The following is a 70797-nucleotide window of genomic DNA, read 5'->3' as shown; positions in this document are numbered from 1 at the left end:
CCTCCCCAACTCATGCTCTTTCTCTCTCTCAAATAATAAATAAAATCTCTAAAAAAAGTAAGATTGGAGCCTAAAGGGATCAAAAATGGAAGACCGATTAAGACACTGCTATAGACTAAAAAAAAAAAAAAAAAAAAAAAAAAAAGACACTGCTATAGACTGAAGGTTTGGAGCCTCCCCCAAAATTCATATGTTAGAGTCCCAATCCCCACTGTGATGGTATTTAGATGTGGGGCCTTTGAGAAGTAATTGGGTTTGAATGAGGTCATAGAGCTGGAGCCTCCATGATGGGGTTGGTGCTCTCATAAGAGGATGAAGGGACCAGAGCTTTCTCTCTCCACCATGTGAGGACATAGAAAGAAAGCAACTGTCTAAAAACCAGGAAGAGGACCTTCCTCAAGAACCCAACCATGATGGTAGCCTGATCTCAAACTTCTGGCCTCCAGAGCTGTGATAAATAAACATCTCCCAGTCTGAGTCACCCAGTCTATGGTAATAGCAGCCCAAGCTAAGACAGAGACTGCTGTAACGGGCAGTAGAGATTTCTTGCAATGAGCTCTGAGCTCAGAACCAAATTTCTAGCTCTAAACCTAGAATCATAGAATGCCAAAGCTGGGAGGGAGCTCAGAGGTCTAACCACATCTACCCCCACCCCAACCCCCATTGACAGGTGGGAAAGAAGCTATGATCTGAGAGGAGCTGTCACCTGCCTATGGTCATACATCAAGCTAGGGCAGAGAGGTTGGCCTGCACCTGGGTTCTCAGGGCCTTTGAGCACATATGCCAATGTGTTTTGAAAGCCTATATCTCAGGAAGGGAAAAGAGGTTTGACTCTATATGTCCTGTAAATTATAAAAACCCAACATAAAATGTAAAGACAGCAGGAATTAAATTCAACGATAAATTCAACAGACAAATTCTTGTTAGTTTTAATATATAGCCAGCTCTTCCTGTAGCAAAACCTGACTATGCCAACAGAAAGAGAGATAAAGGACAGTTTGCAGAAAAAATGCAAATGACAGATAATCACGTTTTTAAATTCCTGTCTCACTGGAGAGCAAAGAAATATGAACTAAAACAATGTATTCAATTTGATAATCAATTTGGGGGAAAATCTAATACACTTTCCTTGTTTTGTGTGGTTAGGGGTTCTGGTGAGCGGTCAGGGAAGCAGTCACTGTCTAGCACTGTAGTGACGGGAATCTGTTTTGGTAGCATCTTCCTGGGGGTTGATTCGGAGTCTATTTCAGAAGCCGGTAAACTGTTCATACCCTTTGTCCCAGTAATTGCACTTCTAGGAGTAGACCCTCAAGACATAATTGGAGAAGCACAAAGAAAGCATGTTTCTAGGATTTTTAACTCAGTTTGTTTATAACACACAGAGAAAACCCAGAAACAATGTAAGAGTTACCAATAGCTCTTAGCCATATTTTAAAATATCCAGCAATCAAAGACTGGTTCAATAAATAATGATTTATCCATATGATAGCATAATATACAGCCATTACAAATATTTTTGAAAGATATTTTTTAAGGTATCTCACGAAAAATGCTCCTAAGACAGTTTGGGGCTTAGAAAGGCCAGGACACAAAACCATGTATACATGTGACTACAAGTTCATGACAACGTGGTCATTTGGGCTCACACCTATTCAGTGCCCCGTACACACCAGGCATTATACCACCGGAGCTTCATATAACTCCGTAAAGGAGGTGCCATTATGATCCCCCTTTTGCCAAAGAGGAACCTGGGGTGAAGTAACTGGCTGAGAGCAGCAATTAGAAAGAAGCCAGGCCGAGCCTGAAGTCTGAGGCAGTGTCCCTGAGAACCCGGCCTTACCCACGGAGCTGTCAGGAGGCAGAGAGGCCGGGTGGGGGAAGGGCAGTACTGAAGAAACGTCCCTGGTGATAGGATTAAGGTCCTTGTATGAGCAGATGAACACTGCAGTCCTCAGGTGCTCAGAACGAAAATCTCGGAGGTCTTCCTGATTCCCCTCTTTCACACCCCACATCTGGTCCCTCAGCAGGGCCTCCTATTAGCCTTCACTTCGAAATACCCTCAGAATCTGGCCCCTTCTCACCTCCTCCACCACGGCCACCTGGAGCCTCCGACCTGGTTTTCCTTGCCCCCCACCGTCTATGTGCACCCTCCTCCCCATACCAAAAACACGGTTGCCTGGGGCTGGTAGGAGGGTGGGGTGTTTAGGAGCTTAATAATATTTTAATCATGCCTAGGAGGAGAGTGGTACTTGGGTCATCAAAAAAATTGTTAACTAGAAGATTGCCCAGCCTCCCTTCCCACCCCCCAGCCTCAGGCTCCCCAGATGAGTGGCTGCTACCCTACTTCTTGGCCCTTCACCCTCAGGTCTCTGCCCACCCGGAAGCTTTGGAAGCACCTCACAGAAGGTGACCTCCTAGCGCCCTGCTGCTGGCAGTCAGGACCTTCCCATCTTGAAGGCCCCCCCTGCAGGCCCCAACAAGCTTGTCTGGTTGCTTTTTACTGTCCCGGTCTCAGTTTCCTTCCTGCTCATTGTCTGTCAGAGGAGGGGGGTCTGGCAGTCTCAGGGGCTTTGAAGTTAATGGCTGCTTTATTTCCTCCTCCCGGAGTCTGGGTTGTTCTTAGGGTCTTGCTCCATCGTTCCCCCGCAGACTCCTAGTCAGTCTGGGAGGCTCCTTACCACACATCTATTCCAGAGTTCACAAACGAGGGCTGATGCGGGGTGTGGCCACACGGCTTTTTTTTTTAAAGCCAGTGTTTTAAAAAATTAAGCAATATCTGAATTTCTTCTTTCTTTTGGAAAATCTTACAGTGTGGCAGTAGGAGGCCCAAGTCCCGCAGCTGGAACGATCAGAGGGTGTTGAAAGGGCCTCTCGCTCTGGATGTGGCACAGCTCTGGCTTCACAGCCGGCCCCCGCTCTGCACTGCTTCCCCGCACCTCCCTGGCACCTCTGCCCCTGACCCACGGAGAGAAACGCTTCTCCATCCCCAGCTCTCTTTCCGAGTGTGTCGGAGGGTGAGAGGCCGGGAAAGGTAGACCAGGACAGCTGTGAGACTTTTCCTCTCCTCAGCAAGCTTCTATCACTTAAACTTCGTCTTCCTGATCTCATTACGCCCCTAGGTCTATGCCAACCCGCACCCCGCGACGATCCCACTCCATCCCTTCCTTCGATAGGAGAAACTGAGGTCCATGGGAAGAAGGCCGCTTACCAAGTCCCCACAGTGCGTTTACACAGTGCTTGCTTCAGGTGCCAAAGAGCAGCATTCTAGGAAGGTTCTAGCATGTTTGTTGCTATTCTGAATGACAAATATTAGTGAGCAGTCTGTACTTTTCCTCATGTTTCTTCTTTTCACAGCCATGACAGTTTAAAGGAAAGAGTAGTTCCTCCCTTTTACTAATAGGAACAATGAGGTTCCAAGAGCATAAATGTCCCCAGTCACACAGCTTTCTGGGTCTCATGTGGAAAATGGGGACAGTAACCCCTCATCAGTCTGAAGTCTCAGCCACGTGATTCCTTCAGGCCCCGTTAGCTCTGCAATCTCTAGGTCCCTCATGTATAGACTCATTCAGTAAATCTGTACTGACCACCTCCTTTAGTTATTTTTATTTAAGAATATACTTATTTATTTGAGAGGGAGGGCACAAGGTGGGGACAGAGAGAGAAGCAGACTTCCCGTTGAGCAGGGAGCCCAACACCAGTGGTGGTGTCCTACGCCGGGGGCTGGATCCCAGGACCCGAGATCATGATCTGAGCCAAAGGCAGATGCTTAACCAACTGAGCCACCCAGGAACCCAACCACTTCCTTTTAAATCAGGCAGTGTGCTTGTTGTCTACAAGAAGCCTACACTGTGTGAGGGTAAATAATATTGGGGAGAAAGAGGGAAAATTTTCCCCCAAGTGTTGCTCATGGAGGGGGAGGGGTGAGTTCTGATTAAGTGATAAGGCATAGAATATCTTTGGGAGGAAACATACATGGGTGTCTTAGTCCACTTGGGGACTATAACACAATACCACAGACTGGTCACTTATAAATGACAGGAATTTATTTCTCACAAGTTCTGGAGGCTGGAAACACAGATCAAGATGGTACCAGTATGGTCATGTTCTGTCCCGGGCCCTCTTCCTGATTCAGAGCTAGTGCCTTCTTGCTGTGTCTTCGCGTGGTGGAAGGGGCTAGGGACCTCCCTGGGGTCTCTAATCCCATTCATGAGCGCTCCACCCCTCATGACCTAATCACCAAAGGCCCCACCTCCTAATACCATCACTGTTGGGTGTTAGGGTTTCAACATACCAGTTCGGGGCGGACACAAACATTCAGACCATAGCAGTGGATTTCCTCTGGGGTAGACTTCAGAGGGGATAGAGGTGGGAGCTGGGCCAGCTACACAATTTGCAGGACCCCGTGCAAAATGAAGATAGGGGGCCCCAGTTCGTAATGCAGGGAAATGTGTGGTTAAGGTAGTAAACTATGAAGGGTTCTCCTTTCTCCTGCCATCTCTCAACTTGTCATGGGTTTTCTTAGTTGCTATTTAATGTTTTAAATAAAAAAATTTAAAATACTAGCATGAGTTTTACTATTCATCTTTATATTGTGTAATGTCACTTTTCAATGCAAAAATAAGAGTATTTAACTCATATGTAGGATCCCTGAAATTACACAATTCATGTTTCATAGCTCGTATGCGCACGTAGATTTAGTTCCTGCAATAATGGTAGAAATGCTGCAGAAAGCGAACGTTTCTTAACTTCACTTCTTTTTGTTTTGTTTCTTCTTTGTTCTGTTTTGTTTTTTAATAAAATTGTATCTATTTAAGGTGTACAACATGATGTTTTTATATATATATATACACACACACATACATAGTGAAATGATGACTGCAGTCGAGCTAATTAACATATTTATCTCCTCACATAGTTACCGTTTTTTTTCTTTTGGTGGTGAGAACACCTGAGATCTATTCTCTTACCAAATTTCCAATATACACTACGGTGAGTATTGACAATCATTGTACTATACTTTAGATCTCTAGAATTTATCCAACCTAGAGAACTGCAACTTTGTACACTTTGACCATCGTCTTCCCATTTTCCCCACCTCCCCGCCCGTAGTAACCGCCGTTCTATTCTCTGCGTCTATGAATTGGACGTTTTTAGATTGCACACATAAATGATACCACGTAGTTGTTTGTCCCTCTGTACCTGGCTCACCTCACTTTGCATAATGCCCTCCAGGTTTATCCGTGTTGCTGTATATGGAAGCCGCTCCTTTTTTAAGGCTGAATAATATTCCATTGTGTGTGTGCACACGTGTATGCATGCCCACTACAATTTCTTTATCGATTCATCCATCCACAGACATTTCGGTTGTTCCCATGTCTTGGCTATTGTGACTAATGCTGCAATGAACTTCTTGAGATGTGCACATCTTATCAGTACTCTACCTTTGGCTAATCGATGACTAAGGAAGGGGCAAAAAAGAAAAGGAACGATGGGTTGTCCTGTCTTTTCCTTTCCAATGGTGTCATAACATGTGCTTGCATAATACAAGGAAGCAACACCAGTAAGAAAGGATATGAGAGGGATCCTTGGTCATTCATGTTTCTTAGAATGCTGTTGCCTTCTGCTATAGGTTGAATTGTATCCCTCCAACAAGAGATGTTGAAATCCTAACACCCTGTATGTCAGAATGTGGCCTTAGCTAGAAAAAGGGTCATTCCAGATGGAGTTAAGATGAGACCATCCTGGAGTAGGGTCTCAATCCTGTACCACTAACGGTGTCCTTTAAGAAAACTGTGAAGGGGGAGGCAGAGATCAGGTTTACCGAGCTGCAGGACAAGGGACACAAAGGACTGATGGCCACCACTAGAAGCTAGGAAGAGGCAAGGAAAGATTCTTCCCAGCGCCTCAGAGGGAGCACGGCCTTGCTGACACCTTGATTTCAGACTTCTAGTCTCCAGAACTGGAGAAAATACATTTTTGTTGTTTGAAGCCATCCAGTTTTTGTACCCTGTCACAGCAGCCCTAGGAAATTGACCTACCTTCTTTCTGTGTTCAGAGCAAGTTCTAGTTCAAATGGAAAGCATGGCCTCTCAGGGCTGCCTCCAGGAGCTCCTATGCCTAGCAGGTCGACTGGAGTTTTGTGCTCATGGGACATGGAGAATATCATATGCGAGGAACAACGGACAGTGTCCTTGGCTCGTGTGCATGCTCCACTGTCCCCTCAGACTTCATTTACAGACACCACTTCAAAGATAAGACTCAAGAATTTCCAGTGGTGACGGTAGAGCATCAAACCAAACACAAAGCCCTTCTGAGCACAGCCCGTGCAACTGCGTAAGGTCACATACACGTGAACTGGCCCCAGTGGGAGGGAGATTCAGTTTTCACTTTTTCATCTTCTACCTTTCTTTTTTAATTAAAAAAAGTAATATAGGCCAGCTTTCCAAACGGCCTAGGTTCTGAGCTCTGTTTGCAAAATGCGGCCTTTTTATTCTTCCTGCCTGGTTCTCAGACCTAATCTGCAGAGTAGTATCTCAAGAATTTCTAGTCAAGGATCATAAAGGATTTGGCCAACGTTCTATGTACAACACACAGCTAGAAACAGTTTGAAAGTGTTGGCTTGGTTTCTGGTTAAAGACCGAAGTGGTAAGTAAACAAGGCTTATGTCCCTAGGTTTATGGTCCAGATGTCCTCCTTCTGTCCCTATAAACAGAGCCAGCCTTCATGAGTTGGGTCCTAAACGAAGCGATGCAAACCATTAAGACCCAAAGGAAACACTACTCAGAGTGTATGCTTATCTTCCCCTGAAAAGCTGAGTGCTTCAAGAATTTGTATCACTGACTCCCCTGCCCCTGCAGGGTGGTCATGGCAGCCAAAGGCTGGAAACAACCTAAATGTCCAGCAGAAGAAGACTGGTTACACGTCTCATGATGGACCCATTTTTGGGGACACAGGTTGATGTGCGACTCTGCAACCACAGCCATTGGAACCCAAAGGAAATAACAAGGTGCAGAAGGATGTGGACCATATGCTGTCATTCACGTATGAAGAAAAAGGCAGAAATGTCTATGTTATTAAATGCACAGATCACTTCTGGAAGGAAACATAAGGTCCTGATTTTCCTTGGGGGAGGAGAATGAGCCCTGGGACCAGGGTGAGAAGACACACATTTCAACATATATTTTTATAATGCGAGAGCGTGTATCATATGAAAAAAGAAAAAGAAAAGTTAAAGTGAGCATTTGATAAGATTAGAGTGGCTTGTCCTCTGAGGAAAATGGGAAAGATCAGAGAAATTGTCTCTTTCCTTATTTTATCCGTGGGCAAGTTGTAGGTAAGTAGGATGGTCTTGCCCTTAAACTTTGGCTCCCGGCCTGTGAGCTTCAGAGATTGGGGGCGGGAGGGTGTTAATTGGCTCATAGTGAGCAATTGATAAAGCTTTGGTTTTGAATGAATGGATGGATGAATGAATGAACAAGCGAATACTTCTTGGCTTGGTGGGGTGTAGCGGCGAGGAGAATGACTCCGGTTGCCCACTTCCCCTGCCGGCCACCAGCGGAGGCTTCTGCTGCTAAGGGCACTGACGTCACTTCTACCTGCGGACAGTGACTCACCACCCCAACCATCAGTGCAGCGTATTTTTATTCTTCAGAGATACTGGGAAAACGAGGGTCTCCTGAGAATGATACACAAAGGACAGCAGAGAAGGCATGATTTTTAGAATCCTCTTAACATGGCTCCTGGAGAAAAGCCAGCCTCGCTCTGTCATCTCCCAGAACTCCCGATAATGGAGAGTTGAAGTTTAGGAACTGAGGAGTCCAATCAGTGAATTATAAAGGCCTTGCTTCTTTTGGTGGACCCTGCATAGAGAGATGATAATATGGCTGCGAGGAGTGAAGGACAGCAGCAAAAAGCAAGACAATACTGTGAGTTATTCAGTGGAAGGCGCTTCTGGTAAGTGTATCACGTGATCGGAGGAAAAATATCATTGCCATGGTGCCTGGGTGGCTCAGTCGGTTAAGCGTCTGCCTCTGGCTCAGGTCATGATCTCAGGGTCCTGGGATTGAGTCCCACCTGGGGCTCCTTGCTCAGCCGAGCGCCTGCTTCTCTCTCTTCCTCTGCCTGCCCCTCCCTTACTCATTCTCTCTCTCAAATAAACATCTTTAAAAAAAATTGACTTTTTTCTGATTATAAAACTAATGCATGTTTCTTGTAGAAAACTTAGAAAATACAGATCTCCTAGAATAAAAAGTAAAAGAAAATTCCCCATAATCCTAACACTCTGATTACAGTTAATATTTTTATGGATATTCTTCGGTTTCTTTTGCGTGTGTGTTTAACCAGTCCCTGTTCTAATACTTCGTTCTAATAAAAAAAAAAAATCGTGATGAAAGCCCCTGCAAAGAAACCTTTGTACTCATCTGCTTATTTTTTTAAAATAAATTTCCAGGGACACCTGGATGGCTCAGTCGGTGAAGCTTGTGTGCTCTTTCTCTCTCTCTCTGACAAATAAATAAAAATCTTTAAATTAATTAATTAATTAAAATAAAATAAATTTCCAGAAGTGGAATAATTAGATCAAAGGATGCATTTAAATTTTTTTGACTTATATCTTTTAGTAAGATGGTATTAATTTATATTCCCAACAACACTTATATTTGTCAATCTTACATGCTATGTTTTTAAAAATCCTCAACAAGGATGTACTGCACTGTTACTAAAAAAAAATTTTTTTTTGAGATTTTACTTGTTTGAGAGAGAGAGAGCTCGCGCGAGAGCACACGCACAAGCTGGGAAAGAGGCAGAGGGAGGGAGATGCAGACTCCCCGCTGAGCAGGGAGCCTGACACAGGGCTTGATCCCAGGACCCAGAGATCATGACGTGAGCGAAGGCAGATGCTTAACTGACTGAGCCACCCAGGAGATCCTAAAAAAATTTTTTTGTAATGTCTTTGCTAGTGAGTATGAACATTTTCAAAATGATACTAATCCATTTGAATTTCTTCTCTCAGGGCCTGTTTGTCCGTCCCTTTCTGGTGTTAGTGTTCTGTGTAGTATTGATTTACAAGAGGTCCGCATAGTAAAACAAACTTATGTCACATTTGTTAAACACACTCTCTCCAATTCGTCATTTGCCTTTTCGGTGATACTAGGTATGTCTAAGTCTCGCATATTCATTCAAATATATATACTCATCCTTTGGTTTCTTCCCGTGCCTTGTATCTGGGCTTTCTTCTCTGAAATAATTCACCTATGTTTTCTCTTAATTGTCTCGTGATTTTGTTGTTGCTGTTTGTTTGTAGTTCTTTGGGCTGGATAAAGCTAATTTATAGATAGGGACCCACTAAATGGAGGCCACCCTAGTGACCTCTCCCATAACACAAATCTAAACCTAAGTCAGGCTGCACTTTTCTGAAAACACCTGGCAAGAAAACCTAACATACTCCAATCACGAATCTCCCAATTAGCTTTAGCTAGTTCACCTTACCTTAGAAAATAGGACCTGCTAGCCTTAGAAGGAAATCCCCAACCTCCTACCTGGCCTGTCATGCCCTGCTTCTGTACTGCCTTTTCTAACATTCCGTAAAACTTGATCTGGCCCCAGATCCCTCAGGAAGATGACTCCACTGTTGGTGAGTCACTCTATTCCCCCAATCCAAGGACTGTCTTCCTGTGAATAAAGGACATCAAACTTGTTATTAACTTGTCTTAGTTTTGTCATTTGATGGGTTCTTTTATTTATTTTGGTGATGGTTTAAGTGAATTTCTAGTTTTACTTTTTCCTTCAATTCACTAATCTCCCCAGCCTAATTTATTGAAGAATTTATCCTTTTTCCCACGAAAGTGAAATGCCACATTTATCCTAAAGTCGATATTTAAGTACCTTGGATACGTATCTAGATGTCGATGGTTCGACTGATACTTATCCACCGACGGTTGCATCAATACCACACTGTTACAATTACAGCTCGGCAGTATGTTCTAAGATTTGGTAATGCAGGTCTATCCTCCTATCATGTTTAAAACAGAAAAATCTTAGGTTTTCTCACAGATACTCTTCCATTTGAATGTTAGAAAAAGTGTTATGTGTCACCCCTGCCTATCTATCTGCAATCACTAGAATTTTTATTAAAAGAGCTAATTTGAAGGGCGCCCGAATGGCTTGGTTGGTTGAGTGTCAGACTCTTGATTTCAGCTCAGGCCTTCATCTCAGGGTTCTAAGTTCAAGCCCCACATTGGACTCCATGCTGTCCATGGAGCCCACTTAAAAAAGTTAATTTGAGTAAAGTTGGTTTTTCACCTCCTTCCAGTTCTTCAAACCTTTCTTATTACGTTTCGACTTCTGTAATTTCTTCATGAACACTTAACAGTTTATTCCTAGTATCTTACACTTTTTCAAGAGAGAGTGTGTGTGTGTATGTGTGTACATATATATATATATATATATATATATATATATATATGGTGCCCGCAGCCCATGCCCGAATATATATATACACACATACAATTAAATATATATAATATATATTATTACATATATATTATATATTACAATAAATATATATATTACATTAAAACTGCTCTTTAAGCTGCAATTGAAGCTTATTATCAAAGTTGACTTAAACATTTTTTTCTAGGTGAAAATCATTCAGAAACTAAAGGAAATCAGTGCTTGCAGGAAATTAGTCAGAAACCAAAGGCTCATTAGTAGTGGCTATTTATTGAGTGTTCTTTTTATACCTGACATGGCGGTCATCCCTTTACACGAATTATCTTGTTTAGTAATACAGTATCTCCAGCAGGTTGGTTCAATTTTTATTCTTTTTACACAAGAAAGTTCCCAGTCTTGGAGCGTGTGAGGAACTTGGCAAAAATCATCCAGTTTGTAGGTGGATTTGCAACAGATCTGTGACTCTCCAAAAGTATCACCAGAAAACAAAACAAAACAAAACAAAAAAAACCAACCCAACCCAAACCAAACCAAACAAAAACAATCAGCCAAGAGGACAGCCCACTTATATGCCAATAGATAAGCTGATTCAAGCGAGTGCCTTTCCGAAAACAATCAGCTGAATAAAAATGACAACGCTTTCCATCCACCGGACACCCTCAAGAGACTGGTTTTTCTCCAACCTGAGATGACATCTACACTCTGCAGGAACACAATAAATACCAGTTGATTTACGGATCCTCCTTTAGAATTAAGGACTCGTGGGTAACCAAGGTGGCTTTTCTCGAGCCTTCGTGGGAACTGTCCGTTTGGAAATCTACCTTCCCCATAGCAGGACAAGAGAAAGAAAAAAGAAAAGAAAAGAAAAGAAAAGAGAAAAGAAAAGAAAAGAAAAAGAAAGAAAGAAAGAAAAGAAAGAAAGAAAGAGAAAGAAAGAAAAAACAGGTGGAACCTACGTAAGATTGGCTACAGCAGCGCACGCGGGAGACAGAACTTTCTGGGGGCATCCTGCCCGCGCGTTTCACGCGTGGTGCGCGCAGGTGGCGCTGCGGTCCTTGCGCTCCCCGCGCAAGCCCGCGAGGCGCCCAGGAGGCCACCCAGAGTCTCCGCGAAGGTGAGAGGAAGCTTTCCACCCAGGCGGGGGAGGAGGGCGGGCAGGAAGCGGAGCCAACCCTGGCAAAGAAAAGACTCCAATTCCCAGCCCCCCGCCCCGCGGGGTGCGGGCCGGCGGCGCATGCGCGACGCCCGGCCCCCAATTCCCCCAGCGAAGGAGGGAGGCCCCCGGCGGACGAGAGACTGCGAGCCGCGGCGGGACCCGAGCGCACACAGGGGCGCGGCGGCGGCGGCGGCGGGGCGAGCGGGGCTGCGGAAGCGGCCGTCGAGAGCGTGGAGCGCCCGGCTCGTTCGCCCAGACGCGTGCAGGCACCCGAGGGCACGGTCGGCTCGGCCCTGATAGGGGCCTGGCGCCCGCAGCCCCCCACGCCCGAAGAGGGATGCGTGAGTTTCGCCCCGGCTCTAGGGCAGGATGTGGGAGCAGGACAAAGGCTGGGCGGCGGGGGAGGAGTTGGGGACCGCGAGCCGGTGGCCGCTGCCGGAGTCCCAGCCTCGGGCGACAAAGCGGAGTCGACAACTTTCTCTGCAACTTTTGCAAAAAAGGAAGATAAAAATTCTGCAAGTTGTTGCACAGCTCCAGGTCGCCCCGGCTCCCGCGAGGAGAGGGCAAAGGGGCACCGCACCCTGGCCGAGACCGGAGGCGACCACCAGCTCCGCCGAGCGGGGCAGGAAGGGGCGCCCGTTCGGGCCCCAGCCGGGCACGAGCGTCGGTAGGGATGGCGGCGCGGGGGGTGGTTCGGAGCCGGGGGGCGTGCTGCGGCTGCTCAAGTTGCCGTGTCCACGCAGGGTGCGCCCTGAGAGTCCGGTAGCGTCGGATCGCTGCGCTGCGTACCCGATGATGGATGAGCCGTGGTGGGAAGGGCGCGTCGCCTCGGACGTTCACTGCACCCTGCGCGAGAAGGTCAGTTCCTCTCCGCCGCGGTCGTGGGGCTGGGCATTTAATTCGGTCTCAGATTCAATGTCCTCAGGTCGTCCCGCGTAGGTACTCGAAACTCCCGGTGCCTTGCCTTCTTCCTGCCCTTACCCTTCTCCCGGAGTGTCGTGGGGAAGACACTGGAGATGGGGAGAGGTTTAACGGGTTTTACTTATTGGGAACCCAGACAGCTAAACGGAGATAATCACTGTACTCCTTAAGGCTGTGTTTCCCATAGTATTGACACCTGAGATGATTTTAAATAGTGCATTAAAAAAATGTGTATTTATTTTAATGTGAAATTTAAAAATGTATATTTAGCAAGTTCGTCATAGGATAAATGATGCTGATTCCCACTGATTGTAACGATGTAGCAGTTTAAGATAGTAAAAGTTGTGATTCGACATAAAGAAATGTTAGTTAAAGGAACGTATACGGTGTATATAGTTATGACCCCCTCAAAAAAAAAAAAATCTCTGGTATGGGACTGAATAAAACTTAGGAAACACTAGTCTAAATGAGAGGCTACAAAACTGAGAGGATGTGGGGAGAAAGCAAACACGCCCCTGCCCCCTGCCACTTTGCCTCTGGGGGGGCAGCTGAAACGTGATCCCTACACTCATTCCCCTCATCTTAAAAGGAGAAGTGCTGATGGACACTGAGAAGGTAGGATCTCCAAGCAGGTTGATGGCATGGCCTGTGTGTCTTGCCTCCTGCTTCTGGGCTCAGACTGGGAAGGGTGGTTTGGGAAACAGGTGTGAAATAGAGGAGTGTATTGGTTTCCTTTTATTTTTTTAAGCTTTTATTTATTTATATATTAGACGGAGAAAGAGAGAGCACGAGCAGGGGGAGGGGGGAGGGAGAGGCAGGTTCCCCAGTTGAACAGTTGAGCCCGATGTGGGGCTGGATCCCAGGACCCTGGGATCGTGACCTGAGCGGAAGGCAGACGCTTAACCAACTGAGCCACCCAGGCGCCCCTTGTGTATTGGTTTTATAGGGCTGCTGTGACAAGGGGACTCAAAACCCCAGAAATGTGTTCTCTCACAATTCTGGGGGCTAGAAGTCCAAAACCAAGGTGTTGGCAGGGCCATCCTAATCCTTGGTGTTCCTAGGCTTGTAGATGCATCGTTCCAAACCCTGAGTTGGTTGTCGCAGGGCATTCTGTGTGTCTGTCTTGTTTTCTCTCCTTGTAAGAACACTAGTCATTGGAATAGGGTCTACTTTAATCCACTATGACCTCATCTTAACTAATTACATCTGAAAAGACCCTATTTCCAAGTAGGGTCACCTTCAGAGAGTCTAGGTGGACATGAATTTGGGGCCGTGGGTGGATACTATTCAGCCCAACATAGGGAGGGAGAGGTGTTCCTCGTGGGATGCTTGGGTCCCTACACAGACAGGCCCCACATCCAGCGCATTTGTATCTAGTGTCCGTGGAATTCTGTTAAAAAGTCACCAGCTATTCAGGGTTTTTTCCCTCATCAGGGAGTAGCTGTCTTCAGCTGTATTAATTTTTTTTTCCCGTACCTACTAGTCTATCTCTGTCTTGCATTGGTTACCTAGGCTGTAGCTTTTTTCTGCTTCCTTTGGTCCTCTCCTGGGGGAGCAGAATGGCCAAGGTACAGCCCATTCTGCTCATCTGGGGGAGGAATCGAGGTCTTGGTGTTCAGTTAGAAAGCAGGGATAGCGGGTGGTAGACCAGGTTGGTTCTTTTCTGGAGGTGGTGGCTAACTGAAGTAGTGACAGCTGCCATGGAAACTGGGCTTCCTCGTTTCTCACAGGCTTGAGTGTTGTCAGTTCTGCTCAGAGCTTGGGAGCAACGACTGTGACCTAATTTGTCCCCTTCTAGCAGGAAGGTTTTCTGAGAGCAGTATAAACTGAACCAGCTCAGTTACCTGAGAATCCCGCATCTTTTATATGAGCGTTCCAGGCACTCAGAGGGGCAGGGGCAGGCAGTCCCCCGTCAGTTGTGCCTCAGCCCTGCCCCAGTGCTGTGGTGGTTTCTTGTGGGCTGCCCACCTCAGGGGGAGGACAGGTCTGTCCAGGTTTTACAGGTTAGAAATAGAAATCTCACCCAGGGGTTGATGCCCAGGGTCCCCTGTGAACTTGAAGCTGGTCTTATAAGGGCAAATCCCAGGTTCCTTTGGCTATAGTATCCTGCTTTCCCAATATGTTAACTATTTTTTTCCTTCATTTCCTCTCTCTGTTCAAAGAAGCAGATGCCTTTCGAGACAATTTGGCTTTATGGAGTTTGCAGAGAAAAGTGAGGACTGGGGGGAATCCACACCACACTCACCTTTCTTAAGGAACGAGGGTTGGCCTTTAATTTTTCCCAGAGTAATTTTTTAGTAAACATCTATTCCCATAATACATTTCTAATGCTGTAGGACAACTTTGCAAGTGTCTGGCACACAGTTGTTTGTCAAATGTTGCCGGATGAACACAGAGCATGTTGGATCGTCCGTCATTGCACCGGCAGTGGTTCTGCTCCCTGGACTGATGCAGGAAGCAGGGCTGGGTCATGGAGATAATGGGAGCCCCACTTTGTCAGATGTGCGATTCCAGAATAGCATTGTACTGTCATGTGTGAAATGGGACACTGGAAATGAACGGTGGCGTTGAATGCAAACTAGTTACGGTAGTTAAATAAACTCTGAGCTGCTTGTTTAATCTCTCTAAACTTTGAGCCTGGCCGCCGTTGTCCATTCTTCCCACTACCACCAGAACTTAGATCGTGTCAGTTCCCTGCTTAAAGTGTCATCCCATTGCACTCCCAGTTACCTCTGCCTGTAGTACCTGACCCAGTTGGGCCCTGGCCTGCTCTCCTACCTCGTCTCCCACTCCTTCCCACACTGACCTCCTTTCTCTTCCTTGAATGAGTCAAGCTTATTTTGCGTCTCAGGGCCTTGGCACTGGCTGTTCCCTCTATTTGAAGTCTGCATTCCTCCATTTCTATTCCTCTGCGTCTCTCCATCAAATCATCCTGTTTTGTTTCCTTTATAGTATTTGCCAGTATCTGGATTTATTTTCTGTTGATTATCTTTTCCCCTGCGCTAGAGTGTATGCTCTGCAAGAATTGGCCAGTGTCTGTCTTGCTCAGTGCCAGGTGTCAGTGTCCAGCATAGAGCCTCCCTGATGTGAGCAGAGTAGCAAGAAGAATGAATCTCCTTTAATTTCTTCTTCGGTAACCTGGGGGGGGGGTGGCATTTTATAGGAATGTAAGGAGTGAGTGAGGACCTGAGAACTGTGGGAGATACACGTCACGTGATAGGCATTGTGCCTTTCCACTTTAATGACTGTTAAATGTGAGGCCGAATGTGAAACCGACAGTCACTTTCACGTAGCGTGTGGTCAGAGTAAGGCTTGGGGTTTGTGACTATCCTCGGAAGGCTTCATAAGTCTGACAGGTGGTCCTTATTAAGAAAGGCATCATTATCCCATTGGGCTATTGGTTGGTGAGTGGGTTGAGGCTGAGAAAGGCATCAGTTTCACAAAGTCACGTCCTTGGGACCCAGCAGCTAGACACCGTCAGCAAAATCTAAGCAGCTAGCCTAAAGCATCCTGACTGTGATGGGGAGAATGGAACCCTCCGCCCGCCCACATCGCTCTGGAGGAATGTCTCCCTCTTGGGCTGCTTTTATCCCACGCTCAGCCTTAAATTGCTGCCTTCATCATCCTTCCTGGCCCTGTTGCTTCTGCTGGAACTGCCTAGAACCCCTTTCTCCAGCTAGTTCCTGCTGGGGCTAGGGGCTGCCAGCCAGTACAGGGGGGGTCAGGTTTCTTACTTGTAACACCTGTGCCGTTGAACTTCTTCATTGTACGTGGGTGGGGGGGGAGGAAGCAGATCCTCACCAGGCCAGTGGTGACAGTGAGGCTGTTGGTGATGTTTCCCCATAACCAGGTGTATGTCCCCTTGAGTATTCAGATTAAAGCTGTGAGCCCATTAAAACCTGGGGCACCTGTGTGGCTCAGTCAGTTAAGCATCTGCCTTCAGCTTAGGTCGTGATCCCAGAGTCCGGGGATCAAGTCCCAGATCGGGATTCTTGCTCAGCAGGGAGCCTGCTGCTCTCCATGCTTTGCTCTCTCTCTCAAAGAAATAAAATTAAAAAACAAAACAGAGCCACCTTTTCTTTTTTCCCCCAAAAGAGGAGCCCACCTTAAGTTTAAAATTAGCTTTAAAATAAGTTTTAAGTTTAAGACCCCACCCTCCCAAAGCCATGTCAACAAGCCCTACTTGGCATGATGGGGTAGCTTTATCTTCCGGGGCCCTGGGGAGCCTGCATGCCAGCGGCTCCCTCCTTCATGCTGTTCACCTCCTCCTAGGATCGGGGTCATGGGATACCCCGGAGGTCTTCTTGGCCTGCCCCAGATGTGCAGAGCAGTCAGCCTGCTTCCCGAAGCTTGCTTCGTTGCGCTCTTAGAGCACTTTACCTGTGTGAGACCACGTTTCTCGAAACCAGTAGACTGACAGAGGACATTTTGACTGATGTGTGACTGAATTTATACAAAGATCTTCCTGCACACCATCAACAAAAATGACATTTAGTGATGATAACGTTGACGGCTACTGTTTATGGAGCACTTAACTGTTTCAGGTGGTGTGCTGAGTGTGCCCCCCGCCCATGCATTGACCCTAAGTGCTGGCCTTGACCTTGTTTTACAGGTGGGAAACTACAAGACTCAGAGGCTGTAAGTAACTGTTGAGAGCAAACAGCTCATTGTGTCAGAGCTTGACCATAAATTCATTTGCAAAAGCATCCATTTTAACAAAGATTGGAAATCCATGGCAGGAGACCGTCAAGGCTCTGCCATCCACGGCACTGTAGGCTTTGGGGGTCAGTCCATGTTATGATGACTCTACAAGTTGGGTTTTGTTCAAACCACGATGAGAAGCTGACAGTCCCAGGCTCTGGCCTTGCTCTGGGCATTGGAAAGGCATTGCCCGGCCAGGGCCTTCCTTATTTGGTCCTGGCACCTCACCTGTGGGTGAGGCTTCTGACCTTGAAGCGATTTGGCCCGTGCTGTCGCATGTCCCTGGGGCAGACATGATGGTGTTCTAACTTGTCAGGGCAGCGGAGGGACCCCTCCAAGCCTTCTCTCACCTGAACTCTGACAGCTGGGGGTGGTGGAATCTCACCCCAGCTCCGTCCCCTGCCCCTGGGTTAAAGCCACATCATTTTCTAGTGGCTTCTAAAGCTTTTACATCCTTTTATTAATCTCTTCCATTGTCAGTGTTTGGTTTTTTTTTTTCTCACTCTTCTCCCTAAATTCCTTAAACTTCCCCACTGCAAAGCTAAACATTTGACTCTTTATAGAAAGTGTTGATCCAAGTCCATGCTCTGCAGTGTGACTGGGTCACGCCCTAATTGCTTTTTCTATTCCCCTGCCCTCCTTTTGGGTTTCTGCACACCCAGGGGACAGTTCTTCCCAAATCACGAGACCAAACTGGATCTACCAATAAGAAAATGTTCTCGACACTGGCAATGGACATGTGTTCCCAGCTGAGTTCCAGAAATGTGTCATTTAAGCCTGTCAGACCCCAATGGATGGTTTTGCCAAAACTTACCTACCGACAGGGCTGCCCTGTGGTTGTGGTCTTCAAGGGAAACCCTAAGCTGTGGGCCCTCAGGGCCCCTTCCTGGAGGGGAAGGGGAAGCTTTTAGTATAAGCAGAGTTTCCTACAGTCCTGTTGGTGAGGGTGATCTGGGCTGCCCCCCGGGGTTGTATAGAGAGGATGGACGATGGTTGGAGAAATGGGGGGGGGGGCAGATGAGACATCGTTCATGGTGGCATCCAGCTTTGAAACTTCCTGACTCCAGTACCCCCACCTGTATTCTGAAGAGAGCTGGGGACAAAACTGATTCAAAATTGGGTGTTTTCTCATGAGCCCCTATGACCTTAGATGGTAGAAGTGCTCAGGGTGCCCACAATACTCACCTGAGACTTGGTCTCAGTGCCCTTTACCTGTGGAAGAAGCAGATTATCTTGGAGCCTTCCTTTCCTCTGCACATCAGGATGGTGTGATCCTTCCCCACCTGCCTCCCAGGTGTCCCAGGAGAAAACACATGCGTATGGGTGTACTCGGTCAGCGTTTGGGGCCTCTGGATTTTGGGGTGCAGAAGGGGGTCGGCGGGTACCCTGGTTGACTGGGGAAGCCTGTGCCAAGTGAGGGGAGGACACTTAAGGCTTTGAGCTGGCCCCGTGCCTCTGGCCTTGACTTGTTCTTTGTCTTCCTAAACCACACAGCCCCTTGGGTAAAGGGAGTGCAGCCAACGATTCTCCGTTGTATCTGAGCACCTGGCAGAAAGAGGTGACACTGTGGGTCTGCTGTTTTCTCTCTTTTTGTTTTTTTAAAGTTATTAAACGTACACACACACAAAGTGGGGTGGGGCTTTTTTGATTGTTTGTTTAGGAGCCTGCAAAAATAAATACAAACAGAAGAAAGTAAGATTCCTCCTACAGCCCCAGCACTTGGAAGTAATCTCTGCTGATATTTTGGGCTAGGCTCTTCTCTTCCTTTGTGTGCGTGTCATCATGATACATTTTCATTTTGTTTTCTGTGGCTCTGTTTTTTTTAGTAAAAATGGAAAATATCTGTCTCTAAACCCTCTGTTCATTGCACAGTATATCATGCACACATCTCTGTATCATTCTTCTGCACCCAATTCCTGGTTACTGGACACTAGCAACAAAAATTAGAAACAAGTGATTGTGCTTATTTACAATAAGTAATATGAGAACATGGTGACAAAAATTAAGTTATATAAAAGGGTAGATAGTGGGGCACCCGGGTGGCTCAGTTGGTTAAGCGTCTGCCTTCAGCTCAGGGTCCTGGGATTGAGTCTGAGTCCTCCCGGCTCCGTGCTCAGTGGGGAGTCTGCGTCTCTCTCCCTCTTCCCCTCCCCCACTCATTCTCTCTCTCTCTCTCTCTTGCTCACGCTCTTGCTCTCAAATAAATAAATCTTTAAAAAAGAGGGGGTAGATAGTGAATAGGCTTCCTTCCACCCTGTTCCTTTCCCCTAGTCTCCCCTTCTGAAAGGTACCACTGATCCCAGCTTCTTGTGAATCCTTCCAGTTATTCTATGCATAAACAAACACACGTGTGTGCGTGTGTGTTCTAACACAAGTGTAGTAAAATTTACACTTGTACCATTTGATTTTTTTAATGTGTATTTTTTAATAATTTAAATATTTTCTGTGAAACAAGTGAGCAGACTCTCTATGACCAGAAGGTGGTGGGTTTTTTGTTTTTTGTCTTTCCTGCTCATTGTCACTATGAAGGTGTATAGTAGATGCTCAATAAATTTTTATTGAATAAATGGGTGGGATATTTCTTTTTGGTCATTTTTTAATCTAAATATATATATTTCGTCTTACAAAATGCCATTGTAGTATACTATAGTTCTGTAACTTCATTTTTTTCTCTCTTAACTCTTATATACTGAATAACTTTCTGTGTCATTAACTATTTTTCGGCAGTGCCATGCAGCGTGTTTTACTGTGTGGATACACCAGGATTTGGTTGGCTCATCTCCTTGTTGGGTATTTAGGTGGAGCTGCTTATTCACTTTTTAAAATTGAGCTGTAATCTATAGTACGATGGACAGATCCTAGTGTGCATACAGTTTACAGTGCACGGCGAGTTTTGATAAATGTATGCACTCACGTAACTACCACCATATTCGAGACACAGAACGTTGCCAGAGCACCCAGCTGGCTCATTGGGTAGAGCACGTGGCTCTTGATCTCCGAGTCATGAGTTTGAGCCCTACGCTGGGTACAGAGATTGTTTAAATAAATACGCTTGGGAAAAAAAATCTTAAAAAAAACAACAACAGATCTAGGGCACCTGGGTGGCTTAAGCGTCTGCCTTTGGCTCCGGTCATGATCCTAGGGTCCTGGGTTGGAGCCTCGCATCGGACTCCCTGCTGGGCGGGAAGCCTGCTTCTCCCTTTCCCACTCCCGCTGCTTATGTTCCCTCTCTTGCTGTCACTCTCTCTGTCAAATAAATAAAATTAAAAAAAAAAAAAGATGTAGAACACCTAGAAAGCTTCCCTGTGCCCCTTCTCAGTCACTCACTCCGTCCTGCTCCCAGCCCCAGGCAATGATCTGCTTTTTGTGGATGGCATTTGTCTTTCTTGGAGTTTCATATAAGCGGGGTTACCCGCACGAACTCTATTCCGTCTGCCTTTTTCTACTGAGCATAATGTGTCTGGCATTCATCCGTGGTGTTGCGTCTATTAGGAGTTTATTTTTTTCTCCTGCTGAGTAATATTCTATGTTTATGTATATAACACAACTCTTTCGTCTGTCTCCCTCTTGTCCTCTGAGGCATTTCTGGTGTACCATTTGATTATAAATTGCACTGTGGTGGTGATCCTAGTCTGTCTGTGCATATGGTCATGGGAATAAATTCCTAAAATGAGATTGTTGGTCATAGGTAAAATTTTAAGAACTTTGCATATGGCCAGTTAATAAATTCCCAAAAGATTGCATCTGTTTGCACTTCCACCAATGATATGGGCGAGTGCCTGCTTCCCAGCAGCTTTGTGAGACCTAGGTATTGCTTTAAAAAAAAAAAAAAAATCAGTGCCCTTTGGATAGGTCAAAATGGTGTCTCCTGGCTGTGTTTGAAAGGAATGGGAACCCAGGGTGGGAAAAGCACTGGAGGCTGGAAGGCAATGGGAAGGGAACTCTGAATACCTCCCAGGACCTGGGGAGCCCCACCTGCAGCAGGGAACCAGCCTGGGACACCTGTCAGGTTGGGTGAGGACTGTTGAGGTCATCTCCCACCCTGGCTAGAAAACTGCAGTGCTCCCTCTTAGCCCCCTGGGTGTATGCTGCCCCCGACCCCTAAAAAGCACTTACTTAGAAACCGAATCCTTCTTGAGGCCAAATTTGAATTGTCCTGAAGCATTGGCTCCCTTGGAGGCCACAGGAGCAGGCAGTGCCAGAGCCCGGGCGTTCTTTGCGATGGAGAGACAGCCACGCTGCTACCACGAGCTACTCGGTCCACAAATGACTGTCCAGTGACTTGCGTGGGTGGGCCGGGGGAACAAGACTGGGAGGGGAGGGTCGTTAGAAGAGAAGCATCAGGAACCAGATTCAAAGACTATAAGGAAAAGTTGGAAAGAACCTAAATGCCCATCAGAAGGGAATTGGTTTTGCTGTGGTTCGTCTAATACACTAAAACATGGTGGACTCGTTAGATGTGACGTTGTGGAAGACAGCGTGGCACATAATAACTGTTGATTTTCCTGATCATTGTGAAAAACCCAAACAACTCAGAGCACGTCTGACTCTGGAGTGCACCTCTGTTTGTTTTAACTTTTTATGATAGAGATTTTTAAAGATACACAAAAGTAGAGAGAATAGTAAAATGAATCCCCATGCAGGCTCCCCCGAGCTTAGTACTAACCATGTCGTCTGTTCCCCAGACAGCATGTCATTTCACCTATAAATACCTGCTAACAGACTTTTTTTAAATGTAACGATATGCCATTATCGTACCTAACAAAATTAATAATTCAAAACATTATCCAGGTAAGGTCCACATATTACATTTCATAAAAAATTACTCTTGGGGCGCCCTTGGGTGGCTCAGTTGGTTGAGCGTCTGACTCTTGATTTCGGCTCAGGTCATGAACTCGGGGTTGTGGGATCGAGCCCCGCATTGGGCGCCACACTCATTGGTGAGGTTAGTTAGGATTCTCTCTCCCTCTCCCTCTCCCTCTCCCTCTGCCCTCCCCCCAAATAAAGAAAGAAATCTTTTTTTAAAAAATTACTCTTAAGTTTTTTATTCCCTGATGGTCTCCCTGCCCCCCTCCCCATTCCCTTAAAAACCTTTTTTTCCCATAACATTGAATTTTGGAGAAACCAGGTCATTAGTTCTGATAAATGTCCCCTACCCTTGATTTGGCCTGTTACTTCCTCATGGTATCATTTAACTTGAATTCACTGTTCACAATTTGTTTTCTGTACTTCCCTACTCTTGCGGAATTTTAATATGCTGTAATGTACTTGCTGTCGAGCTGTCAGCTCAAACATCACTTCCTCAGAGAAGCCTTCCCTTACTCCCAGACAAGGTCAGCCCCGGGGGCCCCTTGTTACGTTCTCAGACCACCCCATGTTATTCCTTCAGCACTCAGCACGATTCGTAATTATACAAGTTCTTAAAGGGAACATTGGCTCTGAACCAGCTTCCCCCCTGGAAAGGGCAGGCCCATGAGGGCAGGCTGGGGCTGTGTCTCTCAGTTCCGAGCAGAGGGACTGCTGCCCATCACGGACACCTTATCTGGGGTCTGTGCCCTGCAGCCCACACGTTGCCTTCCTGGACTTCGCCGTGGCAACAGGCTCGTGGGGTAGGTAGCGTGGCTCCCAGTACCTCCGTCCTGCTGATAGAGAGATGGCCTCTGAGAGCTGAAATGCGCAGCCAGGCTTTCCCTGTGAAGTGGAAGAGCTGGGGCTTTCAGACCACGCAGTCTGCCGCCCAGAGTCTGACCTAGGACGGGCAAGAGAATGGCAGCCAGCCTTGAAGTCAGTGATGGTGTAACACGAACTTCCCCTCGAGCGACAGGAGAATGCGGGGGTTAGTGGTATAACGCTCTCGGCTCTGAGTTGATATCTCTTGGTAGCCTCTCCTTTTGTGCTCACTTTCTGTTTTGAAATAATATCAGACTTACAGAAGAGTTGCCAGCACGTACCACAATTGTGAACATTTTAACATATTCGCCTTATCATTCTCTTCTTCCGTCTTTATTCATTTTTTTTCTGGAAACGAGTTGCAGGCATCATTATCCCTTAACGCTTCAGGGTTTATTTTGCATGGTTACTTTTGAGATCGGCCATGCAGTGGTTTCGGGGGGCACTTTTGTCAGGCCACTAGGGACATCGTCCCAGGTGTCAGGAACCGCCCTGGAAGCCTATTTGGGGAGGAAGAGATTTTAGCATTCTGGTGAGAAAGAAGGAAGCGTCGGGCCACAGGCAACCTTTCTAGACCATGAATCTGGGGAAGGCAGAATTCTGGCTTATTTGCTTGGACCATCTCCATGGCCTCATTGGCAGACAGCTTCTGTATCTAGCATTTACTGAGCCCCAGATATAACCTGTAGACCTATGGGGGGGCTCTGCCAGGGGAGTGTGGACTCAGCCATGCCCCGGGGACCCTCGACAGCAGTAACGGTAGTCCACACTACTGTACATTAATGGGTGCTTGCCTGACAAACATTCCCTTCCATGATCCAAGTCCTCAGGCAGCCCCCTCTATGTATTATAGTACATATAATTATCCCCATTTTATAGGTGAGACATCCTTAAGTGTAGATAGTTAAATGACTTACCCAAGGGTGTACAGCTAAGAAGACGGCAGAGCCAGGATTGGAAGGCAGGCAACCTGCTCCAAAGCTCACATTGTTAACCACTGTACAGATGGTGACACCTCGTTGCCTAGAGACGTGTGAAAAGCTTCAAAGAGGAGGTGCGGTTGGGCTGGGTTCAAAGGATAAGCAGAAGCTTGCTAGGAGAGAGAGGTGTGGAGGAAGTTCATCTCCCAGGGCCCAGGGCAATGTGTGATGGCCACGCAGTGATGGCCACTCCGTGACCTGCAAAGGGCAGGCTGGTGAGTAGGGGAGGGGAGGGAGGGGGACATTGGCTCTGGGGACGTGGGGCTCCCAGATGTGTACGCATCCTGTTAGCACGAGGAGTACTAGGAGGAGGGAGTGCTGGATCACTGGGAAATAGGCCTTGGCCTTGGAGACCTGTGTCTTCAGCGTTGGTGGTGATCCAGAGAAGTAGCACCTGGACTAGGGCAGGAAGTGGGGAGACTTGAGAGTTTTAGGAAATAGAGTCAGAGGACCAGTTAACAAAAGGAGGGATGCGTTTCAAGCTTCTTACTGGTTGGAACAAAATAATTTTCCATTGCTGAGCACGATTGGCTTTTTCACAGTGCACGTGGTTCTTAGAAAGCTCCCCCTAGCATGTGCTAGTTTCTGTTGCCTCTTTAAAGACTTGCACTCAGTTAAGGTGGTTGTTGTGTATTGGGTGCCTACAATAGGCCAGATGCTGTTAAATGCTTGATTCACATTATCTCATTATTATCTCATTGATTATTAATGTTGCTTTAAAAAAAGACAAGTTGGAAGCCTGGATGGTTCAGTCTGTGAAGTGTCTGCCTTCAGCTCAGGTCATGATCGCAGGGTCCTGGGATCGAGTCCTGCATCGGACTCCTTGCTTGGTCGGGAGCCTGCTTCTCCCTCTGCCTACCGCCCCCCCTGCTTGTGCTCTCTCTGTCTGGCAAATATATAAATAAAATCTTAAAAAAAAAAAAAAAAGACAAGTTAATTGTCCTGACCAAGACACTGGTAGTTCTTAAATATTGGGGCACGTTCATTCTTGCATTCAACGTATATTTTTTAAAAGCTGGCCACATGCCAAGCACTACCAGCTGCTGGGAGTAGAAGTGGTGAACACAACAAACGTCTCTACCTTCATGGAATATAGAGTCAAGCATCAGGCTCAAACGAAGTGCACATAAAGCCCAGATGGGCGCCCAGCTGCATCCCAGCAAGTCTGAGACAGTAAGTCTGGAAATGGGGAGCACAGTAGACCGCGAGGGCTGCCTCAGACTGGAAACAGGAGAATTCTATTCTCTCACAGTTCTGGAGGCTAGATGTTCAAAATCAAGGTGTCTGCAGGGCTGTGTTCCTTCCAGAGGTTCTCGGGAGGATCCTTCCTTGCCTCTTCCTTGGCACTCCTTGGTTTGTAGCTGCATTGGTCCGTTTTCTCTCTCCATCTTCATATGGTCTTCCACCCGTATCCGTCTCTGCTTAGTCTTTCCTCCGTATGTCTGTGGGTCTCTGTTTTCTGTTCTCATGAGGACAGCAGTCATTGTTATAGAGCCCACCACAACCTCGTTGTGACCTGATCACATCTGTAAAGACCCTATTTCCCAAAAAAGGTCACGTTCTGAGGTTGTGGGTAGATAGAGATTTTGGGAAGACATTTTCCAACTCAGTACAGGGGAAGCCTCCATTTTTCTGTGAATTCTCAGAAGATTCCAATGCCTGTGATCAGCTGACCACAGTGACAGAAACCCTGGAGGGTAGATCAGCAGGGGAATGGAGTCGCAGCTGGAGAGACTTGGGGGTAGTGGTAGTGGTTACCCTGCTGACCTGTTTCAGGCTGCATGGTATGGTCGGGTTGCCCAGGAGGAATCTGGAAATTAGGGACAGGACCTGGAAGTGTTGCGTGAAGAGCTGTTGAGGCCACAGCATAGGAATGGTGACCCAGGAGGGAAGGTAGAGAGATCCAAGCATTGGACCCTTGCACAGAACCACCCCTGTGCCTAGATAATGGAGGGTGTGGGAGAATGAGGGGCACCCCCAGTTGAGAAAGGTGTGAGGGATGTGGTCATATCAGGAAGCTGCCAAAATGAAGAACTTGGGGGACATTTTAGAAAAAGACCACGAGTGTTGTCTGTGGGGGCATTGGGAAGTCTCGGGGGCCGGGGTGGGAGAGGGACCACGGAGAGGTAGGCACACATGTCTTTGGCCACAGTGGGATGCCCAGCCGCGGTAGCCGGGCCTGTCACAGGGTATATTCTGGAGGGCAGAGGCTCTGGCTCCTGGGAATGAGGATGTGTGTCCGGAGCTGGCTCTTTTCTGAGTTCAGGGGGCCAGTGAGAGATGTAGTGGCTTGGGGTGACCCTTCTGTCTGCTGGAAGTAAGCTCCAGGCCGGAGGTCAGCAGGAGGGGATGTCACCGGCCTTGTCAGCTCCGTGTACCACAAGTCACCCTCTTGAGAGTGTTGAAATAGTTTTCTCGCAGAGATGTTGGTTCCTTACCGAAAACACCTCCTAGGGCTTTATGAAGCAATTGGGGCAGAGAGGGGAAGGAGGGTGATCCTCGGGCCTTGCAGGGCCTCCTAGGTCAGTGGTGTGTACTCCTGAAGCCTCTGAAGAACCAACCTTTCCCCCTCCCCTTTCTTTTTCCCTTTCAATTTGCAAGTCTCCACTTCCTGTTGGTCACCTTGGTTACACATGGTGTTTCTTCATGTCTTGCTACTCTTTGTTCTCAGGCAGACGCGATCCCTCAAGCTGTTTCCCAACCAGCTGGCCCAGTGCCTGGAGGCCCAGCCTCCCTAGGGAGGCAGCAGTTGGCAGGGCTGAGGACGAGCATGGCGGGAAGCACAGAGGAGCCTAGTGTGGTTTTCCCTCGTGGCCGCTGTGGGAGAGCAGCTCAGCCCCGCTCTGCACCTTGGGCCATTTATGAAGTGGTTGTCACACAGCATCATACCCTAGGCCCAGCCAGTTCCTCTGATGCCCGAGCCCAAGATTTGCCACTAACCTGGAACGTGGCCTTGGTTTTCTGGGTACCGACCAGTCCTGGTGGTGGTACCACTGACTGCCCACCTCAACAGGGTGAGTGCAGGGATGGAGAGCCCAGCTGGAGTAACAGTTGAGAGAGAGAAGTCGGGGCATGTGTGCTGGGTACACGCGCACACTTACTGCATGTGTACAAGACTGTGTGTATACTCACACTTACCTCTCAGTGGTGGCATTGCTGGTGAATTTAATTTTCTTTGTATTCATATATGTGTTTTCTAAAATTTCTATAGTAGTCAGATATTTTATAATCAGTCAAAGATACATTACTTCGGAAGGGAAACACAAACCTGAACTAGCCCATGGAAGCCACAAAACCGTGTTATGAGCATGGAGTCAGAAAGGCCAGATTCAGAGCCATCACTTATAGCTGGATGACCTTAAGCAAGTGCCGTAGCCTGTCTGAGCTGGCCTTGTCTGGAATACTGGCATGCTGATAATCCCCACCTTGTGGGCTTGTTGGAGGATGAGAGGACAGAATGCATGGGACACAGTATCTGGCAAATGCGATACATATGTATTTAAAATTACGGATGTAACACATGTATATAAAATGGAAGGTTGTATAGAACTTCATCATGATGGATGATTCCAGATACTCCTGAAGACCAGAGAGGAGGTTTAAAAGCCTGGGAATGCTGAATTCTAGGGGAAAGAGAAAGCTCTGTCCTTGCCTTGGGGTGACACGTGCCTCAGTCTACCCAGTAGCTGTAGATGGTTTCCAAGGAGGAATTAGGTCTGTGTTTGCAGAGGATCAGGAGTTGCCAAAATTGTAAAAATATGTGTGTGTGTGTGCGTGTGCGTGTGTGTATATGTATATATGTAAAAGATATGTGTATATATTTTATGATGTGTGGCAGTTGGCGGGTTGTGGGGGGATTTAATTTGAGCCAGTTCCCTAGACCCCGCAGGGCAGGGCACTCAGCTCTTGGCTGCCTGGGTGAGCTGGCATCTGTAACCTCTTGTGCTGCTCCTAGGCTCCTAATAGCATGGCTGTGTGGAAATTCTTACCAGGGCAATTCTGCAGGTGAAAGCAGTGGTTTTTGATCTCCGCGAGCTTTTCAGTAAATCTCTCGGCTTAGCATCATCAACTTAGTAGGAGTTGAGCCAGGAATTTTCTCTGGAGTCTCACCTTGTAGATGCATTGGGGTTTTTAATTTCCCCAGCACTCCCGTGTCCAGCCGCCAGCACCCTGAAGCTCTGTCTCCAGAACAAGCTCTCTGGGATGTTGTTACTTACCCCCCTACAAAAGGGATGGTGGTGATGGTGATCTGTGGATAACAGATTTAACCTAGTCTTTCCTAAAACTGTGTTAAGTTTTTTCCTGAACAAATGTTTCAGGGCTTCTAGTGAGCTAATACATGATTCCTTTTAGGAAGGAACAAAGTAGTATGCAGCACACAGTATGGCCCACAGGTCCCTCTTCGGGGAGTGAAACTTGGGTCTGGGATGTCATGGGACACACACTGGGAAACACTGCCTTGGAAATGACGGAGTGCAGAGTGCATAATTGATCGTTCTTGAAGTTCCCAGTTCCCTGTAAAGCACTACCTGCTTCCTCTCTGTTCACTGTCTGCTGCTACCGGGTAGACTGAGGCACGTGCCACCCCAAGGCAAGGACAGAACTTTCTCTGTCCCCTAGAATTCGGCATCCCCAGGTTCTTACCACCTCCCTGGTCTTCATGAGTATTTGGAATTGCATATGATCATTTCGTTCAACCTAAGATCAGGAGCAAATCATTTTTAGTTACCTTTTCATTTCAAGTATTTGCCTTTGTCCAAATTTGCACATTTTGGTAATTATCAAGTGTCTCTTTTGTGTTAAGTATTGGGGTCACAGAGCTGAACAAGATGAACCCATCCCTGGGGCGCCTGGGTGGCACAGCGGTTAGGCGTCTGCCTTCTGCTCAGGGCGTGATCCCGGCGTTATGGGATCGAGCCCCACATCAGGCTCTTCCGCTATGGGCCTGCTTCTTCCTCTCCCACTCCCCCTGCTTGTGTTCCCTCTCTCGCTGGCTGTCTCTATCTCTGTCAAATAAATAAATAAAATCTGAAAAAAAAAAAAAAGATGAACCCATCCCTTTCCTCATGATGTTTACAGTCAAGGAGTGAAGAAAGACACTAAAACTGAATGGATGGGTGGATGGAGAAAAGTTCTAGAATCTTGGGGAATATCTGACAGGGGCATGACCAGGAAGCACTTTTCGGAAGTGACTTTTAAGCTAAAATCTGAAGGAAGAGTAGGTTAATAATGAGAAGTAAAACCATTTGTCTAAAAGACATTTAGAAAACAACTCCGTGCAGGACACCGAGGGTTAAAATGAAGACTTCCCTTCCTCCCTTAATAGGAGAAACCAGGGGTGACTGGCTGAACTTTTACAGTGCATGTGACCTTCAGACTCCTCTGAGGTTAGCCTCAAAATGCCGGCAGAGCCCGTGTGTGAAGAACACAGGCTGAATTTTCTCCCCGATCTGTCCTGCAGCAGTGACAGGCCAGGGTCCCTGCCCAGCTGTCCCGGCTCGGGGCCCGTTTAACTGCACTTCAGCCTGGCCTCACCTGTTCTCCCAGGTGCACCTGAGCCCAGCACAGGTATAAAGTGTTCCCACTTCTGCCAAGGTCAGCGCCTGCAAGGGAGGGGAGAGCAGTGGTGGCGAGACACATGCCTGGAATCTTCAGCAGCCTGTCCAGGCAGCCCTGCTCCCTCCACGTGCATCCCACTTTGGGCTTTGTAGGCATTGTGACTCACTTGTCCGTGGCCTTTCTGGAAGCGCTGTCCCTCTCAGATAATCCTCTTTCTGCTTTGGAACCCCCACACAGAGCTCTTGGTCAGCAAGCCAAGTGGTTATTAAAGGACTCAGCCTTTCCTGGATGTGAACCTCCCTTTCCCCCAGAATGGTGCCTCTAGTCACAGAAGTGTCACAGCGGAGGTCCCCACTCAGGGGGCAGTCCCTGCACCCCCATTGTTACCCCAAGGAAGGATCCAGGGCTGGATAAGGGAGACCAGGGCGAGGAAGGGATGGCCACAGGCAGAGAAAGCATTCCCCCAGCTGGCGTTGGCTGAGGTCACACCTGTGTTCATCACGAAAAACACTTCATTCATTCATTCATTCATTCATTCAGACATTCATTTACTCATTCAGCAGGTACTCATGAGCCCTTGCTGGGTACCAAGTACCAGGGGTACAGCCAAGACCTGGAGGAAAAAGTGACTCCCTCTCTCTCTCAGAGGTCACATTCCGCAGGGTGGAAGGAGGAAGACGGTTAATCCGCTGCACGGTGCTGTGGCGGGAGGGCAGCCAGGGAAGGCCTGTCTGGTGAGTGACCAGCACAGACACCGCAAGGTAGAGAAATGGCGCAAACATCCAGAATGGGGGTCTGGTGCAGTCACGACACAACCGCACAGTGATGAAACGCTCGGCAGCCATTGAAAACACGGTTTCCGGCGCCGTCCTGAAGGGGAAGTAGATTATTATCCCCTTTTGTGGACATTTGCACAGAGGAAAACATCTGAAGAATCCGTGTAAAACTTAGCAGGACTTCAGAAGTGGTATTTTTTTTCTACTTTTGAAAATTTGTCAGTGAATATATAATTTGCAACTAGTAAAAAGGAAAGAAGAAGAAAAAGATGACTGCTTCTGGGTTGGACTCGGGTGGGACCTTGCATCTGGTGACGTCGAAGCAGCGGGATATTTAGCACAGTGCTGACATGGGGCGTGTTCTTAAGAAAGGGCCGATTTTCTCACAGTCATGGTGTGGGGTTGCCAGGGAATCCTTGGGGAAACATTTTGAGTTGGGCCTTAATATGGTGGGTATCTAGTCCCTGCCTCTTTTTCTTTTCAAACTGGAAACACAGTAATTAAAATTTAAACAGGTTACGCATTGAATTTTTTTTTAATTTCAGTCTTTTTTTGGAATGTCATTTTTTAATTTGTTTTCATTAAAGCTTAGTGGACATACAATGTTATGTTAGTTTCAGGTGTACAACGTGGTCATTCGACAATTCTATACATTAAGCTATGCTCGCCGTGGTAAGTATAGTTACCGTCTGTCACCAGACAACATTATTACAGTATTTTGACTATATTCCCCATGCTGTACTTCTCATCTCAAAACCATCTTTTTTTAATTGATGTAACATTATATTAACTTCAGCTGTACAACATAAGGATCGAATATTTGTATATATTGGGAAATGATCACCACGATAAGTACAGTTAGCATTTGTCACTTCACATAGTGACATTTTTTTCTTGGGATGAGAACTTTTGAGATTGACTCAGCAACTTTCAAATGTACAAGACAGTATTACAGACTCTGGTCACCATGCTGTACGTTACATCCCCAGGGTTTATGTATACTTGTAAGTTTGTACCTTGGACGGTCTTCACCCATTCCGCCCATCTCCTACCCCTGGCCTGTGGCAACCACCAATCTATTCTCTGAGTCTGTGTTTTTTTTTTTGTTTGTTTTTTTGTTTTTACTTCAAGTGTTTTTTTAAAAATCCACAGTGTTGAAAGCATGAAAATAAAAATCACCCAAAATCGGAGCCCTCCAAGATACCGCTGTGAACATTTTGTTGTATATCTAATAGTTTTTTTCTTGTCCTTTGTTATTATTATTTTTTTCATTATTACTATTTTTAAAAACCAAAATAAACTACTTTGATAACAGAAGCAGTTTTTCATAAGGTGGATTCCTCCCCCACACCTGAACTCCTCAGAGCCACCTGTCCGTGCGTCCCCAGCCTGTTTATCTCCAGGTATGGCTGAGGAACACGTGCTCTTCTGTCGAGCTCAGGTGGTAAAGGGCCGGCGGCTCGGGAGGGAGAGTTTCTGGAAGCCTCTGCCTGTCCTGCTGCCCCTCTTCATCTGTGCCCTGCCCCCACCCTATCTGCTGGCCGCAGAGATGTTGCCCCTGCCCTACTGGAGGAAGGTCACTCTGCCCGGCCCAGTTCCTGCCCCTTTCCGCCCACACTGGCTGCTGAGTGCTTGCCAAGTGCCTGCCTCATCTGGGAGGGCTTTACAGGCTGCTCTTTTGTTTCTGGAATCCAGGCCCCTCGATAGGAGGGGCTGGCTTCATGCACCCTGGCTGCTGGCTGCCGGGGCCTTTCAGCTGACTTAGGTCAAAAGTGCTTGGGGAGGAATGCGGATCTTTAGAGCAAAGCCCTTGTGATGAAGGCCTTTCCCCCCCAGTTGGGTTAGGGAAGGAATCAGCTGGGCTCTCAAACTAAACAGGGTAGGCATGCTGGCGTCCCACATTGTTGTTCATTTGCCAAGGAATCGCCCTTCTCAGCACCAGAAGCTGAGGCTGAGAGCCCCTGATTCCATTTGGCTTGGGGGTTCTCTGGAGGACCTGGGATGGGCGGGTTGGTTTCCTTCCCTGCAGAGGCCCTGAGGCCCAGCTGTAAAGCCTCAGGTAGAAAGCTTCCTTCCACCCGACAAAGCAGGTTCCTTTGAGGGTCCAAAGAGCTTTTCACAGAGGCAGATAAGCTCAGTTTATCTGAAGTTTGATTGCCCGGCTTGAGGAAAAGGCCACTAAAGCTCGCTGATTGCTGTCAAGTGCCACATACTTCACAGTTGTGGCACTGTGACCCTCGTTTTTTCAGATGAGGGCCCTGGGGTTCAAAACTCACATGCCCAAGGTTAATAAGTAGTGGAGTTGAGATTCCACGCCAGTGCTGCCTAACTTCACAGTCTGCCAGGCTGCTCCCCAGTATGTGGGGAGAGGAGAGGATTTGGTGCAGGGACGTATACTCCTGTATTCATTCTTGGTTTGTTTTGTTGTTTTGTGTTTTTTTTTTTGTTTTTTGTTTTTTAAATATTTTATTTATTTATTTGACAGAGATAGACACAGCCAGCGAGAGAGGGAACACAAGCAGGGGGAGTGGGAGAGGAAGAAGCAGACTCATACCGGAAGAGCCTGATGTGGGGCTCGATCCCACAACGCCGGGATCACGCCCTGAGCCGAAGGCAGACGCTTAACCGCTGTGCCACCCAGGCGCCCCTCATTCTTGTTTTTTAAGACTATTTTTTAGAGCAGTGTGAGGTTCACAGCACTATTGAGTAGAAGGCACAGAGGTAGTCCATATACCACCTGCCCCCACACAGGCACGGCCTCCCTCACGTCCACGGCCCCACCAGAGTGGTGCATTTGTTACAGTCCGTGAACCTCAGGGACACATCATTGTCACTTAAAGTTTATGCTCTACATTAGGGTTCCGTCTTGGCATTGTACATCCTGTGGGTTTGGACAAATGTATAATGGCATGTATCCGCCGTTATAATATTACACAGAGTGGTTTCGTTGCCCTGAACATCCTCTGTGCTTGGCCTGTTCTGTCCCTCAGCGTCCCCAGCCTCTGGCAACCACTGCTCTTTTTACCCTCTCCATAGTTTTGCCTCATCCAGATTGCAATATGGTTGAAATCCTGTAATATGTAGCCTTTTCATAGTAATGTGCATTTAAGTTTCCTCCTGCCTTTTCCTGACTATTTGTTCTTTTTCACTCGTGCCCGTAGTTTTGGAACACCTGCTGCTATGCCATCCACACGCTGGACGCTGGGCAAATGGTATAGGCCGGGGGGACCTGGCCCCCACCCTCGGGAGCAAGAGCTTAGGAGGAAGACACGTAAATAAGTAAATATTTGGCCATGAAGAATAGCGTGCTCTGAGAACCAGGGGGACTTGATTTGGAATGGTGAGGAGTCAGGGAAAACCTCTCTTAGGAAAGAATATTTATTTATTTATTTATTTATTTATTTATTTATTTATTTATTTATTTTTAAAGATTTTATTTATTTATCGGTCAGAGAGAGAGAGAGCACAAGCAGGGGGAGCAGCAGGCAGAGGGAGAAGCAGACTCCCCGCTGAGCAGGGAGCCCGATGGGGCTCGATCCCAGGACCCTGGGATCATGACCTGAGCAGAAGACAGACGCTTAACCCACTGAGCCACCCAGGCGCCCCAGGAAAGGACATTTAAACCGGGATGTGAGGAACGAGCAGAAATGGGGACGAGGAGCCTCACAGGTGGACGTTCTGGCTTTCAGAATCCTGCCCACTTTTGTCGCCATCCTCTTCTGGGAAGCCTGTCTGCTAACTCCTCCTTGACGTGTATTGTTGCCCGTTCCAGAGGTCCATAACTTTTTCTTTCTTTCTTTCTTTTTCTTTTATGCATGGATGGCTTCCTTTGAGAATCGGCTCAAGCCACTAGACCCTTTTCCCAGGAAAATATACAGAGGGAAGATCTACAGTGTATTGCTCTGAGCTCTCTTCTCCCAGTTCACCTAAGAGAAAAGTCCAGAAGCCGTTAAGTTTGGTAGAGCTGAGAAGGGAGGAAGTCAGGACTTTGCATCTCTTCCTTGTTCTGTTTTGGGACTTCGAACTGCCTTGATGAGGGCCGTGCAGCCTGGGCCAAAGGTCAGTTGTCTGATTTCCGGCAGCTGCTGCCTACGGAACACCAAGGATCTAGGATTGTGGTTGCTTCTTGTCGAGAGTCTCTGAGCCCTTGGTGGGGAGGAAATACCCAAGTAGCCTGCAAGCTTGTGGGGGCTGCTAGAGGGAGGCTGCTGTTGGAGCTGTAGTTCCCCATTGGCTGCTGCTCCCAGCTGTCCGGCCATAGTCCTGGAGGAACTCGGCTGAGAGGTCTTCACGCGTATTCACTCTGCCCGTGTGGATGCCCTGCTCTGAGCCCTTCCGTGGCTCCCTGGTACCCTCAGGGCAGGCTGGATATCTTAACAGGGCACACAAGATGGGACTGTGCCCACCCTCCCTGCCTGCTCTGTCCAGGCACACCCTACCGGTCTGTCTGTTCCAAGCATTCCGGATTCCCTGGGTGGAACACCTGTGTAGCTTTGCAAGTGCTGTTTTTCCTGCTGAGCTTCCTTGCTTCCTGCATCTTCAACAGGTAAATTCTAGACGTCCTTCCAGATCTTGGCTGGATACATCTCTTGTCCTTGAAGTCCCCACTGACTGCTCCTTTATACCGATGGGCACTCAGGGCATTCGCTACTCACCACTACAGTTCAGTCCCTCTTTCCTCCCCAGTTCTCCCCCTCCCTGCCTTCATTCCTTCCACAGTTGGTTATTAGCCACCTGACGATGTTCCCTAGTCACCCTGGGGTGCTGACAAAATGGTGAGGAGCCAAAGCAGACCCAAACCCTGCCCTCAAGGAGTTTGAAATTCCATGTTGGCCACATAAATTCATCCAACAGTGAAGAGGAATAATACACAAAGAAGTCAAGTCTTCTCTTTAAAGAAGTTAAACTGATGATGAAAGATCTTCTCCATGACCTGGTTGGCTTGGTTGGTAGAGCTTGCGACTCTTGATGTCCGGGTTGTGAGTTCGAGCCCCGCCTTGGGCATAGAGATTACTTAAGATGAAGGGTTGAGAAAAAAGATACATTGAAAGTCATGTGGTCTCTGATCTGTTGCAGGTTAAGTAAAGCCTGGGGTCTCAGGACTTTTTCAAACTCAGTTTCTTTATGTGTAAACATAAGGAGAGGCAATAATTTATTCACCTGGGAGCACCTTCCACGAGCAAAGCTCTCGGGTTACCAAGAGAGCTGCCCTGGCCTTGGGGCCCTGTGGTGGAACGAGCCAGACGAGAAGAGATCCCAGCGGTCCCAGCGTGCAATCTCAGGTCAGGCTTCGCTTTCACAGGAAAGGCCTCCCTCCCTGGAAGATGTGGGGCATTCACTGCTCCTAGCTTTCCTTTGTATTGTCGATCACAGTTTGGACTTGTGTGATTGCCTTATCGTTTGATTTCTAGCTCTCTCTTACTGGGCCATAAACTCCGTGAGAATGGGTGATGTGTCCATCTTACTCTTTTTGCAACAGTTTTATTGAGATATAATTCACATGCCATAAAATTCACGCTTTCCAAGTATACAATTCAGTTGCCTTTAGTGCATGCAGAGCTGGGCAACCATCAACACTATCTAATTTCAGAATATTTTCATGATCCTGAAGGGAAACCCCAACCCCATTAGCAGTCACCCCCCCATTAACCTGCACCCACCCCTCACTCCCGGCAACCACTGCTGTACTTTATGTTTGTACGGATTTGCCTGTACTGGACATTTCATATAAATAGGACCACGATATGTGGCCTTTTATGACTGGCTTTTCTTCACATAGAACGTTTTTAAGGGTCATGTTCATGTTCTTTTTTATGGCCAAATAATATTGCATGGTGTGGATATACTATATTTTGTTTATCCATTCATCAGCTGATGCACATTTGGGTTGTTCCCATTTGGAGGCTGTTATTGATGCAGGCTAGCTGGGTCCGAGGACCCAGAGGGGGTCCCACAGGGCCAGCCAAGAGGGTCCTCGGCTTCTCTCAGGATACAAATCAAACGTGAGCCAAGAGGAAGTGAGAGCAGTTTGTAGAAGACATAGAGCAGGGGCGCCTGGGTGGCGCAGTCGTTAAGCGTCTGCCTTCGGCTCAGGGCGTGATCCCGGCGTTCCGGGATCAAGCCCCACATCAGGCTCCTCTGCTGGGAGCCTGCTTCTTCCTCTCACACTCCCCCTGCTGTGTTCCCTCTCTCGCTGGCTGTCTCTCTGTCAAATAAATAAATAAAATCTTTAAAAAAAAAAAAAAAAAGAAGACATAGAGCAGATACAGAGCATCTGGGAGACTCAGAAAGGGAAGAAGAGTGAGTCTCCTCTTTGCGTGGGGTCTGGGGTTTTTATTGAGGATGGTGGTCTGGTGCAGTGTCTTCCCAGGCATCCAGGAACAAAGGGGAGTGTTGAGGTGCCCTCCGTAAGTCACTGAACCCTGGAGCCAGGGGTCTGGGTGAGTCATTGGTCTTGGAAAATGTTCATGATGACCCTGCCCCATCACTCCTTAGATGTTAATCCGTTGTGCTGAAAGACGCCAAAGAAATCATTAACTCCTTGACCTTTACAAGGAGGACAGACGTTATCTGTACCATGGGGCGGGGGGTGCAGGTCCTAGCAAGAAGAGAGGCAACAAAAAAGTAGTCTTTCTTGGGGTCCCTTCAGTTTCCCTATCTCGTGATGGATAATGCTGCTAGAAACATTCCTGTACAAGTTTTTGTGTGGCCATATGTTTTCAGTTTGTTCACATCCTCACCAGCACTTGTTTACTTTCTGATTTTGTTTTTATAATGGCCATTGTAATGGGTCTGAGGTTGGTATCTCAAGGTGGTTTTGATTTGCATTTCCCTAGTGATTAAGTATTGCACATCTTTTCATGTGCTTATGGGCCATTTCTGTGTGTCTTTGCAGAAATATCTATGCAGTCCTTTGCCCATTTTTAGATTGGGTTGTCTTTTTATTGTTGAGTTGTAAAAGTTCTTTATATATTCTGGATACAGCCTCTTACTGATACATGATTTCCAAACATTTTCTCCCATTCCGTGGGTTGTCTTTTCACTTTCTTGATGTCTTTTGAAGCATGAAAGTTTTAAATTTTGCAGTCCAATTTAGATATTTTTTTCTTTTGTTTCTTCTGCGTTGGGTGTCAAATCAAAGAAACCATTGCCTAAGTCATAAAGATTTGCTTCTGTTTTCTGCTAAGAGTCTTATAGTTTTAATCTTACGTTTAGGTCTGTATCTTATTCTAGATTATAACCCAGTGCCTGGAATAATGTCTGATATATACAAGGTACTCAATACTGAGTCAAGTGAATGAATTAATATATCTTGAATGAGGGCGTCCGGGTGTCTCAGTGGGTTAAGTGTCTGTCTTTGGCTCAGGTCGTGATCCCGGAGTGTTGGGCTTTCTGCTCAGCAGGGAATCTGCTTCTCTGGCCTTCCCCTGGCTCGTGCATGTTCTCTTTTCTCTCTCTCTGTCAAATAAATAAAAATAAAAAATAAAAAAAAAATTTAAAAAAAATATCCCTTGAGTGAATGAATGAATGAATGAATGAACGAACAGATATCTCTTGTCCCAGAACTCTTGCTGCCTACGTAGGGCCGCAGGGCTGAGAAGGTGGCATTATACAGATGAGGGGCTCCAGTTTGTTTTAATCTCGCCCCCAGCGAACCTGCCGCGAGTGAGCTCCCACCGTTCCTGTCCTGCCAGCTCCTTCTTGCCCTTTTTCCCTCAATTTTGCTTCTCCTTAGTTTCTCGACTTGACAAAATGTAGCTACAGCATTTCCTAAATAAATCGTGTCTGGCCTACTTTGGTTAAATTGCAAATAGGGTAGGTACATGAGAAAAATTTTCCTGTCATGAAAATCTTGGTTGGTTTGATATTTCTCTTGTTGGCTTTTCTTGTGTTAGAGAAATAAATTCAGATAACATGGCAGTGTCCCAATTAAAGTAGAAGTTGCCTCCTGGAGGGGAAGTATGTTTAGAGTTTACTTTTAGAAAAAAAGTGTGTGTGCAAGCAGAGAGCAAGAAGGTAACATGAAAACTAAGGAATCTGGGTGACGGGTATTTTAGGAGTTCTTTGTACTGTTATTTTAAAAGCTTTTTGTACATTAAGTACTTTTTAAAAGTCATTTTTCACAGTCCTGCCCATAGAGGGAATTAAGCCAGGGACCCTGAGAGGTTCCTGTGTGCTGGGTGTTTACGCTCACTGTTCATCTCACCCTCAGCTGTTGAGGAGGTGACAAAGGTGAAGGCAGGTGACCAGGCCGGCACAACTTGGTAGAGCAGTACAACCAGAATTTGGATGCTGGTCCCCGACCTCCAGGCCTGTACTACTCATCCTTCCCCGAGGGAATGACTGGCATCTTTGGGGCCTGTTATTTCCTACCTCTGTCATCATATCCTTGGCACACCATGAGCCTGTGCTCGCCGAGGGCAGATGGGAGATGGTCTAGGAGTTTCTGGAACGGTGGGGGGGGGGGGGGCTGCCATCCTGGGACTTGCAGGAAGACGAACAGGGTACGGAGGGAATCGCTGCCCCCTCACCAGCCCGCAGGCGGGCCCCCGTGTCTCGCTCTCCTGGGGCATCCGAGGCTCTCGGGAGGCAGCCCTGACCCCCCCCTTCTGTCCTGCCTGTCCTCCAGGAGCTGAAGCTGCCCGCCTTCCGAGCCCACTCCCCACTCTTGAAGAGCCGCCGATTCTTTGTCGACATCTTGACGCTGCTGAGCAGCCACTGCCAGCTCTGCCCCGCGGCCCGGCACCTGGCCGTCTACCTGCTGGACCACTTCCTCGATCGCTATACCATCCCCACCTCCAAGCAGCTGTACGCCGTGGCGGTCTCCTGCCTCCTGCTCGCAAGTATGTGGACTCCGCGCTGCTTCCCTCCGCCCCGCTCCTGGGAGCCTGGGTGCTCCCGAGTTGCTTGAGGTTTCTGGGGTCTTTGCACATCTTCTGTGTCCATCCTTTGCCGAGTGCGAACTAGAGTAATAATAATCAACATTGTCTTTAGCATCTGTAATGTACCGGGCTCAGCGATAAGGATTTTTGCAGCTGGATCTTAATGAAGCCACACAGTGTCCTAGGATACTCCTAGTCCCCCCATTTTACCGAGGCACAGAGAGATTAAGAAGATTGCCTTGGGTGGTCTAGCTAAGTGGATAGCAGCCAAGGTTTGAGCCCAGAATGGCATGGTGCCAGACCTGTGCTCTGAAGCCCATGACCCCTGCTTCCTGTCATCGGGCCTCTGAATGTGCTAGAAGGGAAACCCGAACAACTCCTGTTCTTAGAGGTGTCTAGGAATGTGAATGCTTGATCAGGGCCGAGCAGGACCGACTGTATGGTCACCAGGCCTGGACACTGGCCTCCTAGGGTTTGCATCTTCCAGCGAGGCCTCACGAAACACGCAGCGTGGCTTTGACCGTCTGGCTGTCTGTCTTGGTAGAGACGACCATATGGCTATGCTGCTCAGGTCATGCGCTTAAAACACGACTCTGTCCTGCTATCCTGCCACTTAAAATCGCCCCCTGGTTTACCAGCAGTCTTCTGAGGATAGGGATCAACTGTCAAGGTCCTATCTCTCTGACCTCATGCATCTCTGGCCAAGCCCCCTGCTGTCACAGAACTTCACACACACTGTCTCCTCTGCCTGGAGAGCTTCTCCACCCTGCCCCGCTGTGCGGTCCTAGTTAAATGTCACTGGGGCCCTGCGTCCCTGAGAAGTCTTCCTCCACTGCCCTGGGCAGGTGAGGTATCCCTGATACACGTTTCCATGGCATCGTGTACTTTTAATTAACACCTACCTGCCCTACAGTGAGTTTCAAGGAGGGTAGGGAGCCTACTAGTACATCATAAGACCTCAAAAAAATATATTGGTGGAGTAAAGGAATGAATGGAGCTAGGGGTTCCTTCTGTGCTGGGCCGCGCACTTCTCGAAGGTGCCTTCCCAGAGGGGTGATATGCCCCAAAGTGGCCGGCTGTAGTCATGACCTTTCCTTGATATCTAGTGTTTCCTCCTTAGAATTCAGTCAGATTTGACATTCCTCTCTACAATATGTAATTGTCCTGTTTTATGATATCGGCCCTTCCCCAATCCTTGAGTCCCACGGGTGCTGCGGGAAGATGGTACCCATTTTCTCCTGTGGCGTTGTCTGCTCTTGGTGTGCTGCCATGAACCCCTGCAGGCACAGTCACCCAATTCTAGAAGCATGGCTTTCAAGTTTTAAACACTCTATATTGTTTTCCACCATGGCACCATCCACCTGCTATTACTTATAATCCCTTTCACTGCTTACAGCCTCGCAGTCCGTGATTTGCTCTACCTCGGGCCAGCTGCATTTGCTGTGTTCTACAGAGAACGCAGTCTTGCCGGGTGGGAATCCAGCCTGCCTGTTACTTCAAAGTCCCAAATCCACATGCCGCTCTCTTCCATCTTGGGCTCACTAGACATCCCCATCAGCCTCAGCCGAGGGCAGAATGGGCATCGCGTTTCAGGCGGCCCAGGAGGAGTCCGAGCCGTGGCCTTTGGCCTGCTGCTGTCTGTGATCTGTGGGCTGCATCGCGGCCCCATGGGGCCAGGGGGCTTAGATTTCCATGGGGCCATGCAGGCTGTCCCCCAGCGTCTGTGTGGGGAGCTGGGACAGGAGGTGCACACTGGAGACTCCTTTGTGCTGCCGCGCCATGGTGGAGGGAAGGGGGCCTTTCAGACGGAGAGGCAGACGCCCCCACCCATGTGTCTGAGGGCAGCAGCCAGCCTGGGGCGGCAGGAGCGGATTTTTCAGGACACCTGCCATATGCTCAGAGGCCTCAGGAAAGAAAAGTTTCCATGACAGCCTGCAATCCTATTCATGGCTCCCTCCCCTCTCCCCAGGCTGACTGTCAGCCACAAGGGGGGTCACCTTGCCTCCGGAAGCTTTGAGTTCTGCTCTTTCAGTACCAACTAATTCCTCAATAAGAAGAGCTACAGTTCTTGCCCCCACCGGTCAGCCCTTCAGGTTTTAGAGCTGCTTCAGGATAAGGGCTTTGCACGGATGGAACCTTCTCACCAAGGCGCAGCCCCTCTGCCCCCGTGAATCGGGTCGGTCGAGGGGTCCTTGCCTGCAGGCCAGTGGAAGGAGGTGGAAAAAGCAAGAGCTTATGGGTTGTTCCATGGCAGACGAGTAGCAAAGCGGCCCTTTGGTCTTCCTATGACTGAGTTAATGGCATTTCTTATAGCGGAGAGCATTCTCCTCTAAGTACAGTCTAGATACAAATACGCTGTAAGTACAGCCAGTCTCTCCACTCTCTTCATCGTACGCAGCTTCCCTCCCTTCTGTCTTTATGCTGTTGTTGCTGTAGTTGCTTCATTAAAAGGTAATTTGACAGCATGGAGACCCCACAAGTTCAGGTGAGCTGGCTTTGACCGTGCGCCATAACTGTCGTCCCCGCGGTGGCGGCTTTGTTACTTCCTGGTCCCTCTCTGTGTGCCCAGCCCTGTGCCAGGCACTTGACCTTCATGTCCCACGGAATCCTCCCAACCAGCTGACACGTTGTGCTGTCATCTGCCCCTGCTAGAGGCCCAGAGACGCTGAGGAACTTGTCACAACAGCTCAGAGTTCTGTTTATTTTTCATTGTGGTGAAATTCATGTCACAGCATGAAATTTACCATTTTAACCCATGTAAAGCGTACAGTCTCATGGTGTTTAATCCAGTCACACTGTTGTGCACCCGTCCCCTCTCTCTAGTGCCAGAACATTTTCATCACCCCGAAAGGCACCCTTGGATCTGTTAAGCAGCCACTTCCCACCCCTTCCCACTGCCAGCCCCTGGCAGCCATGAATCTGTTTTCAGTCCCTATGGATTTGCCTGTTCTGGATATTTCACAGGAAAGAGGCACACAGCTTTTGTGTCTGGTTTCTTTCACGTAACGTCTTCGAGGTCCATCCACACTGTAGCGCACACGTCCGTCCTTCATTCCCTGGTACGGCCAAGTAACATTCCGTTGTGTGGCTCCACCACAGTTTGTTTACCCTTTTATCTGTTGATGGACACTTGGGTTGTTTCCGCCTTTGGGCTGTTACGGTTAGTGCTGCTGTGAACATTCACTGCCAGCTTTGCTTGAACACCTGTTTTCAGTTCTTCTAGGTGTCAACCTCAGAGGGGAATCGCTGATTAGAATTAGCTCTTCAGTGTTGAACTTTTGAAGGAAACTCAAGAGTTTTTGCTTTTGCCTGGCTGTTGCTGCTCAGAGATGACTGGGTGTTGTTGAGTCCTTGGCCCCAGGGCAGGGAGCAGCCTGAGGCAGGAGAGAGGGTAGGACAGGCACCCGGGTGGCTCAGGGGGTCAAGCAGCCCACTCTTGATTTTGGCTCAGGTCATGATCTCAGGGTTGTGGGGTGGAGCCCTTCCAGGGCTACGCACTGAGCATGGAGCCTGCTTAAGATTCCCTCTCTCCTTCTGCTCCCCTCCCCCTCGCATGTGCGCTCTCTCTCTCTCTAAAAAAATTTTTAAAAGGAGAGAGGGTGGGAAAGAAAACCGGAAAAGCCAGAGGCATGACCGGGGTGGCCTTTCTGCTAGGGCAGCATGGCCCTAAATATAAGACATTATTATGATGATAAAAAAAAGTATGAGTTACATTTTTATTGTTTAAAAGTCCAAATGAGTAGCACTTATATAAAAAAATTTGTTTGCCCCAAACCTGTAGTCCTGTTGCCACAGTTTGGTGTGTATACTTCCAGACCCAGACTTATTTATGTGTTTTCATAATTGGGAAAATAAATCTGTTTTTATTTACAAGGGGGAAAAATGAATCCTTGATTACACGTCCATATGGACTGCCCAGTAAACAAAATTGCAAATTTCCCCCCTTTTTCCCCTTTTTCTTTTTTTTCTCTCTCTCTCTCTATAACCCTAATTCCATCATACTTTCTCTTCTGGACCATGAGCCCCATCCTGACCCTCGCTGACTGCTTCTGGTACGTGAAAGGCAGGAAAAGCTAAGGTGACACATCTATTTCTTGGGGCAAAGTTCTGACTTTCAGGTTTTTGCAGGCGAGGCCGAGTCCTCTGCTACCCTTCATCTCAGCTCTCATCCTCCTCCCCAGGAGACGGAAGCATCAAGCAGGAGGGTGGTCATGTGGCCTTTCTGCAAGGCCCTGGTCCCCCTGCAGGGCAGGATCCTTTAGCCCGGAGTGAATCTGCCATGCTGTGCTGCGCGTACCTGGAGAAAAGCTGGTTTTCCTACTGTACATTTTTATTTTTATTTATTTTTTAAAGATTTTATTATTTATTTGAGAGACAGAGAGCACATGCCACGAGCAGGGGAGGAGCAGAGGGAGAGGGAGAGACAGTCTCCAGCAGACTCCCCACTGAGTGCAGAGCTCAACATGGGGCTTGATCCCACGACCCCGAAATCATGACCTGAGCTGAAACCAAGAGTTGGACGCTTAACTTTCTGAGCCACCTGATGCCCCTCTCCTGTAGATTTTTGAAAGTAGAAATGGTATACTCACTGGGACAGTGAGGTTCAAAGAATAAAGTAAAAACCTGCTGCCCATCGCACTTGCCAAAGATAGCTTCTGGCAGTGGTTCCTTCTGTCCTTTTCCAAAATTGAGCTGGTGTATTTTCTAGAAATGTTCTGTGCATATACAGACATATGGTTACTCCTCATGATTCAGAGATTCTGTACTTGCAAATTTTCCTATTCCCTCGAATGTATTTGTAACCTCAAAATCGGTATTCACGGAACTTTGGCGGTCATTCAGGGACACATGCAGTCACCTCGTGTGTGCGTTCCCAGCTGAGGCCGAACAAGGCAATGCTCTGCCTTCTTGTTTTCAGCTCCCGTGCTTAAAAACAAGGGTCCTTTTCTCAGTCTGTTTAGTGCCACATTTTCTCATTTTTCTGCTTGTTGGTTATTTTACTGTTTAAAACGGCCCTCAGGGGGCGCCTGGGTGGCTCAGTCGATTGAGCGTCTGACTGTTGATTTCAGCTCAGGTCATGATCTCGGGGTCCTGAGATCAAGCCCCGCCTTGGCTCGGTGCTCAGCGAGGAGTCTGCTTCTCTCCTCTCTCTTCCTCTGCCCTCCCCCCCACCCCCTGCACACTTGCTCACGTGCTGTCCCTCTCATTCCGTCCCTGCCCCCCCCAAAATAAATAAGTAGATCTTTTCATAAATAAATAAATAAATAAAAGGGCCCTCGAGCATCATGCTGTCTAGCATTCCTGAGCACAAGGCTGGGATGTGCCATACAAAGAAAATACACGTGCTAGATGAGGTTTGCGCAGGTGTGAGTTGTAACGCCGCTGGCTGTGAGTTCGGTGATAATGAATCAGCAGTGTATCGCCCAGAAATACACAGGTTCTATATTGAAAATGTGACCAGAGGCTCACAGGGACCTAACCCTGCTCTTGCCCAGGAGCGTGGTTCTGTGTTTGCTAGCGCAGTGTCCCCCGTGACTTACAGAACACAGCTTCTGTGAATTACCAGAATCAACTGTGTATTTACACGAGTGCGTTAATACCGAAAGTGCTTTCTTCGGAGTTATGGCAGGGGACATCTTTCCTGTCAGTCTGCAGGGTTCACCTTGCTCGTTATTGATGCAGAGTTCTCCGGGTCCTGAACCCTGCCGCTGCCGTCTGTGCGAGGACTCCTGTCGGCGGACATCAGTCGCCCTCCGTGTTTTTCACGACTATAAGTAAACAATAGGACAACAGCTCCCCTTTTCCCTGTAACTTTGCCCACGTGAGTGTGTGTCTGTGAGAAAAATGCGCAGGGGTGCAGTTGCTTTGGTCAAAGGCGTGTGCATGGTGTGAATTAAGGTTTTGATAGGTTGCACTAAATTGCTCTGCAGAGGCTTTAACCAACAGATGATGAGATCCCATTTTTTCTTAAATTGAACTTAATTTGTGGGAGCCTTTGGAACCGTGCCTCTCTACCTTAATAACATCCTATGAGGAGCTGTGTCCCTCGCCCATGCCGGCCCCTCACAGGGGTCTGCTTGGCGGCTCTCCTTCTGTGCTCCCAGCAAGGAGTGCGTTTGCATCCCAGCTTTCTGCCTTGTCCTGTCCTGGACGCCCAAATGAGAAATGAGTTCCCCAGACCCAACTGATTTTTAAGACTCCCTCAGCCAGAAATCAATAGCCTCATCTCTTAGCGAAGGGACTGATAGAAGCTGTTGCCTGCCTAGGGCTTATGCTCCGGACCTCAGGAAATTCTAGGAGAGGCCCATCTCTCTCCCAGTAAAACACCTTCACTCCCCCTCAGTCACCCCTGCTTTCCTTCCCTCCCCCTGCTTTGATTCCTTAGCAACTGCTGCTTCTGAGAAGCAGCTTCTTTGACAGCAGGGCAGGGGTGGGACGGGGGTCTCTCTGTTGGAGATCGGGAAACTTGAAAGAAGTCTTAGTCCCTCCTGGTAGACAGGAGTGAAGGAAGGCCTGGGGAAGTTAAGCCCATCAGCTCTCCCCCAAACTGGGAATGTTTGAGCTGCCTCTAGGGTACTAATTGTAGCCAGCAGATGAAAAGGGGGCCATTTTTCCAGGTGGCCTTTTCTTAGGGGTGTCCTTTGGACAAAGCATGAGATTTATAGACAGGATTAAACCCAAATCTGCAAGGAAAGCAGTATGGCTGCCCCCACGCAGGAGGTAATTCGTATGAGGTGGTTAGGAACGGGGCTCCTGCCTTCGGCTCAGGTCATGTTGTTGAGGTCCTGGGATGGAGCCCCACGTCAGGCTCCCTGCTCAGCAAAGAGCCTGCTTCTCCCTTGCTCTCTGCCGCTCCCCCTGCTTGTGATCTCTCTCCCTCAAATAAATAAAATCTTTTTAAAAATAAAAATTAAAAACTTAAAAAAAAAAAAAAAAAAAAAAAACGGGTGGCTAGAGGGAGGACTGCCGTTTCCTCCCTGCCATGGCCTTACATTTCAGAACGCGGGGTGGGTCTTACTCGATGTGTGCACTTCATAGGACCGTCATGGATTATTTCCTCCAGAAAGCTGCTGCAGCGTCGATGGTGCGTCTTCTAATCAGCGGCATTTTGGTGGTGGCCACATAGCACGGGGCGGACTGGAAAAAGTGGTCTGTCTCATGAGGGCCACACCAAATCTGTCCGGGCTCCGGGCTCTGATGTTGCGGTGCAATGAGTGAGGACATGGTGATTTTCCATTTCCTGTTCCCATCTCTGCAGACTGGCAGGCGTAGAGCTATTTTCAGGGAGAGGATTTTGGGTGACGTGTCGGTCAGGAAGCTGGCTGGGCCGGAAACTCAGAAATGTCATTTGCCTTATAGCAAGTCTAGCGCTCCGGCCTGTTGGTCCAGGGCCAGGGGTTCTGGGGTCCAAGTGGGGTTTTTCTGGGTTGTGTGTGTGTGTGTGTGTGGCTGGGGAGAGTAGGGGAGGAATCTTAAGATGCATGGGTCAGTTGAAGATGCAGCGTTTGGGAGCCCTTGACCCCCACACGGGTAGGTCACTCAAAAAACATTTATTTGACCTCTGCTGTATACCAGAAGCTGTATACCTGGGGAGGCGGTGGCAAACAGAAGTTTGCAGTCCTTGTCACTGCAGATAATTCATTCCACGTGCACGTACCTACTATGCGCTGAGCCTGGGAGACAGTGCGGCACAAAACAGATCGAGTCCTCGTCCTTGTCCTCGTGTTGCTTATGATCTGGAGGCGTCGTCCCCTAAAGAAGCAGCCTGCAAGCCAGGGGTTGCCAGCAGGGCTCTGGGCACCTGCCCAGCACAGGCTGGTGGCCCTTCTAAGAAAATCTAAGTGTCTTTACTTTCAGGAGAATGGCCTGGCCCGCATCTTAGTGGGAAAACGACCAAGACATTGACGTCAGGCACCCTGTCTGAACTTCACACGTATCTGCGGCTTGGCGGCTTGGCGGCTGGGAGCTAGGCATTCATCTTCCTTTTTTCCTTTTATTTACTTTAGCCCTGAATCCTCTCCGGAGTGAAGACTCATGTCTTACCGTACCTTGTTTCCTGTTACCTCCAGGATTGTGTTATACACATTCGCCTGTTAATGCTGAAGTGAAGGGGGCAGAGCTAGCGAGTTCTTATTCATGGGGCCACTGCTGAGTTGTCCAGATTATACCTCTTCCTTGTCTTGCCTCAGAGACTCAGACTGTAAGTGGTGGAGAGAGTTTGCTCCCCTGGTCCCAGCAGCCTGCCCATCCCTGGGCACCCCCCACCTCGTCAGCGCGACTCGGGGTACTACCAGCAGGGCCACTTCCACTGGTTTTAAACTACTTTCAGACCCAGACTCTTATACCCTTGGGCGGGGAGATTAGAGATGATTTTTTTTTTAAGGATTTTATTTATTTGTCAGAGAGAGAGGGAGACAGAGAGAGAGAGCACAAGCAGGGGGAGCGGCAGGTAGAGGGAGAAGCAGATTCCCCACTGAGCAGGGAGCCCAGTGTGGGACTCGATCTCAGAACCCTGGGATCATGACCTGAGCCAAAGGCAGACGCTTCACTGGCTGACCCACCCAGGCGTCCCAAGATGATTTTTATGTTAAGTGTGTTTCCTGGATTTTCAAGATTGTCTCAAAGGAGTATCTGTTGCCTCTTCCTGCCTCCCAAGTCTTCATTTTAATTACAAGCATTTCATTGTCTAGACAGGAAAAGTGTCTTCTTTGTCACTGACATGTTGGGGTTCCTGGAACTCTTCTAGGAAAGTCTGATTTGTGGGCACTTGTGAAGCAGATTCACACTGAGATAGTCTTGGCAGACCCACGTTCTGGAACCTTCTTTGGCATCTACTCTGCCGGTTCTGGCTTCTAGGGTCCCATCAGTGGCATCTTCTGAGAATTTTTAACTTTTTCTTCAGTGGGAGAGTGATATTTCTTCCTTGTAGAAAATTAGAAAATAGAGAAAAATATAAAGAATAAAATAAGGGGTACCTAGCTGGCTAAGTCGATAGAATATATGCAGCTGTTGATCTCAGAGTCATGAGTCTGAGCCGCATGTTGCATGTGGAGCCTACTTAATTTAAAAAAAAATAAAATAAAAATTGCTTGCAAATTCACTACGTTATTTTTTTTTTCTGTAATCAAAATTTGGGGTGGAGGGCAGATCCTGGCCCCAGTGATCAGGGAATGGCGAATATGGTATTTATATGCCATGCAGTGTTTTGACTTCTTTGCATGGATTTACTCGTTCGATCCTCAGAACAATCCTGTAAACTAGGCCGTATTATTTTCCCCACTTGATCGAGGAGGAAGCCGAGGCTCACCAAGTTAGGTGACTTGCCCAAGGGTACGTGGCTGGGGCCCAGGTAGCCATCTCCCTGAGTCCTTGCTCTCCGCCACCACACACACCAGCAGCCTTTGTCCTGCAGCTGGATTCCTCCCGTCCATGCCGCGCCGGGAAGGCAGGCTAGCAGGTGGCGAGGTTGCTAGGAGACTCCTGGCTCTCCTTCCTGAGCCTGCAGAGCCACACTTCGCTGACGGGGATGAACACCTCCATCCTCAGAACCAGGTCTCATGTGTGGAAGCCGCTCCTCTTCTAACCTTGAGACAAGTGGCCAAAATAGCCTCTCCTCCTCCTTTCCCCTGCTCCAGCGGAGGTGCCGGGACCCCCGATGTCCACACCTATAGCCCTGCAGTCCAGAAGGACTCGCTCTCTGCTCTCCCTGCAGCCTGGTCCAGAGCAGCCCCTGGCGAGCTGGGAGTATGCATTCTGCGGAGCAGTGACCTCCACTACCGAGAGAACGCCGTTCCTCCGCAGGAAGCCCTTGCTCAGCCCTGGCCCCAGATGCCAGCTGTGCACCTGCCAGGGGCCCCCACCCCACCGCCCCTGCTTTTAGATAGTGAAATAATTTGTAAAGCGGAGCACAAAGGAGCCTGGGATTTGCCGGGGCCACCGTGTGACGTCAGTGTACCAGGGGCTCCATTCTGAGACAGGGAAGTCCTCGCAGCCAGACGGGAAGCCGGTGTGTGACCCAGCTGGCCACATGCCCCCTCTGACCTGGGAGGCCTTTTTACAATTTCCTCCTGAAGAAAATAACCACCCGCAACCTCCCCTCTTGTCTCTGTTTCCAAAGTTGGACTCGGGAACTGATTCAGCCGGTCAGAAATGTGCTTTCATTCGTTCCTTCATTCGTTCATTCATTCATTCTTCCAATATTCATTGAGCCATACTGTGTGCCAGGCTGGAGATGCAGCCATGGGTGCTCTAAGAGAGGAAGGAGACAGGTACTGGGAGGAGGGACGCACTGTAAGGCAACGTGCGGTCGGGGACTTGATCTGTTTTGTGCTCCGTTGTCTCCGAGGCGCAGCCCCTAGGAGGTGTATCTGTGTGGAATGAGCCCTCTTCAGTGACAGGGACTGTAGGCACTGCTGCCACTCACGCCGTCTCGCTGGGGCTGTCAGCCACTGAAAGGACCTTTCTGTGTGTCCTGAGGAGGGGTAAGCTCGCCCAGGGAAGGTCCCAGGTCCACCTTTACACCAGCTCTCCCCAGCTGACCCCTCAGATCAGAGGCTCTTTCTCCAGGACATTTCCTAATCTCCAGATCCCTGCAGCAGGTCAAGGGCAGAGGGGGAGGGGGCGCTCCCTGCTGCCCCCCTGCTTTGGCCTCACCGCTTCCTCCCTTCCCGCAAGAGTGCCAGCGCACCACCTTTAGCTGGAGGGTTTTCATGCTCCGTCCCTGGCGTTCTGTCTCCCCCATATCAGACCCTGTCCAGAAACTAACCTGGCATTGTCCCTGTGACTGCAATTGCACAGTTGGCCCCAAATCCACAGAAGTGCACGAGGAAGAGCAAGGTCCAGGATTTGTGGAGCACTGGGCACCATTCCAGAACACTGAGCTCTCACGCTACTTTTGCCTCCGTGCCACTTCTGTTATCCCCGTCGCAGGGGCTGAGCTCACAGCCAGCGAGAGACTGGGTCTCTGTAGAACCCGGGGCGGTCGTCATCGGAGTCACCATCATGCCTTCCATGCTGCGTCGCCAAGCAAAGTGGCCCTTGAGAGGGTGCCGTCCGCAGAGCAGTTTCCTGGCTTCTCCATCACATTGCTTAAAATCTCTCTCCCGTGGCTCCTCAGAAAGATACTGCCTGCCGGATGTATGAACAGTGTCCCCTAGGGAGACACGTAGGAAGCCTCCTCTGGCCCCCAATAACTACAAAAAGCCAAAGAATTTTTTTAATGAAAAAGCTGGTTTGGATTGGGGTGGGGGTGTAGTCCTTTATTACAGGAAGGATCCCCTTAGAGATACGCTCATCCACTTCTGTCCTATCTGTGGAAGAAAAAAGTAGGTCCTGTTGACCATATGGATCTTTTATGGCAAGGCTCTGGGATTAGAGTGCTAACTAGTATAAGCAGAGGGGAGGATGAAAATGAGAGTCTGCATGGTGACCAGGGTCATTAGGTGGGGAGGGGGCACAGCTGGCCTCATACCCCATCCGTGGGAATCCAGGCACCCAGACAGCTGTGGAGGCTTTCTGGGATTGCAGGGACCCTCGTGACTCTGAGGTGCTCTGGACTTTGGAGCCATTTATTCATCATTTAAAAAAAAAATCTTTATTAAGTTTATGCCAGATGCCATGCTGGGCGAACGGCTCTGTGATGTTCTGCAAGACACACGTGAGCCCTACCCTCCTGGAGCAGATAACCAGATTCCAATTTTCCTTTGTCCCTGACCAGCTGGGTGGTGGGAGCAACTCAGTCCTCCTGAGCTTCTGGTTCCAAGTGGGAGACACTCCCAGCCTCTAGGCTTGTTACCAGAAGCACTGAGAGTGCGGTGACAGGGGGACTTCCCCTCCCGGGGGCTGCCTGTGTTTCTTGATGCCAGCTGTGCTGTTGTGGGACCTGGCATACAGCAAAGAACCAAACGTGGGAGTCCCTGTGCTCCCAGAGCTCGCGTCCTGGTGTGTGCACATTCTGCCTCTTGCTTGACCAGCTCAGTGACCAGGAAAGTTCTACCCCTGTGGGGAGGTCCCATCTGGGAAAGGCTGTGGACCCCATCCTCCCCTTTGCCTCCCTCTGTGTGAACCTTGGAACCTCCAGCCCCAGAGTGGAGTTCAAGGTCACAGTCCAAGGGAGTCTGGAGTCACATTGGCCAGTGGTATCAGTGGGGGGTTGAGGGAGGTGGGGATACCTTTTATTGAGCCTATTTCTACCCCTTTTTCAGAGCCTGTAAGAAAATGTCTTATAGCGCTGACTACCAGCTTTGGTTCATTTGTACCTAATAGGACTTTAAAAGAAGATCCCAGGTTTGGGGTGCAAAGGATAAATACTGTATTCCATAACTCACAGAGCAGCAGCAGCTGCTGTTTATGGGGTGCTCTCTGTGCCCGAGGCCCGGTGCCAGTCATGATGCCTCTGCTGTCTCCTGAGCCTCCCTACCACCTTGGAGGTCTGGGTTTCCGGGTGATGGCCCGAAATCACACAAGTTATATATATGTTACAGGGGCGAGGATGGAAAACTGGCACCTGAGCCTGAATTTGATTGAGGCTTTTAGGGAGGGCATTCCCAACCTGTTTCCAGTTAGGACCTCCCCCAGAATCTGGGCTGCTCTGGGTCACAGAATGCTCAGCCCTCATTAAATACTCTCAGCTCACATGAAATATTTGCCCCTCTTGGTGGCCACTTCTCTGGCCTTGTAGGAAGGGAGAATCTGTGGAAGAATTAGCATTGGAAAGGTCTGCATTGGGCCTGGCCCTGCCTGGGAGCTGGTGGGCCCATGCTTCTGGCCCTGGGTATGGGGGGGAGGGGTGGAAGCTCCAGAGCTTCCTCTTTCCCCTTGGGCTCCCACTACCTCTACTGCCTCACCCCTACCCACAGTCATCTCCAAAGCTGGCGGGCCCACCCAGAGGGCCAGGCAAGACTGGGAAGCCTCTCGAGCGGACCTTTATCCCCCCAACCTACCTCCCTCTCCTCCCTGAACATCAGCACCTTACAGAGTAGGACAGAGGGGCCTCTGAGGGGTGTGGGGCAGCCATGGGGGTATCAGTTCCTAATCCGATTCTGTTCTCGTTCTCAGATGACAAGGGGGGGGGGAAGCTTTAAAATAGGAGAATGGCCCTTCTTGGGGAACAGTCGTTTTGACTGTTCTTAAAAGCATTGCATTTCAGGGCGCCTGGGTGCTTCAGTCTGTTAAGCGTCTGAATCTTCATCTCAGCTCAGGTCTTGATCTCAGGGTCATGAGTTCAAGCCCTGTTTTGGGCTCCACACTGGGTGAGGAGCCTACTTAAAAAATATTTTAAAAGTATTGCATTTCTTGGGGTGCCTGGGTGGCTGAGTCGGTTAAATGTCTGCCTTTCACTCAGGTCATGGTCCTGGGGTCCTGAGATCAAGCCCCATGTCAAGCTCTCTGCTCAGTGGGGAGCCTGCTTCTCCCTCTCCCACTGCCCCTTTCCCTACTTGTTCTCTTTGTCAAATAAATAAATAAAATCTTAAAAAGAAAAAGAAAAGCATTGCATTTCTTTAAGTAGGAAGAGGATCCAGCTGTTGCTTTTGAACCTGCTTCTCCTTAGCCAGGAAACTGTGGCCTCAGATTGGAGCCTAGGTCTAGCTCCCGAATGGGCAGCAGGGAACCCCGAATGAGTCTGCAGACAGGCATCTTGCTGGGCCTGAAGGGCGGACTATGGGGGCGTGTTCACGGGGAGCAGTGGGTAAAGCAGCCTGCTTCATAGCACGCGTACAGCTCTGGGCCTGGACATCACAGACGGGGACCCAGCTGACTTTTTACAGAATTCTACTCTGCACGTGCGCCTTTTCGCTTCAGAATTTTTCTAAAGGCAGTCTTAAGTGTTGATGATTGTTGGAGATGTAGCGTATTCTTGGGGGTTCATTATAACATTTCTCTTTTTTGGGGTATATTTTACATTTTTCAAAATAAAACATTCTTTCAGCAATTAAAAATATTGTTTCCCTTGGCCCTCGTTCAGAAAAGTCAGGAATCCTATTTGGCCTGCTTAAGGCTTGTTTGCTAGGACCTTCGGTGGAAGAAGAAAAGCCAGGCTTTAGAGTAGTCGGTTCGTAGAGACAGAAAATAGAATGGTGGTTACCAGGGGAGGGGGGAACAGGGACAGTGAGTTACTGTTTCATGGGTATGCAGTTTCAGTTTTGCAAGATGAAAGGAGTTCTGGTGATTGGTTGCACAACAGTGTGAATGTAATGAATGCCGCTGAACTGTATGGTTAAAATGGTAAATTTTATGTTATGTGCATTTTACCACAACAAACAGAAATGCTATTAAAAAAAGAAAAGGAGGGGCGCCTGGGTAGCGCAGTCGTTAAGCGTCTGCCTTGGGCTCAGGGCGTGATCCCGGCATTCCGGGATCGAGCCCCACATCGGGCTTCTCTGCTGGGAGGCTGCTTCTTCCTCTCCCACTCCCCTGCTGTGTTCCCTCTCTCGCTGGCTGTCTCTTTAAAATCTTAAAAAAAAAAAAAAGAAAAGGAAAGGAAAAAAAACTGGTCTGTGAGTGTCCCTCCTGAGGCTTGCTGGACTGACAGCATCTTGCCTCTGTGGTTGAGTTAGGCCACTCGACTAGACTCCTACTCATCAGTCCAATGATTGTGTGACCTGCCGGGAATGGCTGGGGCCGTCCAGGTTGGGCACCAGCCCCCGGGAAGAGCGGGAGGAACCTTCAGCCGGGTGTGCAGAGCTTCCTCAAGGGCATTATTTGCAGGTTCCAGCACTGCGCCCTACACTCAGGGCTCCCATGTCTCTGCCTGAGCTCCAGACCCAGGGTGAGTGCTTCAGTAATTTAAGGATTTTTTTTAATCATACAAGTATGTCGATATGACTCCCCCCTGCTCAAATTTGGGACAACATGAACTCCAAAAAGAAACATGTTGATAGAATGATAGACTTGTTAAAAATCCTTTTTCAACCCCAACATAATTATTTATTCAGGACTCGTTCATGGATGCCAGATCATTGAGTTCCAGGATAATCACAGTCTGAACGTGTCACATCACAGATTACTTATTAATTTCACAGGAAAATGGTACCTTTAAAATGGAGAGATCTGGTGTCACCACCACCTTAACCAAGTGATCAAACGTAGCATCGCTATTGCTGGGACACCCTGACATTCTAGAACTCCTGATGTGAGCCGGTAAGAAGGGGGAAACATTGCCTCTGCAGTTTTCTTACCCAAACTGTTCGATCCTGAGGAGACAATCCAGAATACAGGGCATTTTTTTTTTTTTAAGTAAGCTCTAGGCCCAACGTGGAGCTTGAACTCGTGACCCCGAGATCGACAATTGCACGCTCCACCAACCGAGCCAGCCAGGCGCCCCCAGAATAGGGGGCATTTTAGAAGAAAACTGGCGTGGATTCATCCAGAGTCAGGGTCACGAAAAACCAAGAATGGGACGGAAGAGATGTAACAGACACCGTGTGTGAGCCTTGTCGAATCTGGATCCGAACAAACAAAAGTTAGAAAAGACATTCTGGGGACTCTTGGGGGAAAGTCAAATGCGGACTGAGTATTAGGAAATGTGAGTGCAGGGGCGCCGGGCTTGCTCAGTTGGTGGCGCGTGTGGCTCTTGATCTCAGGGTCGAGAGTTTAAGCTCCACTTTGGGTGTGGAGCCCACCTTAAAAAAAAAAAAGGAAAGGAAATGTGATTGCCTTAATGCCGCTGTTCTTAGGGTTGGTAATAGCATTATGATTCGTAGGAAAATGACTGCAGGGGTGGATGCCGTCCAGGGGTGTCATGGCACGTCTGCAACTTAATTAGAAATGGCGCAGCAAAGCCAGTATGTGTATCTACACGCACACACACACACAACACATGGGGCTCAAAGTCAGCAGTGGGTGAATCTGGCCGAAGGGTCATCTGTGTTCATTGTTAACATCATTTCATCTCTTCTGTGGATTTGAACATTTTCCAAATAAAACGTACATTGAAGGAGTCCGAGAGAGTCTGTGGCTCTGGTCTGACTTGGAAAGACGCGGACTTCTGTCCCCACCACGTCCCAGGGGACCTGCCTGAAGACTTCCAGGCATCTGGTGTCAATGCAGCTTGTTGATAAGGAGCAGGCAGCTGAGTGGCCGCGGCACCGGGGACAAAGGGCTGGCCCGCTCACGGTCATGGGAGGAGGGGAGGAAGTGTCTGCCAGGCACGTGCAGCACCAGGAAACTCATAAAATCTTGTCTGGCCGCAAACTGTATTGTGCTGGGGAATAGCTGCTGAGCGGGACTTTGCGGCCGGCGGCGGAGAGCAGGGGCTGTGAGGTCGCTCCTAGAGGCAGAGCAAAGTTCTCGGAGCCTCGGCGGATCTGAACAGAACTACCACCTGGGAGGACCCGGTGTCCGGCCTAGCATGAGGACTCTGTCCCTCTCTGTGTGCTGGGCACTCCTGAAGCATTTTCCATCCTGCGTGGCCGGTTCATCTCCACGGGGGCAGCTTCCTAAGTAGGAAACGGCCTGGGGCGTTTAGAGCCCTTAGGTCCAGAGCAGACTCATTGAGGATTCAGACCCCACTCTGCCCGGCCCCGGCCTGCCGAAGCTTCTCCAGCCTGGGGAGCAGGTGAATTCAGATTCCTTAGTAATCCGTGGCCCCTTCCCTGGGAGGGTAATCCTCTTGGGCCGGGTGACTGGGGAAAACGCAGAGCTCTGGAAGGTTTGAAAAGCTCTGAGGGCAGGGAGGAAACTAATCTCATTGAGCGCATCTGCTGCTCAGAGCCGATTGCTGGGCAAGGCTCTTAGGGCCCCCCCCAGGGTGATGCACGTTTTCGCTGGGGCTGTGACCTTCACCATGCCACCCTCTGCTCTGGGCAAGAAAAGAGCGCTTGCACCCGCTGAGTATCTGAACGGTGTTGGCTTAGTTAAGCACAAGGTTCAGGGAGAACTTCACAATTTTGCAAAAATATTTTTTCTTTCTTTATAAATTGCACGAAGATACGACCCCCGGAGAAAAAAATAGGGAATGCAGATAATCTGAGATAATCAGAGAACAATTCAAATGGCCTGAAATTCAACTATCAAGAGGGTACCATTCATCCTTTCAACATATATGCATTGGGCGGTTACTACATACCCGGTCACACCATCTTTGCCCGCTTAGTGGGCTGCTTACGGCTCACGGAGAAGATGGAGAGGCTGGCTTCCCAGAGGCCATGACACATTTCTCTGTGACATTTTTTGAGGCCTGCCTGGGGAATGCGTTGTATCCGCTGTAAGGCAGCCTGAAGTGGTTGCTTCCTTCTCTCTCCTAAGAAGGGTGGAAGTCTGATGGGAACTGGGTCACGAGGAGCTTGCCGTTGTCCCAGGTGTGTGGATGCTTTGTGGTTCTTTTAGTCGGCACAGACAGACTCGTGCTTTCTGAGCTCAGCTGGCCATCCTGTCTCTTCCGACGCTCACTCAGCAGTGCTCTGCCCCCAGTGAGCTTGGGCTCAGAGGCCACAGGCGACCATGCCGAGGCCAGGCCTCAGGACTCGCCGTGTGATGTGGGGGTCAGGCGGGACCATGATTCTGGTGGGGGAAGACTTCCAAGGGGTAAGGACTTGGGAGGGTGAAGGACAGGGAGAGGTCGGCAGAGCCAAGAAGGGAGGGGAAAGGGTGCTCCAGGCAGAGGGCTGTGTAGATGACGACTCGTGGGCAAGCGGAGTAAGGGGCCTTCAGAGAAGTGCAGGGACGGAGGCCACAGCCAGGTGTACGTGGTTTCCGCAGGGCCAGGTGGGTTAAGGCTGGGAGGCCCATGGCCACCGCACCTGCAGAGCCTTCCGCCGTGGAGGTCGCCTCTGAGCTCTCCGCCGCTGCTGACTGCCAGGATTGCTGGGTAGATACCTCGGTTCCCTTGACCCTTGAGTGGATTAACCGAGGTTCGTGTTTAACTTGTGTTTGTATCTAGCGCCCTGCGGCGCTGTTTCATGCCGTTTATTTCCAGGACCTTCCAGTATTTATTCATTGTTCCTTCAGTACCTTCTGAGCCATGTGACGTGCCTGTTTGTGGGGTCTCACATCTTTTTGTCATCGCCATTGATAGGAATGTATCGCAGTTACCTATTCCGGCCAAACAAAGCATGCCCACACTTGGCGATCTAAACAACAGTGATGTGGGTTGCATAGCGTTTCCTCTGCTGGTTTCACCTGCGTTTATTCATCCAGCCACTGGAGGGACGGGGCTGGAAGGTCCGGGAGGGTCTCATTCACACGGCTGAGAGTTGGCGCTGGCTGTCTCCTGGGTACCTCTGTTCTTCTTGTGGCCTCTCAACCCCCAACAGGCCAGGCCTGCTTCCTTACATGGCGGTCCCAGCATGGCACTCCCAGGGAGGAAGATGGAAGTCCATAATGTCACACACACACACACCCAATTTCACCGAGATGTAATTGACATATAACATTGTATTAGTCCAGTATATGTGCTGTCAAAGCACGCACATCGTTGTATTAACTGCAACTGTATAATCATTTGATAAATGCACAGATTGGGAAATGCTCACCGCACTAAGTGTAGTTAACACCCATCACCTCACATAGTTACAATTTTTTTTCTAATGATGAGAATTTTTTTTTAAGAAAGATTTTACTTATTTGAGAGAGAGAACACATGTGAGAGAGCACAAGCCGGGGGAGAGGCAGAGGGAGAGGGAGAAGCAGACTCTCCGCAGAGCAGGGCGCCCGATCCCAGGACCCTGAGATCTTGACCTGAGCCGAAGGCGGACGCTTCACCGACTGAGCCACCCAGGCGCCCCTGCAAGTTTGTACCTTTTGACCACCTTCACAAGTTTGCCCCACCCCTGCCTCCGGTAATGCCAGTCTGTTCTTCGTGTCTATGAGTTTGGCTTTTTTAGAATCCACATCTGAGTGAGATCGTACAGTATTTGTCTTTCTCTTCCTGGTTTATTTCACGTAGCGTGATACCCTCAAGGGTCATCCCTGTTGTCGCAAATTCCAGGATTTCCTCCTTCGTACAGCTGCATATTATTCTATGTATATAAATACCACATTTTCTTTATCCATTCATCTGTCAGTGGGCACTTGGGTCCTTTCCCTGTCATGGCTATTGTAATTAATGCTGCAGTGAACGTGGGGATACGGATACCTTCAAGATAATGTTCCCTTTTTCCTTTTCCTGCCTTTCCTGTCTTCTTCCAACATCTCCCACTTACCATCTTTCCTAGGCTCACCTCCCAAGCAAACCGTTTCTGAGGAAATGCAAGCTAAAAACCTTTTGACGGGGCTAAAAGCCCAGTGCTGAGGGCAGTGGGGAGCCATTGTTGGGCTTTCTACGTGGAGGGGGCCGGGATCAAATTTGCAAAGTCATTCTGACTCTGGCTGTCTGACCCCTGACGAGTCCTGAGATTGAATTAGTGAGGGCCAGACGGGAGTGGAGAGAGGGCTCCCTGCTTGCCCAGACCCTCACTGCTATCGCTCACTGCCGTTGGTCTCCCGTGTTCCACGTGCTGGCTGAACATTTGGTATGCATGTTCTCATTGTCTCCGACAAGCTTTATGGGGTTTAGGTTCCATTTTACAGAGGAGGGAACTGAGGCACAGAAAGGGTGAGACACCTGGGCACGCTCACACAGCCGGAAGTGATGGCTTGGGGATCCAAGCCCAGGTGTGTCAGATCCAGAGTGTGTGCTGCTAGCCCCTTGGCAGTGGGCCTTTTTGGCTTTCTGTGCTCCCTGCCTGCCCTGTGCAGGCAGTTTTTAACGTGGGTCTTTGCCTCCTGGGCGCAGGCAAGTGCCGTCGTCCAGTAACCTCTGCTTCTCCTGCAGGTAAGTTCGAGGACAGGGAAGACCACGTCCCCAAGCTGGAGCAGATAAACAGTACGAGGATCCTGAGCGGCCAGAACTTCACCCTCACCAAGAAGGAACTGCTCAACACGGAGCTGCTGCTCCTGGAGGCCTTCAGCTGGAACCTCTGCCTGCCCACGCCCGCCCATTTCCTCGACTACTACCTCTTGGCCTCCGTCAGCCAGAAGGACCACCACTGCCACAGCTGGCCCACCGCCTGCCCCCGCAAGACCAAAGATTGCCTCAAGGAGTACGCCCACTACTTCCTAGAGGTCACCCTGCAAGGTGGGGTACCCCTTTCCCTCCCACAAAGAGGCATGTCCACCTGCGGAGTCCTTACTGACCGGGGCCCATTCACCCAGAGCACTCCCACTTCGCAGGGGATACAAAACGGGTAACCATTCTCCCAGCCTATTACCAGTACTATGTAACCGACAAACAGCAGCTTCGGTACCGGCAGCTGGCATCCTACAAACTTACTCATCCCCTGCTAATTTTTCTTATGGTCGTTAAGTCTTCGGTCATTCCGGAAGAGCTGTCATTATATAGAAGGGTGGGGGAGGGGTATGTTTTAGTAATAAAGTTTAGCCATAAAGTTACCTGCTTGGGGACTTTATTCGAATCCCACTCTTCCCATTGTCTTAAAATCCGGGTATTACATAAAATACCAGGTCCGAAGTACTGTTGATACAACCACCCAATAACCCACCACAACCCAAAATGGTCCTGAGTAACAAATCAACAATTATGATATCGAGCATTGATTGAGCGTTTACTGTGTACCAGGCGCCTTATTTTAGTGCTTCGGGCTGTAGGATGTCGTTGGAATTTCACAATGACGCCACGTGAAAATCCCTTCTGTTATTCTTGTTTTACAAATCCGTTTCCTCAGCGGATGCTCGAGGCAAAGTAACGGACCCAAGGTCATTGCTAAGATTTGAATCAGGAGTCAGGCTCTGTGACCACGCCCATAACCTTAATGCCACCCTGCTCGACTCCACTTTACCAGGCAGACGTTGGAGTCGTCAGAAACGGTAAACCACGTCAGACAGAACGATGATGCCCTCATCACCAGTGTCGTTCCTGAAAATCCTGGGCGTCTGAACAGTTTGCCTTTGCACATAAGTCGTGCCGGCTTCCCCACGGTGCCAGACATCTTAGTCGGACGTTAAGATTCATTTCACACCGTATGCATGTACCAGAACATTCTGTGTACACCTTAAATGCGTGTAGTTTTGATTGGCCAGTCGCAGGTCAGTAAAGCTGAGGGTGGGGGAAGGTTCCTCAGTAAACCTAAGTCAAGTGCTAGTTCTAGTCGTGAGCGTCAAGTGCTTATGACCATTCATTCACTCATTCCACAGATTTACACTGTGGGCCTCCAGGAGGCCAGGCTTTGTTACTATCAGCAAGTAGCCTGGAGTCTGACCCAAAACAGAAGTCTTTGCAGGGGTGTGTCATTCACCCCTCACAGCGAAGAAAGGACACGTGTTTTGTGGTGCTCTTCGTAGCCCATCAGCGGGCCCCTTGCAGCCCCCTGGAAGCTCTGGGTGAAATTTTGAAAATCATTACTCTAGGCTGACACCACAGATCCCAGACTGAGAGCCAAGGTGTTTAAGATTCAGGAGCGGAACTTCACGCTGTTTCTAATTTTTCATCTTGTGTGTGTGTGGCAGCCATGAACAGGCTTGACCCAAGCCATTTGTCCGCCAGTCCTCAGGAGGCACAAGGCAGGGGGCACTGGGACCCCAGAGCGAGGCTTTATGATGCTGACTTCTGTGATTCTCTTTCAGATCATATTTTCTACAAATTCCAGCCTTCTGTGGTTGCTGCAGCCTGTGTTGGGGCCTCCAGGATTTGCCTTCAGCTTTCTCCCTACTGGACCAGAGACCTACAGAGGATCTCAAATTACACCCTGGAACATCTCAGCACATGCATCGAAATCCTGCTGGTGTAAGTTCCGCCCCAATCTTTCTGTGTTTCTAGAATATCGAGGCACTTGCTCTTGAGACCCACCTCAGGCAGTTTCTCAAAGTCAGAGGGTTATGTGGTAGTTCCCACAGGTAGTATCTCCCATAAAGTGGGCCATAGTGACTCCTGATAGAATTGAGGTTTGCAGGGGTGGCCCTTCCTATTTTGGGTAGCTTTGGATTTGCAATTTTAAGGTCAAGGGGTAGGGGAGAAGAGAAGCCGTGTGCATACCCTTCTGAGTGAGCTATTTTCTCTGAGTCCCGGTGTATCAGTCTTATGGATGATTACACTGAGTGATTACGCTCAGGTTAAGCTGCTTTTCTCAGACATGGCCTCAAAGCTGACCTCTTAGCCAGCTAAGCCCAGAGCGGCTGAACATAAGAGGCCGCCGTGGGAATTCGGGGGAGGACGTGTTGAATGTATCAGAGGAGGTGCATAAGGGCCACGTAGACCCAGCACCATGAAACTGACACTGAAGGAGGAAGTGTTGTGGTGACCTCAGCCAGGAGGCAAAGAGGACCTCGAACTCCAGCCTGGCGGCACCCCGTCCCTCTTTCACCCAACAGGTGGCAGCATCTGCTAGATGTTGGCCCTTCTCACTGCGGGGGGCCAGGCCCCTGGAAAGCTGCCTCTCAGCCTCCTGACGGGGGAAGCTCTGCTGGTAGCTAGCCGCCTTGGTCTCCTGGCTCCAAACTGGCCGCCCTGCTCCCTGACTTGTTTTAAAATCTGTGTTTGTTGAAGGTGCCCAAAGCCAGAGCATATGGTCTGGTCTGAATGCAGATGGGTGCCCCCAGATTCTTGGCCACCAGCCCTGCCTCTTCCCCGTGATGGGGGCTCTGAGATGGCCACCTTCTCAGACCCGCAGCCTCCCTGTGCGCCTGTCTTCACCTAAGTCTCTACTGGGTTAATGGATTTATTATTTCAAAAAGCTTTATGGGAAGCTTTTTTTTTTTTAAAGTGGAAATAAACTTGTTGATCCCCTTTTCAGAAGGTGAACTCAGGCCCCAGGGGCGGCTTGCTGGGATCTGTGTGGCGCGCCTGGAAGGCAGAGGTTGTGCTCATCAAGTGCCAGGCCCCGTGCCAGGCGCTGGCGACGCAGTGAGGAGCAGAAGTAGAGGGCCCCTCGCCCCTGGAGCTTGCGCTCCGCACGAGGGGCCAGGTGGTAACCCAGGAGTTCTCATCTGGGGGCTTGACTGCTGAGATGTGGCAGCGTAATGGCTTGGGGGACAGCGAGGCTAGTCTCGAGGCGCCAGAATGGGTTTCCGTAGGAAGCACATCCAGGCTCGGGTCTGCGGTCTGAGTTCCGTCAAAGAGCGGGGGCAGCGCAGCAGACAGCAAGCCTGGGCCAGGCGCGGCCCTGGGGTCACAGCACACAGATCTCAAGTCCCACTTAGGGGCACACTCAGGGGTCTGCTGCGGTGGCCTTTGACCTCAAGTCTCACCCAGGTCCTTTCCTTTCAGAGCTTATGACAACGTCTTTAAGGACGCTGTCGCGGTCAAGAGCCAGGCCTTGGCAGTGGTGCCCAGCACGACCCCCACCCCCACCCAAGTGCTGTTCCAGCCGCCCGCCTACCCCGCCCTCAGCCAGCCAGCGAGGCCGGGCCTGGCCCAGTTCCAGACCCCCGTGCAGGACCTCTGCTTGGCCTATCGGGACTCACTGCAGGCCCACCGCTCCGGGAGCCTGCTCTCCGGGGGCTCGGGCTCCTCGCTCCACACCCTGTACCCCACCCTCCCGCCCCTGGATGTGTGCCCCCTGTCCCTCCCCGCGCCCCTCAGCATGCAGATGGCCATCACAGCTGAGCCCAGGCACTGCCTCGCCGCCACCTACGGAAGCAGCTACTGCAGCGGAAGCCACGCGTTCCCCGCAGGCTGTTTCGACAGATAGGGCGCCGTCGGCCCCACGGGAGGCCTTGGAAACACGTGGGCAGGGGAAGAGGACGCAGAGGAGGGGAGCTCCGCCGCGTGAGGCAGCGGGCGGCCGTCCCCACAGAGCCTCGCTGACTTCGAACACAGAGGTTCGTGTTCTTTTTAAGTAAAGCCCCCCAGAGCAAAATAGTCCATGACATGCCTCCCCTGAGCGAGTTCCTCCGGAAAACGTCTTCCCCGGGTCGGCTCGGCCACCGTCCTCCGGAGGAGGGGCCCGCAGGATTGAGAGACCTGGTGAGAGGCCGGGAGACGGGACGCTGGACGCAGACCGCCCGTCCGAGAGCATGTCCGGGGTCTAGCGCCGGAGACTTCTTCCTCCCCGCGAGCGGCAGCTGCGCTGGACAAGAAGGGCCTGCCTGACGTGTTCTCAGGACCCGCAGCAGATGCCGCATTGGGTGCTCTTCCCTGGCTGCGTACGGAGGACCCGCGTGTGTCTACGCCTGAGCGCCCACCTTCCGGGGCCCGGTGGGTGGCTGTCTTGCCTTTGTGGTCAAACCTAAAACTTTACTTGGCCTTTTAGATATCTCACATGCTGCTGCTTCCCGAAGTGACCTAGCTTTCTGTTCAGTAAGAGATCTTGTTTACATACTGTATCAGGGATTTTGTGATACTTGAAAATTCCTTAGGAGAAAACAAAGGTTGATCGCCACACTGCCTGTCCCACGCAAGGGCTGTGGGTTCGAGCCCAGCTTGTAACAGCAGAGCTCCGTTTTCAAAAGCGTATGGTTGGGGAGAGCCACTTTCCAGGCTCTTGGTTCTGGAAGATTCCATGTCTTGGATGCTGTGTTCACCTGTGGAACTTCAACAACCACCCAGAGGAAAAGGTGTTTGAAGGGTAGATAAAGGTTTACAACTAACAACCCCCACCTCCCTCCCCCACGGGCTTAGGGTGCACGAGGTTAAACCCAGCCTTGGCTTTGAGTTTGGCTAACAGGGAAGGCTAACAGTGTGGAATATTTGCTTCATGCCAGCTGGATTTGGGGAGCGGGGCACGTACATGGGTATATGGCACAACCACTGACAGGCAAGCGATTGGTTGGATCGAAAGCCAGTATTTGGGTCCCCGCAGCGAATGGGCTCTCAGGAAGACTCTTGTGACCATGTGCAATATGTTTTTATTCTGACTCGTGGCTTGTGCTCATTGGGTTTTTTTTTTTTTTTTTGGTCTTTTGTTTTGTTTTTTTTGGTTGGCTCGGGGTCAGGGGGACACATTGTTCACCCATCACAACTGGGAGGTGCAAAGAACCACAGAAGCATTTTTTGTTTTTTCGTTTTAAGAAGAATCTATCTTGGTTTTCTTGGCCTATGTGCCAGTCGGGGAGACCGGCTCGGGGACGGCCGGGGAGGCGGCTGCGCACTGCTCGGTTGGATCCGAAGGTGCTTTTCGGAGCGAATAAAAGCTTCGCGTAGAAGCAGAAGAAGAAGGAGTGACGTGGATAAGGCGCTGCCGCCACTGCGTCACACACGTGTAGAAAAACTACACGTTCATTTGTTCCTTTTCTCTTTTTCCTTTGCCACCTTCCTCCTATTTATGTGAGACCGGTTTGGGTTCCAAGTTAACGTGTCCGTCTGTTCTGGGACTGGGGCTTGTGGGGGGCCTCCCAGTAGAGCCTCACGGCCAGCCCAGCACCCAGAAAAAGGCGTCCTGCAATAAACGTATCACTTGCTCTTGGTCTCTGTTCTCTTCCTGTCCTTGTCCAATCAGCCAGCCCCAGGGGTGTCTCCGCTCCTGCCGGGAGCTTGTGGGGGGTGGGCAACAGAAGAGTGGCCCCCGTGGAGCTCGGTGATGCCCCCCGAGTTGGAGCTGGGCCTCCCTGGGGACACCCACAGCAAGAGTAAGGCTCGACATCCCAGCTCTACCACTATCGGTCAAGGTTCTCTCTCTGCAGAAACAGAACCCATTTTCCATGTAGCCAGAGAGATTGACTGTAAGGAATTGGCTCACGCAGTTGGGGCTGACAGGCCAGGAATTTGCAGGGCAGGCCAGCAGGCTGGGAATGCAGGGAGGAGTTGATGTTTCAGTTGAGTCCGAAATCTGTAAGGCAAGCCAGAAATGCAGGACTTCGGTGACAGTCTTTGGGGAGAAGGAATTCTCTCGGGACCCTGTTTTTGCTCTTACAGCCTTCACCTGACTTCACCCCCAAACACACCCATGGAGAGTAGCCTCCTTTATTTAAGGCTTACTGATCGGAAATGTTAATCGCATCTACAAAATGCCTTCACGGCAGCGTCTGGACTAGCGTTTGAGCCACGGTGCGCCGCAGCTCGCCAGGCGACCACGTACGATTCCCCACAACCACTGCTAGCTGGCAGGACGTACTTGACGCAGCTGCTCTGAGCCTCAGTCTTCTCACCCGTTGAAATGGGGGCGATAACGCTTGCCTTGTAGGGTTCTCATGAGGATTAAGCAACATAGCGCACGCCGGCACCACACATGAGGTCCACTTCAGGACGCACCATTTTTTTATATACCAGTAAGAAGAATGAAAGAAAAACCTGCCAGCTAAACCAGGGCACAGGGTTTAAGATACTGCTGATTAAATATTGCGTTCTTATCTCAGGAATGTTAAAAGGTAAAAATATGTGTACCGTAGAATCGGTGGAATATGGCGTCAGCGATTACGGAAAGCGTCAGGCTCTCTGAAGGGAAAAAGAACCCCACCCTTTGCTCTCCCAGGTTCGTGCAGGAGAACCATCCTGGGGACTGGGGTCAGTGTGGAGCTGAGCGGTTGTCCCGAAGCATGGATGCCTTTAGTTAGGGTGGGGAGGTGTGGGGAGATGTGCTCAGGGCATGACGCTGAGGTCCGGCCCCCCGAGCTGTTTGGGAACCTGTGTGTTGGTGGGCAGGGCGGGGCTGGGGGCAGTACTCCCCATCTGCCCCGTGCAGGCCAGGCGAGGCAGGAGCCTCTAGATTTGGGGGATTTGATAAGAAGGCAAGTCATGGATTTACCAAGAACACCCACTTCACTATCCCTCTGTCTTTAGGCCTTGGTTTCTCCACCTGTTACCGTAAAGATGGGGAGTTGTATGGCTTTGAGCTCAAGAGGGAGACTGAGCCACAGAGGCCCAGAGCTCCTGCCTTCCTTCGACCCGAGGGATAGCTTGTACTTCTCCCACACAAGGGCCTTCCGTGTTTGTTCGTGCCCATGCTAGACAGTAGTTGGGAAAGCTCGAAGCCTAGAGATGGCTTTAAAGGCCCCTTTGGAGGGGCGCCTGGGTGGCACAGCGGTTAAGCGTCTGCCTTCAGCTCAGGGCGTGATCCTGGCGATCTGGGATCGAGCCCCACATCAGGCTCTTCCGCTATGAGCCTGCTTCTTCCTCTCCCACTCCCCCTGCTTGTGTTCCCTCTCTCGCAGGCTGTCTCTATCTCTGTCGAATAAATAAATAAAATCTTAAAAAAAAAAAATGCCCCTTTGGGGCTGACATCTAGGTCAATGCAGAGAGATTCAAACCTCAGCAAGCTGCATAATGACCTGGAGGCTTCTCCAGCAGGAGTGGGGCCTGGGGATCTGCATTTTTAGCTGGCTTCCTGGTGAGTCAGATGCGTGTTTTCTTTGACGTTCCAGCAGGGGACTTCATACAGAACCTGGTTTCCGGCCCAAAAGATAAAGAAACCACATCCCAGTCTGAATTTCTGAGCCACCTGAGTTCTAGGCACAGACTTGGTTCCATGCTGAGTTGTTCTTTGTTCTCTGCAGTGTTTCTTTTGCCAAGCCGTGGGAAGGCTTGGGACATGCAGATCCGTTTTCCAGGGAGAGCCTGCTTTCCTCTGGGTTTAACATCGGAAGGGCCTGGATTAGGGTTGGGGTCAAGGTTCCACATCCTCAGGCGCTTTGGGTTCAAAGTCCACCTCTCCGAAGCCACCAGTCCTGTCCCTTGCGTGCTCCTCGCCCTTCATCCTTTCGCTCAGTGATTCTCAGCAGGGCTCATTCTTGCCCCCTAGAGGACATTTGGCAATGTCTGGAGACATTTTTGGTTGTCACCACTGCGGTGGGTGGTGGCAGGCATATAGTGGGGCAAAGGCCAGGGACGTCCCACAGCCCAGGCCAGTCCCCACAAAAAAGAACTGTCGAGCCCCAAATAACAGTAGCAAGGTTAAGAAGCTTTGACACGTGTAACCTCCCAAAGAGATCTCTGTAAGAACCCTAGTCACTCATTACTCTTTAATTTCTTCATAGCTGTTAAAGCCATCTGAAATGATCTTGTTAGTTTGCTTACTTGGTTTGATGGCTGTGCCCTCAGCTACTTTCCCCCAGTAGAATATGAAGAATATTGCCAGCTGCTGCTGGTGGCATGAATCATAGTAGCTGGCATTTATTGAGCACTTACTGTGTACGAGGTGCTATGCTAAGGAATTTGCTCCTATTTTTGATAATCATCCTAGTAATCCTACAAAGTAGGAACGATTATTAGTTGTACAGATCAGAGAACGGGGCCACAGAGAGGTTGTTTGCAGTGGGGAAGGCAGGAGCCACAACTCGAACCCCTGCTGTCTGAATCTGCCCCACCACCTTGTAGTACTTCAGTCGAGGGCTTTGAATGAGTGAAAGGCTCCGTGCTGGTCCCAGCAGGCCATGTCACTCACCTGGTGGGGAAGACATGACAGGATAATGGATACGGGTTCCTGAAAGGAAAGGGTTGCCAGGCATTCCTGCTCCCGATTTACGGCATGCCCGGCGTGCTCTCAGAGCGTGCTCACCAACAGAAGTACAGAAGCGGCTTCTTGCACATCTGCCCCAGGCTAACATGATTTACAGCTCCATCTGTCTGCTCCCAGTGGGCTCTGATATGGGGGGGTTCCCTGAACCCCATCTGTGAAGGTGGAGATCCGGGACCAGGCTTGGGGCTTCCCCAGAGCATCCCCTGGGAGGGACTCTGCCTCTGGGCTAGCTCTGGCAATCCCTGGCCCCACGTGCCTAGGAAAGAATCTTAACCAGCCTTCATTCATCTCATTCTCTGTTCCTCAGGGAAGACCTTTGTGACTTGAATTTCAGCAGAAAGGCCGTAGCATTTAGCAGGAGTCTCAAGTCCAGATGCCCACCAGGACCAGGGAGGTAATGTAGTGAACCTAGCTGGGTGACTGAGATAGCGTGACGTGGTGGCTCCTGCGTTGACACCAGTGTCTCCCTAGAGGATATGGCTTCTACTCAACCCTGGTCAGTTACTACCTTTCAGAGGCATAAGCTCTGCATTGCTAACCTTCAGATTTCCAGAGCCAATGGAAATCTGGACTTTCTAGGACTACTAATTTTTCATTTAATTTAAAGTTAAATTTTAAAAATTCTTTTGTTTTTTAAAGTTTTATTTCTTTATTTGACAGAGAGAGAGACAGCCAGAGAGAGAGGGAACACAAGCAGGGGGAGTGGGAGAGGAAGAAGCAGGCTGCCAGCAGAGTAGGGAGCCCGATATGGGGCTCGATCCCTCTGGGATCATGCCCTGAGCCGAAGGCAGATGCTTAATGACTGACCCACCGAGGTACCCTAAAATTTAAAAATTCTTAACACAATAGAAGACCAGTAAAACATATTGTAAGTTACAATAGTTCTTGGGCTGGAAGTGTGAAACTTCTAGTATATAGGCAAGAACATTGGGCTTCAATGGTGGAAGGTCTGAGTTTGCTCTTAGCTAGATGACCTTGGAAAAAGCCACCTCTCCGCTCTGAGCCTCTGTCTCCTCATTTATAAGGTGGGAAGGCTATCGGCTTGGGTTTATGATAACTAAGCATGGGATGTATAGTATCATTATTCAACAGTGAGTTCTATGAGAAAGAGTGTAAAAAAGTGGGCCTCTCTCTTCTTTGGGAACGCAGGTGGGTCTCTGAGCTTCACTTCTGACCTAGCTCTAGCTTCTAAGGAAGAACTCAGGTGGTCTGGCTTCTGTTGGGCCAGCTCTGACCAGTGTTTCAGGCCGCTGCCTTCGCCAGAGACACAACGGGCAGGATATACAGGAAGTCATGCTTTCTGCAAAAATGGGAAGATTGGGACCCGGAATAGTCTCCAAAGTCATGTGTGGCTGGGGAACTTCAGAGTGACAGTTCTCTGGTCTTCATCCCTAAGAGTACAGTTCAGGAGGACTGCGGTAGGGCCCCAGCTATCCTTTTAAGAAGACCCTCGGCAGACGCTCACGCACAGCCAGGTTTGGACACTTCTCTGACCCTGTGTGTGCCGTTCTTCCCAGTAAAACCGCCAAGAAAGGCCCTTATAGCTGTTGAATGAGCACTTGCGATGTTCCAGGGCCTATAGTTGACACTTTCTTCATGCTCTCTCACTTAAGAGCTAGTATTATATTACCACCATTTCCCAGACGAAGACACAGCAGTTCAGGAAGGCTAAAGGTCTCAATAGAGGCAAGTGGTAGGAATTGGTTTCAAATTTAGAAATGCCTGATGGAGGAGCCCATGTAGCCCTCCAATGCCATGTCACCCCTAGATGACACATACACTCTGCCACCAAAGCCTGATCGCTCAGGATCTCACTGCCCACCCTTCGCCCCGCCCCCCCTAACAGACTCTCCCACTTTGGTGTTCTCAGGGCAGCAGGTGGACGGAGGAGCGCTACCTAGTGGTGGTCTTTAAAGATGCTTTGGAAAGCCCCTGCCTTGCCAGATGAGATTGGTGGGAGGGGAGCAGTTGCCCCCACAGAGTGAAAGGGATGACTCCCAAGGGTCAGGATGAAAGTCATGAAGAGCCTGGGGTACAGGGCCCCCAAACTGACGCATGTGGAGTGGGGAGTCACTACAGCATCTCAAAGAGTGGAGCAAAACGATGAAGCTCCTCCAACTTTTTGGAAGCCATGAGCATGGGTTTTTACCCTTTATCCTTGCAACTCCCCTGTGACCCAGGACGGAAAGGTCTTATTGGCCCATTCTACACACGGACAAGGTAAGACTCACAGAAAACCAGCAGCTTGTGCACGTGCCTTGAGTTAGTGAAGGAGGCAGCTAACCGTCTCCTCACGTTGGTTGAGAATGATGGTGGTGGTGATGGAGGTGATGGTGTTTGGTCATGGCAGCGGCTAACATTTATTTAGTAAGCTTGTGTGACAGCTCCGTAGGTAAGTACAATTATTATCCCCATTTTCAGGTGAGGAAACCGGCTCAGAGAAATGGGTGAACTTACCCCAAGGTGACAGAGCTTCTAGGCAGTAGAAGAGGAATTCAGACCCTAGCAACAACGTGTCTCCAGAGTCAGAGCTCTTAGCCACTGTCCCTTCTACTGGCTGAGGAAGACTCCCTGCCAAGATGCCAGTGAAATGGTTGCTTCAGCCCAGCTCACCTTACGCCATTTCCCCCTCATAAGCTGGATTGAGAAGCTATAGCCTCCACCAGCTGGCAGTACCCAAACCCACATTATTCTCAAAGACATCCTCTGCTGTGTGACCATGGGCAAATGTCTTCCCTTCTCTGAGCCGCTGTTTCCGTCTCTGTGAAATAGAGAGTTTAAACTAGTTGAGCTCTGAGGTCCTGCTCTTCTATGCGTCTGTGACTCTATAACAATACTGGCTTAAGAATTTCTCCCCTGCTAACAATTTGAATTTGTCCTTGAATCAGTCGCCAAAGTAAAAACAGTCTCTCTCCTCTCCTCTCCCTCCTCTTCTTTCTCCCTCTCCACGCCTCCCTCTCTCTCCTCCCCCTCTCCTCTTCCTTTCTCTTCTGTACTCTCTCCTCTCCCTTCCTCCTCCTCCCTCTTTCTCTCAATCTCTCAATTTTCAGCCTAATTATGGTTAACTCTCTGTTATTTAGAGACTTATTATCCAAGCTCATTATGAGTAATTATTCGGTCTGGAGGGGAAACAGCAACACTGCTAGTTTAATTTAATGCTTACCTAGTTCACTTAATTAGCAATAAGTCTTGGCAAAACGATGGAATGCACGGGGTCCTGGCTTGGTGGGGGGTAGGGGGAGCCTGAGTGCTGTTCTTGGGAAGATAAACAAGTTTCAGGGCAGAATGTGGGAGGAGGCGGGACTGAGCTGCCAGTAAGCTGGGCCATGCCACCTGTTCAGGCCGAGGATGGCCTGTGACAGTGAAAGGCTGTTCATTACA

General features: G+C 49.3%; 1 protein-coding gene across 1 annotated transcript; it reads left to right on the top strand.

The window, feature by feature from the left end:
- The first annotated feature begins 11775 nt into the window (after nucleotides 1-11775).
- On the top strand, nucleotides 11776-63893 carry CCNJL (cyclin J like). The gene is made up of 6 exons (XM_026510900.4): nucleotides 11776-11946; nucleotides 12349-12463; nucleotides 38842-39055; nucleotides 58845-59147; nucleotides 60653-60812; nucleotides 62292-63893. The coding sequence occupies exons 2-6, from the start codon at nucleotides 12398-12400 to the stop codon at nucleotides 62713-62715; spliced, it is 1167 nt and encodes a 388-aa protein (XP_026366685.2). The 5' UTR covers nucleotides 11776-11946; nucleotides 12349-12397; the 3' UTR covers nucleotides 62716-63893.
- Nucleotides 63894-70797: the final 6904 nt, after the last annotated feature.

The sequence above is a fragment of the Ursus arctos genome, unplaced genomic scaffold (genome assembly GCF_023065955.2).
Source record: "Ursus arctos isolate Adak ecotype North America unplaced genomic scaffold, UrsArc2.0 scaffold_15, whole genome shotgun sequence".
Taxonomy (NCBI): domain Eukaryota; kingdom Metazoa; phylum Chordata; class Mammalia; order Carnivora; family Ursidae; genus Ursus; species Ursus arctos.
Note: the sequence above shows the minus strand (reverse complement) of the source record. Positions and strands in the feature narration are given on the sequence as shown.

Bases quoted from the DNA above. Each gene is read 5' to 3' on its own strand.
- CCNJL (XM_026510900.4), top strand. From the start codon at position 12,398: ATGATGGATGAGCCGTGGTGGGAAGGGCGCGTCGCCTCGGACGTTCAC. The intron at 12,464-38,841 runs GTCAGTTCCTCT...CCTGTCCTCCAG, and splicing joins ACTGCACCCTGCGCGAGAAG to GAGCTGAAGCTGCCCGCCTT. The intron at 59,148-60,652 runs GTGGGGTACCCC...ATTCTCTTTCAG, and splicing joins CCTAGAGGTCACCCTGCAAG to ATCATATTTTCTACAAATTC.